Consider the following 69,007-nt stretch of genomic DNA (forward strand, 5'->3'; position numbering starts at 1 on the left):
GGAACAGAAAGGAAAGAATCTAGGAACAGTAAAGAAGCAGATACGCCCAAAGGACAAGAAACCAGAAAACAAGTACAAGGAGAGAGAAATCGACGAGGATGGATTTGAAACAGTGAGGTATTCGAACAAGAAGAGGAAGACAGATGCAGAATACAGGGAGGAACAAGAAGTAACCAAGCCGGAAACACAGGTAATGACTGTTGAAAAACATTTGGAGCTGAGGAAAAGATGGGAAGACAAAATGAAGGAAATCGCACGACAAAAGGACGAGTTACAATCAACGGTTGGAAGGACATTCAACCAGCTGTCGCAGGCCATTGCGACGAAGGACGAAAACGGGTACTACGTAGTCATGGAGGTAGTCAAGCAGCTAGCGATGTCTCTGGGGTATGAGGTAGAGGATGGAATACCCAAGGATATTTCCGAAAATGGCGACGTTCAAGATATTACAGAGTAATATACAAAGCCTCAACAGAAACAAAAACGAACTGGCGCATGAGTTACATTCAAGAACACTCGACGTAGCACTGCTATCCGAAATATGGACAAACGATAATACCATAGCGTTATCGAATATAACAGGTTATCACAAAGTGCTTAAGTCACGACAGGAACGAATCGGCGGAGGAGTTGGAATATTCCTCCGCGATGTGTACAACTATGTACCACTGGATCTAACTTCTAGCGAGATGCTGGAGGTTATAGGAATCACTATACCTAGTAAAAACTTGAGTCTAGTGTCGATATACGTAAACCCGAGGATAACAATGTCAGAGCTAAGCGCAGGACTAGAGAAACTTTTTGCTGAAACAGAAGCCTACAAAAATCTGCTGATTGGAGGAGACTTCAATGCCCACAACGAAGCCTGGGGCTGTGAAACCACCAATAGCAAAGGTAAGCTCATCATGGACATAATAAATTCCAAACAACTGCTGATCCTAAACAGCGGAGCGAAAACGTACCGGCCTACGTCCCTCAACTGTACTCCCAGTGCGATTGACCTGACACTATGCACACCGGACTTGTTCATCGAACTTGCTTGGACTGTGAAAGATTATTCATTTGGAGGTTCAGCACATCTGATAATAGATATCGAACTAAAGAATACCCAATCCAAGAAACAACGGCCCATACAGAATCGAAGGAAGATAAATGAGGAAGTAGCGCTCATAAATGCGGACTCGATTACGGATCTGGAATGCATAGTGGCTGATACGATCAAAAGGAATAGCGGAGTAAGCGAATTCGTCCCTAAGTACTACTGGAACGACGAGCTCTCTTTGTTATATAGAAGGAAGCAGGAATGTTGGAGAGAGTTCAACCGCCTCTCTAACGAAGAAAATTTGGTAAAATTACAAAGAGCGAAGGCGGTTTTTCTACGGAAGAAGAAGGAGCTGAGGAAAGAGAACTTGGCAGCCATAACTAAGGATATCGACCCTAGGAACACAAAGGCAAACTGGAGGTTGGTGAAACGACTGCGTTACAGCCATGAAAACAAGGACAAAAACAATCTAGTACTCACAGAGAAGGCAAAAGCGTTGGAGTTTCTGGAAGGACATTTTGGGCCAACGCAGCTAGCGATCGTGCCGCCCAAAAGACCAAGTGCCTCATCGGAAAACAAGCTACTTGATCTGGAACAATGGAATCGCATAATCAATAAAAAGAAGGGCCACTCAGCACCAGGAACAGATAGAGTGACGTACGAAATCCTGAGAAATTTGAACACAGGGACGAAACAGAAAATCATCGAAGAGATCAACTCATACTACGCCGCTGGCAGTTTGCCGGACAGACTAAAAGAGATCAGAATAGTTCCAATCAGGAAACCTGGTCGAGATGCAACAGAAGTGTCATCATATAGGCCGATAGCATGTCTATCGACAATTGTCAAGTCAGCTAACTCAGCAGTCTTACAGCGAATCCAGCAACACGTGAAGAAGGAACAGCTCATACCGGAATTGTCTTTTGGCTTTAGGCCGGGATGTTCAACTGAGGATTGCCTGGAATTTGTGACCAATCATCTGATGGCAGCAAAGAGAAGCAACATGATCAGCGTTGCTGTATTCTTCGATTTTTCCAACGCGTTCAACGCAGTAGACGTGGACATCCTTATCGAATCATTGACCGAGATGAACTTCGAAGAGGAAATCAGAGTATGGATAGAGAACTTTTTGAAAAACCGGAAGCTGATAATGCGAACAGAACAGGGAGTGGTGTCAACGACCATTTCAAGAGGATTACCCCAGGGGGATGTGCTATCGCCAACTCTCTTCAACCTATATACGGCAGAGCTCCATAAAACAGACCATGAAGACGAAAACGTGGTGACGGTGCAATATGCGGATGATTTCGTGAAGATAGTAAGCGGAAAAAGTTTGGCCGAGGTCAAGGAAAAGGCGCAGCTAGCGATAGACAGCTTCGTATCCTGCAGCGAACGACTGAACTTGGCAATCAATGGAAGCAAGACCAAAGCAATAGTATTTCAGCCAAAAGAAACGAAGATAGACCTCAAGATCAAGGATGACAACATAGAATGCGTCAGATACTACAAACATCTGGGCGTCTACGTAGACAATAATCTGAACTTCGGTACACATGTGAGAGAGCTGAAGCACAAAATCAAGGATCGACAGAACATGCTGAAAATCATCGGTAGCATCAAGAAGGGAGCGACACCAAAAGTAATGGTGTTGTTCCATAAAGCCCTATACGGAGGATTCCTACGATATGGAAGCTCCATCTACGGTAGTACATCAAAAACCTATCGAAACGCGTTGGATGTAACACATCGACAATGCCAGCGAATAGCCACGGGATGCTCGAAGACAACACCTATAAACACATTGGCCGCCTTAGCAAACGAGGAACCATTAGAACTACAACGATACTATTGGACAAAGAAGAGGATATCAGGTCACTTCAGGAAGCAAAATGTGGTGTATCGCCAATTGCTACAACTGAGGAACGACGATCCAAACGAAAACAAAAGATATACGTACATCGAAAGGATCTACAAGGAAAACTTGGAGGAAGTCACTAGAGTCTACGAGGATGTTTCGGCGGAGACGGCCTATGAGGTCATTATTCGACATCAAATAGACGGAATGCCTATCAACAAGACGAATATGGCACCCTCTACTATGAGGCAAATCGTATTGGAATACATAAGCCAAAATTACACCCAATGGAGACTGGTGTACACGGATGCATCGAGAACAGCAGACGCCTGCGGAATCGGCGTCTACGAACAGGAAAACGGAATCAATATCAGCATCGGATTACAGAACCACTCCAGTATCATGACGGCGGAGCTATTGGCCATTCGGGTTGGCCTAGAAGAAATAGCAAAGTTGGACAGACAAAATACGGTAATACTCACCGACTCACAATCAGCATGCCTGCTGTTGGAAAAACATCAAGATTCCAGGTTATGGGACAGTCTCACCGGATACATTTGCAGAGAGCTGCAATCGACGGGAACAGTACTCCAATGGATCCCCGGACACGTCGGTCTAGCCGGCAATGAAGCCGCGGATGCGCTCGCCAAGGGTGGTTTGACCAGTAATGCCATAATGGTCAACAAACTTCTCTGGAATGACATCGTATTACGTTACAAGAAGCAACTTGCAGAAGCAACTAACGAGTGGTACAAAAACATTGCCCTTTGTGAAAACAAAGGCAAAAAGTTCTACGAACTTTTCAGCAGCTTCCCACTAAAACCGTGGTTCTGGAACGCAGAATTCAATGGTGAAGAAGTGAGAACGCTAAACAGGATACTGGCCGGACACGATTTCTCCAACTTCTGGCTAGCAAAAATGCGGCTGGCGGAGTCTGATGAATGCGATCTATGTGATGAAATGGACACAACGGAACACATGCTGCTAAACTGCATAAAGTACACCCACATCAGGAACCACTTCGATTGGGAACAACATAGACGCATACAAGACCTAGTACGAGAGGAAAATGAGGAAAATGGACTGAAAAATGAAGAGATGAAAAACATACTAAAATTCATCCGAATGTCAAGGCTAAAAGTGTAACGACGGTTACGACTAACCGTCACAGTCAGTGGCGTTTATGAGGCACAGCTCCTCGGGCCAAACGGAAAACGAAACTCCAACAACAACAACAATACGTCCTTGAAGAAAAACTAATCTTTTCTTCTAGTGTCGAATTCGCGACGGCGGCGGTGGCGGCGACGACGACGACGACGAGAGTGCAAAGCAAACAGCAAGCAGTAGTGTGTGAGCGGATGCAGTTCTAGTGTAGTGTGTTCCGTTCCGTGATCGTCGCGGGTTCCGTGTGCATCGCCGCAGATGATAATGCATCATCAGCTGACCCTACAAGTCCAGAACCGATATTTCCGCGTACAGTTTGATTAGCAGTCGCATTCCCGCGCTTTGTGCCACCTGAGTATTGTGTTAGTAGAACAGCATCTTTTCTGGTGAGGAATATATCTAGGACAGCCAGGATGACTAAAGATTCGCAAATAAGCAGCTGGTGAGTGTGCGATGGTACCTAGGTACCTACCTATCTTGAATGTGCGGCTAAGTGCGTGAGAAGTATGACGACGATTTCGCGACTAATCATGTAATCTTTCCCTGTGTGTTTGTTTCGTTTCGCGCAAAAATAGCGATCGCTGCCCAAGGCTAGTGGCATTCGGAAATGTGCTGCTGGACATCAGTGTCGAGCTGCACGACAACAAGATCCTCAAGGATTTCGACCTGAAGGAGGATGACCAGCGGGAAATTCCAGCGGATAAGTTGGCCCGGTTGGGGGCCGTTGCCGTGGAGACGTAAGTGCTGATGGGTCAATACATTTTATACGTGCTTGCCTGCCTGCTACCTAAAACATATCCTTCGTGGGGGTCGCGCTCTAACACCACCAGCGCAGCCGATGCTGAAGTAGGTAGTTCGGTTGCACTGCAGCAGCACATGAGCTGGTTATTGCGAATCAGATAAAAAACCAGTTTGAGTCTGAACGCCAACAAGCTAAGTATAGCATTAACTATGTTCAATGACTCAATGAGCTGTGTAAAAGTGCTGCTGAGCGGTTCAGGCGTGTAGGTAGTTAGAATATTTTGAACAGAAGGGAAGGGTGGCATCTGGCCAAACTGTAAGCGAATTCGTTTCTTTAGCGGGGTTGGAATAATTCCATTTTCTTAATCTGCACGCCAAACTGGACCGAAATCCAGACAGAATCATCAGTAGATTGACCATGAACATTAACTAGATGCGAAATTCAAATCGGAGATCACTCCGATCAGTATTTTTACGCACTAGCCGATCCATTTGATCGCTATTTTGCAGAAGTGGCCGATGACGGCGTTACTTTAGTTAGAGATCCCTTTCCTCTTTCCTCCTTCCTTGGGTACAGCATATATCAATTTTCCAAAGGGGTCGCCATCTCAAAAAAGTTGGGAACCACTTGAGATATGGTGCTTCGACGTGAACAGAAGCTGAAGCTTTGTCCAGCTGTTGGGGAAAACCATCCATTATGGTTTCTTCAAAACCATACTCGAACTTGAAAGATAAGTATTTGACTCGGGTTGAATCTGGGTACGATGGAAAATCCCGTAACAAAACATAATTTATACAAGAGATAGGCATTTACTGCCCCCATTCGCACAACAATTCCATGTGAATAGGAAACCCAGCAAAGGTGGGACTGTTTTGCGAATAGCGGTAGTTTAGCCTACTTGTTTTTAAAAATTAGCGTTAGCGTAGGGCCCATATAGCCGAGGCGGTAAACGCACGGGTATTCAGCATGACCATGCTGAGGGTGACGGGTTCGATTTCCGGTCGGTCCAGGATCTTTTCGTAAAGGAAATTCCCTTGACTTCCTTGGGCATAGAGTATCTTCGTGCCTGCCACACGATATACGCATGCAAAATGGTCATTAGCAGAGGAAGCTCTCAGTTAATAACTGTGGAAGTGCTCATAGAAGACTAAGCTGAGAAGCAGGCTTTGTCCCAATGAGGACGTTACGCCAAGAAGAAGAAGAAGCGTAGTCACGGTCGGTATAGGTACCTCGTAGATTTATGAACCTTCTGATAATCTTGCTCAGACTGCTTTTAAGAACAAGGCTAGGGATTTAACATTGGTCCAAACTTAAACAAGAATACCAAAAGCATCAAAGCATGAATGGCACTAGGGGGATTCACTTAACAGCGTAAACTGATTAAACTGATTAAACGTCGCGATCACCAAGGCAATCTTTGATTATTTCATTTGCGAAATCATGAAACATTTCAAATAAGCAGAAAATCATGGCTTACGCAGCAATTTAATCTGTTTAGTGAATACCCTTACTATCTCCGGCCACATCCATCTTAAACGCAATTTGGAATAGCGGAAGAAATATGGATGTAGCATTTACACAAGGTGTCCTATTTTTGGACCTTTTCGCTTGTCCAGAAATTTAAGAGCGCTAACACAGCGCAACATTTTTTTTGTCTCAATAGCAAACTTATGTGTCTCTGGCAGATTTTGGGCCGCTGAATCCGAATCCCGGCTCAAATTGGCTCCAGCACGTCACAATTTTGAGCTTTACCTCAATTTATAGGGCGAAATATGCGTTTTTGGACTGTTTTAATTGCAAGCCATTAGGCATGGAATTTTTTTTTATGAAGTATTCGAAGGGTAAATTGGTCAGTTAAGGCAAAACTGGAAGCATTTCATTTTTTTCAGTTTTTGATTTTTTATAAAATAACGAAGCAATATTTTCAAAAACGGTTTTCGTACACATGTAGAGTATGGATCAGTGTATCTTCTGATTTTTTTTCGTGTTGAAAAAGTTTTCCATTTTTTCAAAAACCATTTTTTTGTTGAATTTCGTTCAAAAAATGTTTTTTCAAAAACGAAAAACATTTTCCAATACGAAAAAAAAATCAGAAGATACCTTGAACCATTCTCTACATGTGTACGAAAACCGATTTTGAAAACATTGCTTCATTGATTAATGAAAAATCAAAAACCAAGAAGTGAGGAAATGCTTCCAGTTTCGCCTTAACATATAAATTAACTGCTCCTATTCGCATAACAGTCCCATGTGTTTGCTGGGATTCCTATTCACATGGGACTGTTGTGCGAATGGCGGCAGTTAACGACTCATGCAAAATATTTCGTTTTACCAAATCAGTAACAAATTTTGAAAACGACGTATAATCAATGGTGTAGCATTGATTATACGTCGTTTTCAAAATTTGTTACCGAAATCAAATTTCATACATTTAAGCATTTTATGTTGGCAAGTAAACTTGCATACAACTTTTGGAGGGTGACTTGTATGGGAAATATCGTACCTACCATACCACCGAGAAAAAATTTCTCAGAAAATTTTCCACCATAGAGAAAAAACGCCTAAAAATGCTGATAAAAGTACCGTCTGTATCATAGATTACTTTCAACAAATTTTTCTAAGCGCAAAAACTAATGTTCTTCCTTTCGTTCTTTGACACCAAAATGGAATCTCTTACCGTTTTGGAGATATCGCCTGAAAACCAACGGAGAGTCGCTATATTTTCATAGGAAGCCATCTACAACAGCGGCCGTTCACTTGTAGCAACACATTTGCGTTGCAACGAGCAAATGACATTCTCCCATTGCAACGTAACTTTGACACCAACGTGCATTGGAGTACACTGCCAGCATGACTGACAGCTCAGCCACAGACAAACAGACGTATCACTTAGAACAAATTGCGATAAAAATCATCGTCACGAAAACATAATCGCCCAATGCTAACCAGGCTGTGTTACGCAAATCACTCAGTAGGTGGCAGTAGTGAGCAAACGTCAAACAGGAGCAAAAACAATGCGAGTGCCGTGACCGAGCGATTTGCGAACTACAAAATATTTGAACTAATCGTTAAAAAGGGTAACGATGAGAAGTGAGTAGAGTGAGACGTCTGTTTGTCTGTGGCTCAACTATGACACTTTATTGCTTTTTAAATGCAACAATTTATCAAATTTTAAAAAATAAATGGATTTGTAACTAAAAAGCGTTGCAAATAACAAGTTCACAAAGAGCAAACGCATATTTGAACATATATTTTCCATATCAATTAAAGTAATCATATGCAAACGGTTAGTGGATATCAGGTAACTATAAGGTCTCTTTACACACAAAACTTTGTTTTCTTTTTATAGTGTTTTTGTTGCTTACAAATTCATTGGTATGTCGATTCTTCTATACACAATAATGACAATGAGATCATTTTCCACTCAATATTTAGTTGCATGATCTGTGCAAAATGTGTTTGTATGATGTGCTTTGAGAAAAACATTTACTTAAAACTTAACAGAACTTTGAAATATATATATACCATAGATTAGACTGATTAGAGGAACAAACATGTACAATGTACTAATTAGTACGGGCAACAAATTAAAGCAAAGAGTTTTCCATGCCTACAACTTCTTAACGCACTGATAAAACATTGTTGCTTTAAACCAAGCTTATCATGTTCTAAGAAGCGACACAATTCCAACAGTGACGATAATAATGTTTAGCAATGATCACATAAACATTGATTCCGAGTAGGTATAGAGCTACTCAGTGTACAAAAGTTGCGATAGCGCGATACGCTCGAGGATCGATCATTATCGTCAAAGTAAGTTTTGACATTTATTAATGAAAAAAATCTATTCAATCAAATCAATTTATAACTTATTTTTCTTATTATTGGTTTGTTTTCAAAGTACTTCATCAGTTTTGAGAACTATCATGACAAACAATTTGATTCGCGTAGACCTTGTTATCTTTATTTAGGTATTAACAATTTGCTGAAAAAACTTGAATCTATTCAACGTTTCGTCAATCATCATGAACTACATGACGGTATTTTGCAAATGTCAAACTAGAACATAAACGATCCAAACTATTCGAGTAGCCCAGTATTCGCTTTTCCTACTACCCATAATATATTCGAATCAACCAATGAATCGATGCACGGTTCAAATTATCAAAATATTGTCTAAAATTGTTTAATGCTCTAAGATGCCGAGTAAATGTTTAATTTTGAGAAATCCTCTAACGTCCTCATTTATATTCACATCCTGTGCATTTACCAAGCTCCATTGATCAGCATTGGATCCTTAACTATATCTTTTGAAAATTTCTAGAATGCTTTCTTTATTTCTGAACGAATCAAAAGAATTATAATAAAAAATACAACACAAATAAACATTTTTGTTACTTACGCAGTTTAAATTATTACACCATTTAACCTGTAACAAAAGGACCGTCATATCGCACACATTTTTCCATCAGTTAATAAATTTCCAGCTTGCTCTCAGTATGAAGCTTGCGTTCAACATTTCGTATAAGAAACACAGCGCAACAAAAAATAACTTTTTGTCTGTCTCAAGAGCAAACTTATGTGTCTCCGAAGGATTTTGGGCCGCTGAATCCGAATCCGGGCTGCTCTAACTAAGATTTGCTCCAACACGTCACAATTTTGAGCTATACCTCAATTTATTGGGCAAAATTTGCGATTTTGGGCTTTTTTGACTGCAAGCCATATAGCAAGGACATATTTTTTTTAAACAATCAAAAGGTTAATTGGTCAATTAACATCTAAATTAACGACTCATGCAAAATATTTCGTTCTACCAAATCGAATTTGATAGTTTTAAGCGATTTATGTTAGGTACGATATTTCCCATACAAGTCATCCTCCAAAAGTTGCATGCAAGTTTTCATACTAACATAAAATGCTTAAATCTATAAAATTAGATTAGGTAAAATGAAATATTTTGCATGAGTCGTTAATTTAGATGTTAATTGACCAATTAACCTTTTGATTGCTTAAAAAAATATTTCCAAGCTTAATGGCTTGCAGTCAAAAAAGCCCAAAATCGCATATTTTGCCCTATAAATTGAGGTATAGCTCAAAATTGTGACGTGTTGGAGCAAATCTGAGCCCGGATTCGGATTCAGCTGCCCAAAAACCTTCGGAGACACATAAGTTTGTTCTTGAGACAAAAAAATGTTGCGCTGTGAAATTATTCGATGTAAAATTCAGTTAAATGAGATAGAAATTCGCTGTGTAGTAACCATTCTTTAATAATAGTTAATAGTTAGTCTTTCGTTTCCTAAATTGAAATGGAAAACATATAGGGTTTGAGTGCAATAAGTAATCTCACGATCACCGGTGGCATTCGCTCGTTGTAAACCCGTAATTTTAAACACATTTTATATACAAACACGATCATTACAAAACATGACTGTTCAATGCATTTAAGAGACACTCAAGTGCCATAGATGTGCTGTCAGTGTACTCCGATGCACGTTAGTGGCAAACTTACGTTTCAATGAGAGAATGTCATTTGCTTGTTGCAATGCAAATGTGTTGCGACAAGTGAACGGCCGCTGTTGTAGATGGCTTCCTATGAAAATATAGCGACTGGCCGTTGGTTTTTAGCTATATCTCCAAAACGGTAAGAGATTTCATTTTGGTGTCAAAGAACAAAAGGAAGAACATTAGTTTTTGCGCTTAGAAAAAAATGTTGAAAATAATCTATGATACAGACGGTACTTTTATCAGCAGTTTTTTTTTTCTTGGTGTACTTTTATTGGATTGCTGAGGTAATTTCGCGTTGATTTCACTAAAAAAAAGTTTGTTCTACGATGCATAGTTTTTGAGATATGATTTTCTAAAATTTGGGGTGTTTTAGAAAATTTTGCAAAATCGTGAAATTTCATCTAGCGTTTTCCGGGAAAATAGTCCTCTATGATTTTTTAGAATGCCACATATGATCATATACCCGCGACCTCTATCTGGTGAAATTTTCATTGAAATCGGAGACCCTTCGGCCCAAACTGTTCGGTAATAAAAAAAATCCTCTTATGTATCTATTCTCGTCAATCTGAGTCCTGGATCAATGTGATATTTTGATGTGTTAAATAAACAATTCCTCAAGGGATCGTCATCTCAAAAATACTAGTAGCCACTCAAGGTCAAATAAGTCTATGGTATGGTGCTTCGTCGTGAACAGAAGCTACAGCTGCTGGGGAAACCCCTCGGGAAACCCATCAATTGCTTCTTTAAAATCATACTCAAGTTGGAATGATAGCTATTTGACCCGCGATGAATCTGCCTACGGCGGAAGATCCCGCTGTAAAAATGAATTACAGATAAGCAGTTAGCATAGGTTAAATGCTGAATTTAAATTAGAATAACTTACAGTGACGCAATCCGAAAGCTCTGGATTGCCTGCAAAACATTGACAGGATGCAAAAGCGCGAGACTCGCTTCTGTGAAAGACTGTGTCATTTATTGTAGCCTCACCTCTACTTGGTCTACACCGGTGGTTCCCAAAGTGGGCGAAATCGCCTCTCAGGGGGCGAAAATTTGAAAAACCAAAAATGGGGGGCGAGAATACTAAAAAGGGGGGCGATTTCTCAAATGATTGAGAAGCATCAAAAGTATTGAAATGTGTTGTATTGAATGTCAACTGAATCATTACAACTCCCTGACATTTCAAGATTTTTTGTTTCTAGGATTATTGAAAAATGTCTGTTTCGAGATAGACTAAATATTACAGATTTTTTTATGTTTACGTGCATTTAATGGCAAAATTCCAAGAAAAAAAAAATACTGCTATACTGATTGTCGAGAGAATTCCCAGTGATTCTGGAAATCCCCTTAATAAGAAACTTCTATGGCAAAAATTCATGATTGATTTTTGTCCAAATTATAACAGGAACAGGTTTTTTTTTACTTGATAACGAAAGTTTTGTTATCAACTAACATGCGGTTTGTTTTTCATGGAAATTTCAATCATAAACATGAAGTTTAAAATGAATCTAAGAACACTTTTCGGATGAAACTCGTCACACATTGTTTGAAAATATTTCAGAGAGGCTTCCTGGAGGAATTCCAAACGTTGCTTATTACTATGAGCTATTTTGAAATTTTTCCACAAATTCAGCGTTGAATTCCCTCGAAACCGAGTAATGACTGATGCATGTCTTCTTATTTGACAATAAAAAAAATTCCAATTCATAGGAACTTGTCAATTTGCATTACTGGCTTTTTTTAAATTTCCAATTACCAAGCAAAGCTGACTACATTTGGAAATACACCACTTTATTCCATAGTTGTATTTTTTGCATAAAAGATATTTTTGTAATTGTTTTTAAATTGCTTATTTGAGTACTTGTGGTGGCCAAACATCTCGGGTGTTGAAGAACACTAGTAAAACATCTGGTTGAGGATAACGAGTGGTCGTAAATGTTCACAGTCCGATCTGTTTTGCTCAATTTTGTTCAAGAATATGACATGACAAACATTATTTCAAAACGTATTGGTTTTACATGCAATGATGCAGTTTTTTTAATGCAAAAAATCAGTGTATTTGCAAAAAAAAACAACTTAACGAAAATGAGAACGATTCTAATTTAGATACATACACCAAATACCAGGTTTGCCACAGTAGTGCTAAATAGTGAGCTTTTAAAGGCTTCCACTAAGTAAATTTTCAGGAAAAAAAATTTACTTAGGGCAGGGAGGCGAAAATGTACTTCTCAAGCTTTAAGGGGGCTATACTTCCTAAAAGTTTGGAAAACACTGGTCTACACAATCGTGTGCTTTTTTCTAGAGAGTTCAGTATAATCTTATTCTTATGGTATTTCACCGTAGAGGTCTTAGCTTACGATAACGTATATAGCTCTTGTGAATAATGCTTGTATAATCAACGATTAAGGCAAAAATCATTACTTCAGAGAACCATAAGTAAACAACATCTTCTTCTTATTTATGGCTCTACGTCCCCACTAGGACTCGGCCTGCATCGCTTCAACTTAGTGTTCTTAAAGCACTTCCACAGTTATTCATTGAAGAGCTTTCTTTGCCTGCCATTGCATGAATTTGTACATTGTGTGGCAAGTACAATGATACACTATGGAGTCGAGAAAATTTTCCCGACCGGAACGGGAATCGAACCCGCCGTCTCCGGATTGGCAATCTGTAGCCTTAACCACTAGACTAACTGGAGACCCCTAACTGAACAACAATTATAGTTATTTGAACGCTAAAAATATCTGTTAGCTACAAAAACCAATATCGCATCGAACCGGATGAAGTGTGTTCTTCGAAAAGATTCTTGAGTGTCTGGGATGATCTAGTTTAAGTCACTAATTGGGCCCAATAAACTGAAAACGAACTGTAAACTGTTCCTTTCGAAAACTCCGCGGGCGCTTTAGTCCTCTGCACGTAGATTCCATGTCTTCTGTCCATAGAGGACTAGAATCAGCGTTTTGTAGATTGTAGTTAACTTCTTGTGCCGGCGAACTTTGTTCGATCGTAGAGTTCTGCGAATCCAAAGTAAGCTCGATTTGCTGCCGCAATGCGTCTCTGATTTTTTCTGCTGGTGTGTCGGTGGTCAACAGTGAGCCCATGTACACGAATTCTTCAATCGCCTCGATTTCATCACCGTCGATAGAAATTCGGGGTGGCGGGCGCGGTAATTTCTCCCTAGTGCCCTTTGCGATCATGTACTTTGTCTTCGACACATCTGATTCGCCTGGCTACAGTTGGATGTACGTTTCCGTCATCGTCTCAGACTTGTGAGCTATAATATCAATATCATCAGCGAAACCAAGCAGCTGGACGGACTTCGTGAAAATCGTTCCACTCGTGTTTATCCCCGCTCTCCTTATTACACCCTCTAAAGCAATGTTAAACAGCAAGCACCAAAGAGCATCACCTTGCTGTAACCCTCTGCGAAATTCAAAGGGACTCGAGAGTGTCCCTGATACTCGAACTACGCACATCACTCGATCCATCGCCGCCTTGATCGTATCAGTTTATCCGCGAATCCGTATTCGTGCATGATCTGTCATAGCTGGTCTCGATCGATTGTATCATACGCCGATTTAAAATCGATGAACAAGTCGCCCCATTAATGCTAGAACTAGGTAACTCGTTTTGGAAAGTACGGGCTAAAATGGCTGGTAAAACTTATCCTGCTACAAAACAAACACTTTGTTGGTCTTAAATGAAGCATCATTATGTGTGTTTGTAGTTTCAATCGACAAACTTTTGTTTATTGTGGTGAACGTTCAGATGTAAACAAATTGCTCGCGATTTCGCAAAATCTGTTACCTAGTTCTAGCATTAAGGGGACGAAGTGATGTGTGGGCACGTTGTATTCGCGGCATTTCTGCAACACATGGCGGATGACGAACATCTGGTCTGTTGTAGTGCGTTTACCAATGAATCCAGCCTGATATTGCCCCACGAACTCTCTTGCAATCGGTGATAGACGGCGGCTTAAAATTTGAAACAGTATCTTGTAGGCAGCGCTCAGTAGTGTGATCGCGCGTTAGTTCCCGCAATCCAACTTGTCGCCCTTTTTGTAGATGGGACACACGATACCTTCCATTCATTCCTCCGGTAAAACTTTCTCCACCCAGTAATGACCCAGTGTAGTGCTTCTCCACCATTTTAGTAGATCGCTTGGTGGTTGATCTGCTCCAGCGGCTTTGTTGTTTTTCAACCGGCTGGCTAACCTCCTTCTCAATCAGCGGTTCAGCTTCTCGTAGAACTTTCGTGTGTCCTTAGCGCGGTACAGCCCTTCCATCGCTTCGCGATCTCGCTGGCGCTTCTTCATCCGGAAAACTGAGTTCTGCCTGTTCCGCGAGATAGATAGCAATGGAAAATTTCCATCCGAGGCGTCATTAAATGTGTCCTCACTGGGACAAAGCCTGCTTCTTAGCTTAGTGTTCTATGAGCACTTCCACAGTTATTAACTGAGAGCTTCCTCTGCCAATGACCATTTTGCATGTGTATATCGTGTGGCAGGCACGACGATACTCTATGCCGAAGGAAGTCAAGGAAATTTCCTTTACGAAAAGATCCTGGACCGACCGGGAATCGAACCCGTGCGTTTACCGCCTCGGCTATATGGGCTTCGGTGCCCTTATTCCTTGTAAATGGAGGAATAAGTGCACCGAAGAAGTCGAGACGATCCGAGGCAAATGTGTACTTTTATCACACTTTTTAGGCGTACCAAAAAAAAAAGTGTGATAGTCCAATTTGAGATGTAGTCTGCAATAATAAATACAGATTATGTGCACCTTCCTAGCTACACGCCTGACTGCTGCAGTCAAAACCCCTCACATGGAGCACAAAAACAAAAAAAACGCAATGAAGAGAGTGCCGTGCCCTCCACTCCACTGTGTCGCTATTTAAAACTTCGATCTCTTCAATATTACCTATATATGTAGGTACCTATCTTCCCATTTGTTATTTTAGATGCGGCAAACCGAAATACAATCCTGGCGGTTCTGCGCTGAACACGTGCCGAATTTTGCGCGCACTTGGCGAGAAGAATGTGATGTTCTGCGGTGCCATCGGGGCGGACGAGAATGGAGAGATCCTTACGCAGATACTGAAGGATAGCTCGCTGGCCACGTGGTAAGTTCTTTTTGTGGGTGTTCTATCTTTCTTTAGCCCGTTTCATTACTAATTATCTGCTAAGGTGTTTTTATATGATCGTTATCTATAGCCTAATTTACACACATGCATTATTCGTTTTTAGCATTCAAACCCTGCCGGAGTATTCCACGGGTACTTGTATCTGTCTTATCAGCGGTGATAAGCGCAGCCTCAATGCAAACATCGGGGCGTCGTTGCACTTTAAGAAGGAATTCGTCACGTCACGTTGGTGTCAAAGCAAGATCGGAAGCTGCAATTCGGCGGCTCATGTTGATAGCGACGAGGAAATTCGCATATTCTACGTTGAGGGTTACTTCGTGCCGGAAAAGTTTGCCATATGCAAACACATCTACGAAAAGTACTGCAAGGGAACGCCGAACCTGTTCGTCACCAACCTCAATGCCAGCTACATTCTGCAGAACTTTACCAAAGAAATGCAACACCTGGTCGAACAGGCTGACTTGGTGTTCGGCAATCTGACGGAGTTCATTTCGCTGGCCGAAATCTACGAGTGTGCCACCGTGGACGATTTGGCCCGGTGTTTGATTAGGAAGTACTTGAAAATCAATCGGGAGAAGATCCTGGTCGCCACGGATGGGTCCCGAAGCGTTCGATTCTATCACGGCAATGGTAGTGCATTCTACGCGGAGTCCTATCAGGTTCCGATTATTCCTAAGAAGGCAGTAATCGATACAACTGGTAAGTATTCTACAATATACAATACAATATATCTCCATAAAGTTGTTTGATAGACCTCCAACAGCGAGTCGATCAAATTTTCAGTGCACATCGTCATTTGCTTCTTCAGAATTGTGCTCTTGATATTTCGAGGAGTGGCTTCGTTATATCTAATGAACTAGTGTACTACTACCTAAACTCCTAATACCCTATTCCGCAGGTGCCGGTGATTCCTTCGTGGCCGGATTCCTCTACAAGTACATGAACGGCGAATGTCCAACACTGCTGGATTGCATTCGGTATGGCAGCAAGGTCGCTGCCAAGGTCATTCGTCAGGTGGGCTGCAATCTGCCGTCGTCTGTGCCCACCTCTCCGGTTAGCGGATTGGTTCCACCGGTAGTAGCTGACGATGCTGAACCGACACTTGCCTAGAACTATCGCGAGCTACTTATCCTTATGTGTTTTTTTTCTCTTCTGTGTACGTAAATCCGTTAAGCGACTTATCAGCCCGGTACAGGTGTACTTGTAATAGCGCATGTTATTTATGTAGTCCCTTAGAACAAACGAATGGTGTTCTGTTTCCTTAATGACAAAAATTTGGTCTGAACGAGGGTAGTGTGATCTCATTTTATTTCTGTTTTAGCTTTAGTGCTTAAGGAAGAGTAACGATTGTGCGCTGACTGTGCAATTAAAAAAGTATACACTTCTAGGTGATAGTTTTGAATCTCTATAAATGTTTTGATAATGTTTCGTTATATGAGTTTTAAGGCCACAAATTATGCAATCGCTGAAAAACAAGCCACATTTGTTTCATAAGATCATTATAATATATATTCAAAACTGTTAATCACGTGGTAATTTCCTAATATCCGAAACACCATGTGCCTGGGTTACTTTCCTCACATTTTCCAGTTACCTAGCTTCTTCGCAAACAATAGTCTCGGTAAAACCATATCTATTGGCCAATATGCTTAACCGTTATGTGTCCGACAAACTTTTTGCTTTTTTCTACACCGTGCTTTTTAAATGGGCGCTGGGTACCCGGGTACCCTGTCAGCCACATAAGGGTTAACCCAGGAGCGGTCGCATCGTGTACCAAGTACACGCACCATGGAAAATACAAGTTTGTGTTACACAGCGTAAGCGTGGTGTCGCTGAGAGTGATCGAAGACGCGACTGGTCGAGGGTTAACATTTTACTCTTAACCAACCGACTACATAGTTGAATAGGGTAACGTTGGGTACTTTTCTGCCGGTGGAACCATAATTGTCCCATGTGCATTTTTAGCAATATTGAGATTTTGCAGCCCATGACCATGTATCGTAGGGTACTATCATATGGGGAAATAAAAATAGGTAGTTTGTTCCGAAAATTGTTGAAAAAATGCATGGCCGATTTGTAACATTCTTAAAAGTGGACGCATAAGCGTCACGTTTCATACGAAATCCTATGGAACTATAAAATCGCTCTAAAATAAAAAATAGAGCTCAAATTAAAAATTGGTTGATGTTAGAACACGATTCAGCACTTATACTTCATAGTTGAGACAATTTACTTTTTTCGAACTTTGGACGCGATTTTCTCGATTGTCTGTTTTTGCACATGGGACATTTATGCGTCCACCGGCAGTTTTTAGGTAGTGACCAACCGAAAAAAAGTGACTAAGTCACTAAAAAGTGACTTGCTACCAGCCCTGCTACTCCGAATTGAGCAGTGGAGCTTTAGCGGACTAAGTCGCCTTCATCGTGAGGTCCCATATTATGCCAGTGATTCCACTGTAGTTTGCTAAGATGGCTGGGAAGGGATTGTTACTCAATATTCACAGCATGGAAAACAATCAGATGAGTAGACGCACCAAAATTCGAATTTTGAACTCAAACGTGGAATAGGGTCTGGTGCCATTTGGGTAGAGGCACCTACACCTGCTGTTATAACACAGTAAACTTTGAACCAATTGACTTGATTTTTGGGATACAATTAGATACGCACGGTATCTTGCCATGTACAAAAAAAAAATAATCATGTGAATTTGTTTGAAATTGACTGAGTTATAGCAGCAGGTGCTCAAAATAGTTTTGCTGTATGCCAGTGAAACCAGGCATGTATCAGTGGAGAACACTCAACGGCTACTGTAACAGGTCTTCATCAATAGATGCTTACGGTAGACAATTCGCCTTCCTTGTAACGCTATAGGGTAAATGTACCAATAGTGGTGCTATTAGTAGCTCCTTGTAGTAAAATAATTGAATAAAATTGATAATACCTCAAAATAAAAAGTCTTAAAACGTTAATCGGTAGTTTATCACTTAAATTTGCTAGGAAAAATGTAAAAACCATTGTTTATTTCAGTTTTAGCTAATAAATTACTTGCACCAACTATAGGTACACGGTTCCTATTATGGAGGTAAAATTTAACATTGGTTCCTATAGTGGCGCATTCCATTGAATTCTTATGGGACCCACCACTATAGGAACACTACCACCACTAAAGGTGCAAAGGAGCAAAAAAATTAAGGAAAATAATTGTTTTAAATTGGTTTTTCGCCAAATCCTGCACACAAAACTGAATTAATGTTATTAATTAGGTATGATGCATCCATAAAAAATGCCATTTGTAAATTTTTTGGTCGAAATAGTGCTAAATTGCCACTACCACTACTATTGGTACTACCTGCACTAAGGGAGCTTTTACCCTATATATGCAATTGGATTATGTGAAACAACGACCTCACCAAGGCATTCGAATTTACATATTCAACAACCAAGGCAATAAAAAATCAAGAGAAGATGATGATTAACCTGGGCTTGTTAGGGGAATATCTGTAAATAAAAGAAAATCGGGTTAAGTACGGTTCCTTTGAATTCCACTAAGAATTTGCATCCTTTGACAGATACGTATTTCGACCTCAACTGTAAGGTCGTCTTCAGTGTCTTGTACTTGACTCGACTCGACAAGAGAAGATAGAAAGGAACTGGCTATCAGTCACTTTAGGACTATTAGTTTCAACTAGGATTAGTTCCAAAAAGTCGATATCGTCGAAGGTATATCCTGACAGAACGGTTTATTGAAAGACGTACAATTTGTGCTCACGGACAACCGTTTATTCCAATAAATAACACGAGTTTTAAAATATTTGCATTGAAGAGGATATTAATGCTACCAATTAACCTATCTTTCAGTCACCAACCAACAACGGGCCACGCCTCACTGCTAAAACGTGACCAAAGCTATGCGTCGAACTTCGTCATCGCCCCCCTCGTCGTCGCTGTAAATTTCATCGTCGTCACTGTCTTCGTCGTAATCGGTTTCATCATCCTCGCCGTCGTCGACATCGTCATCTTCGTCCTCGTCACTATCGTCGGTCGTCTCCCACGATTCTTCCAGACTGTAATCAATTGCCGCGACGCCACCGGCCCTTGCACCTCCACCACCACCACCTCGTCCTCCTCCGCCACCACCGCCGCCCTGTCCGTCGTCCATCCTCTGCATCGCGATCCGTTCGGTGTGGATGTTGATTTCCACCTCCCAGCGGAAGTTCATTATCATGAAACCGGCCGTTATCAGCACCGGGAGCGTAATGCGGCTCTTCCACGCCAGATCAGTGAGAAAGAGGAAAGTTCTACCGAAAGCCGAATTCATTGTGATGGGGGCTGGGGGTATTGTACTTGATGGGAGATCACAGGGGTTTCGGATAGTTTTGAGCAGTCTGAAACGAAACAAGTAGATGGAAAGAAAACTCGAAGTTATCTGCTGTTTTCTTTTGCATTTATTAAGTAATATCAATGAGAAATGTCTTTAAGCCAGTACTATTATACGCCATTTTTCAGTTTTTTACGTCTATTAAAAATGTGTAATTTACCGGACATGCTTAATTTTGAAAGATGTTATAATTTCTGAAAAAAAGTGATAATTCTTTTAAATTTTAGGGAAAAATATTCTTTTGAGTGCTTTCAAATATTACCGAACAAATAAAATAACAAAATGATGTACGTAACACCAAAAGAAATAAAAGACAAGTGACACTTTATATTTGTAGAATGGCAATCTAAAAAACGACGTACAATAGAAACATCAAAATTATTTGCTTCTAGCTAATTATGCGCATCTTATTCGTAACATCAATATTGAGTATAAGGATAGCTTTATAAACCACAACATGTAAAATATGAAATAACAATATGCAAGTGGAATGATTTGATCGTTCAATCGTAGTAATCAACATGGTCTCCCGATTTGAATTGGCCGGCTTCTAAAACGCTCAGAAACTTTTCCGTGGTTTGTTGAGTGGTGAGCATGGTGCTATCATCGCGAAGACCCTTAAAGTAGTTGCGAATGCCTTCGTCGTTGGACCGATCTTGGATGTCAACGGTCATATCCGTGTCAACCGGACCGGGAGAGTAGTTCAGGACGACCAGGTCAGGTTCCTCGGCAGCCAACACTCGGAAATACATCTCGCGAGCAGCCTTTCCAGCACAGTAGAATCCCATGCTGTTGAACGGAAGCAAACACGCCTTCGACGTAATATTCACCACCAACTTTTTGGCACAGTCCTTAAACTTGAGCAGAAAGCAGCTGTTCAGGACACCGACCGTGAACAAGTTCGTAGCAAAGTACTCTTCCCATTCCTGGCGATCATTCATGTCGATTGCCTTACGCTCCACGTTGCCAATCGTACCGACATTGTGAACGACCGCTGCCAGGCCAAAGTTTCCGGTCGGTGTCTTCGCCAAGGATTTATCGATGATTTCTTCCAGTAGTTGTTTGGGTGCGTTGGTCAGATCCACCGAACTTGTGACCACAGTGATCCGGGAATTGACTTCCAGGATTGCCGCCTTGGTCGATTCCAGCCCGGAAGCAGACCGTGCCAGTAGAACTACAATGGATCCGGGTTTGACCTTTCGCGCTGTTTCGATTGCAATGCGTTGGCCAATTCCTCGCGAGGCGCCGGTGATCAGCAGGTACGAAATCTGATTCAGATCGGTTTTAGTGGACGATGAAGACGCCATTCTGTTGCGAACAAAAGCGGGATTGTGATTGTTAATGCCACGTTAGAAACACAGAGTTAACTGAACCGTCGACAGTGCCTCGTCGATTGCTATTAGTAACGTGATTTTATGTGAGAAATGGTAATTAGCTTCAAGTGGTTAATGAGAGTTGCATTGCTGAATATGAGTCAGAAATCAGCAATATACGTACATTGCGGTACGAACACGAAGCTAAGCATTTATACTAGTGGAATAAACTGGATAAATTATGGAAAACATGGTAGAGCTTACTGGTCGTTTGGCACCATTTGTACCAATTTGTAGCTACTCTTGTTAGCTAAGGCTACATCAGTCTGAATCGCTATGTAGACATTACAACGTTTTTTTTTAGACCGGAATCTTTGCTCTTACGTGTGGAGTACAATCAGAACTTCATCATAATTAGTCACGAGATGATCAATGAGGGCGTTGGTTCCCTTATTAGGCATGTGGCTCTCATTTTCATCCTACGAAAAACAAAGGATTGAAATGTTGTATGTTTTGTTTCAAACTGTTGTATTTTTTGTTAAAAGTGAGCACGCATGAAACAAAAAGAACGGAATCAATCGGTGCCGTAATCGCTTGTTTTCGAATAGGATGAATATGGGAACGTGAGATTACCGATGGCACAAACACTCTAGCATGTGACAGATGAAGAGTCTTTATCTAATCATCACGTCTGCTAAAATTATTACAACGCATTGTCGATCATCACATCCGTGCTGTTCATAAGGCTAACATGCCTCTTCATGTGAACTAGCCAATCTAGAAAGCCCACTGTAACTCGTTTTCACTAAGTTGTTTACGATATTGAAACAGTATTCACTCAAAAACAATGGTTTTTTTTCTCAGATATCGATGCTGCTTTCGACGGTATATTTCGATGCCATATTGGAAGCCACACGAAGTCAGGGTATATCTCCAATGATTTCTATCTGGATTTATCAAATGTTCAAAAACTGACATCTCTTCTCGACATTGTGTCAAGCAGCGTTTAGGAAATTTAGTGTTTGTGGATGCCCCTAAGGGGGAGTCTTATCCCCACTTTTGTAGCAGATACGCTGTTGACGCTCCTGGTGTCGCCAATATAACCTTTCGATAAATCCGAGCAAAACATCCATTGGTCTCTTCACGAAAAGACCAAATCGTAATGGCGTACGACCTTTGCGTCCCTTTGATTCTAAAATCGATGTAACTGAATAGGTAAAGTACGTTGGATTTATTCCTGATTCCAAGCTTACCTGAATACTTTATATTGAGTCTAAAACATGGTCTAAAATCAAGAAACCTTGTATGGCCTTCGGGTAATGCCTGTAAACATTTGGTAAAACATAGGGTCTAAAATCCAAATATATCGAATTGATTTATACAACTGTTGTTCGACCAATATTGGCATATGGATGTCTTGTGTGGAGGCAAAAGGGTGAAATGAGAACAATCTAATCAAAATTAGGCCATCTCCATGTGCTTGATGTTCTGAACACCGCAGCGCTTAAAGTCATTATGACCCAGACAAGCACGCTGAGCGTACGCTACGTCAGCGGGGTGAGGCTGTCCTAATGCACGAAGAAGGTTAAACAAAATACAGCTTTTTGCAGTGGCTTCACTTCCCTATGCTGGTCAAAGCATAGCAGTTTCCAGACAGTTATCACAAGGCGAATATTAAGCAGGCTTATACATTCGCATGTGATAGCTGTAACATTCCGTAAAATAAGATGAAAAAGATATGCCTTCTTGACGAGTAATGGCGACCGAGTCAGTTCGTTGTCATAACATAAACTAATTCACATATTGAATAGATGCTCTGTCAACAAGAGAACTCGATCAGTGGGTTTGGTCATTATGCAATCCTAGATTATACAGAGTATGGTTTGGTTAGCCATAACAATAAATAGCTATAAATCCGATTACAGAACTGCGTATCATTTGATATGCAACAGTCTTGCGCAACAGCGTTTCCGAGTAGGGTAAAAGATATAATTTGGACATGTATGTAATTAGGACAGGCACGGTGATGTATGTCTTGTTCCGAAGAACTAATAAAAGTAGATACTTCTCAATATCGATTACTGGATCAATCAGACTTTTTTCTGATGACTTGCGTTGAAAATACGCTTAACAATTAAGAATTTATTTCAAAATTATGTAAACTGTGTCGCTTAAACCCCTCAAATGCACAGGTATGCAAGAGGACTTACATTTTATTTATACAATATGCACCTCAAAATCGATGAATTTATATGTAATTGTAAGAAATTTGAAAGCCTTATTGCAATGAGAAATGTGCAATAAAAAAGTATTGGGCAGCCAATCTCTTAACATTCATCTGAAACGCCTAAAATAGGTGGTGTCCAAAATATATTACAAGCTTTCTACTGTTAATATATTTTGGTCATTTGATAAACTACATGGAAATGCTGTGCGATTGTATACTTGGAGGCGTATTCTGTCGGTCTGGCGATTTTTCTTTGTTTTTAACAAATATATGCTTGTTTAACGAAGAAATTTGATTATTTGCAAGAAAACATTTGTTAGTTAATACTACTTCTATTATTTAACCCTTTATAAGGCCGAAAAAACTAGAAGAGTTGTCAACGCGTACTATTATGGAAATGATTATATACATGATTACTAGGGTGCCAATGAAAATCGAATTTTCGAATTTCAAAAACGGGTAGTGCTCAAAAGTTTCGTCTCCTCAAAAAAAGTCCCCATGCAAAATTTCAGCTCAATCGGACTTCGCTAAGGGGTGGCCCAAAGCGGTCAAAGTTTGGCTGTTTTGAAACACGAAAAATATCCCAAGGTAGGGATACATGAAAATTTCGAAATCGAAAATTTTTTTTTGATGCCAAATGCCTTAAAAGTGCATGAAACGTCGAGATCTGGTGTTATCTCAAAAAAATTTTTTTGGAAAAAAATTGACTTTTTGGACTTAGAAAATTTTTGAGTTGGGGGAGTGAAATGAATTTGAAATGGAGGATTTGAATTTAGTTGCTGAAATATTCATAGCAATAGTACTGGAAAAAATTTATATCATCGTTGGCAACTGCTAGCATATTATATATCATATATCGTTAGGGTGGTTCAATTATTTTGCATTAGGGTGGTCCTTTTTGTAGAAAAAAATAAAAAATAAGATAACAGTATTAAAAATCTCTTATATAACTGTAAGTCATTTTCAATATTGAATATATATAATATTTCATTAGGGTGGCTCATTTTTTTTAATTAGGGTGGTTCTTTGAGATGTAAATTAACAACAAAAAAATATTTCCAGAAAATTTACCTGTCATATTTTTGTATAGTTTAAAACTATGATCCTTTATTGGCATGTAACACTTTGTTAAGATATTCCTAGACCAACATGTGGAAAGGGCGTAACAACCATTGCGAATTTCTACTTCTCCTGTCCCTCCCGGGCGTATCACCCATTATTTATGAAATCTTTTATTTTCATTTTAAAATTTTGAATCTTTTTTGTTTTGGGTGCTTCACTTATTTTGCATAAAAGTGGTCCTTTTTGTAGAAAAAAAAATTAAAAAAAACGATAATAGTATTTGTATTTGTATTATTTTTTTCTGTTGGGGTTGTTTTTTTTTTGGAAATTAAGATCAAAAAATTCTTCCAGAAAATTCAACCAGTTAATATTTTTCGTATAGCTTCAAGCCATGATTTCCTACAAATCATTCGGTGACTTATCTATAATGAGATATTCTCTAATTATTATCTCTCCTCTCGTTCTATTTCATTAATCACGGCATCAATATAGTGATTAAAACCGATTTCTATCTACAGAGTTAAATATTGTGGTACGGACTACCAAAGAGATTTATTTACTAGAGAGGTTCATCTCATTGTAAGATTTTAAAAAGTTTTGTGAGACTAAATTTAAAAATTCAAGTAAATATTTATTCAGCTGTTTCTATGAGGAAGAAGAGTTTACTTTGAAGAGTAAAACTGTTTGTTGAACCCCTAAGATGGGGAAGTTTTTCATTAATGCGGTATTTGCAGATATAATTAGCTTTTGCAATGGCCAAGCATGTCCGTACTGAGCGGATGAAATGTGTGCTCTTTTGATTTACACCATCATTGTTCCTGATAGTGGTACTTTGTAGCTTGTTTTTCAAAAATACTTTTAAGGCAGAGCATTTCACTCGAATCTTTAAGCTGTCAGTGTCATGTTAACTCAAAATTTTCCAATCTTTCCGAAAAAAATACTTTTGAAACTGGAGAAATACGAAGTACATCCGAAAAGGGCCAAAACTTATTAAGTTATCAAAAAAAATCAATATTAAATCAGTAATATCTTCTGAACGGTGCATCTTAGAAAAATGTTACCGAAGTACTTTTAGCTTGCAAATTTGATGTTCTTTCATAAAATTAGGATGACAAACTTTTTTGACTTTTCTTAATAGCTTTTTTGAAAATCGTATTTTTTAACATTTTTTTTCATTGTAACCTATTTTTCTCCAGAACAACCTACTGTGCACTAGATAGCATTTTCAGTCAGCTATAACATAAGGATAATTAAAAAATTATTGACATGTAACTTTTAAGGGAAAATCTATATTTTAGTTCAAAACACAAAAACCAAACTTTTTTTTACCGTGCATATTTTTTCCATATAGCACCAACAATTGTCTAAAACTTCGCCGAAGACACCAAACCGATCGGACAAACCGTTTTCGAGATACAATTTTTTGAAGATATCATGTGCATTTTTCATAGGCCCCTCTCATAAGTAACGCTAGATTCAAAATGGCGAACCAAGTATGCAAAACGGTTTTTTTCTCCCCCAAAGACTTGTATGCAAGTTTTAATTGAAATAAAAAAATATGAAATGATATGGAACCGCTCAGCAATCAAAGTGTAAATTCGTCGAAACACATCTAAACTAACGATTTATGCCAAATATTTCGTTTTACCAAATCAAATTTCATAGTTTCAACAATTTTAAGTTGACTACTCAACTTGCACGCAAGTTTTGGAGGTTGGCTTGTATGGCAAATATTGTACCCAAAATAAAATGCTTAAAATTATCAAATTTATTTATGTAAAACGAAATATTTGGCATAGATCGTTAGTTTAGATGTTAATCGACCAATTTACACTTTAATTGCTTAAAAAAATAATTTTCATGCTAAATGGCTTTCAGTCAAAAAAACCCAAAATCACATATTTTGCCCTATAAATTGAGGTATAGCTCAAAATCCTGACGTGCTGGAGCAAATCTGAGCCCGATTCGGATCCAGCGACCCAGAAACTGTCAGAGACATATAAGTTCGCTTCTGAGACAACAAAATGTTTCGCTGTGTAATAATTCTTTTGTGTGCTGACTGCCTTGTACAAATGAGTGCAGTTCAAGTTTAGAAATGTTGTTTGATTCGATTATGGATTTACCAGACACATTTTTTGGATTATATGATATCAAAATATGGTTGAAAAGATATTGCGATTACTATCCAAAAACTGCAGATGTTTCAAGAACCCTTTATATACTGCTTTGGCAACTTCTTCGTCAACAGCCCTGTAGATTTTGAGCGATCCTATCAAACATGTTTGTGCCTATGAACTTCAGACATTACGTATGTCAAACATACCATTTCAGTTGGTTATCCGAAAAACATCAACATTCGAGTTGATTTTATCAAATTAAGGTCATAGTTTACTGAAATTGCAGCACACGAAGACAGAAACCAGTTTTTCAATATATTTTTACAATGAATACGATAAATTGTGCTAACTTTTGTTGAGCTGGCTTAGGCAACGCAAAAGTGTGTCGGTAAAGCAACATTTTTAGAGAATAAATAATTTTTCCCATCTATCTCGTATTATGGAAAGCAGTGATCATAGAGGTCTTTCTTTTGTCATCGTGTGTTTAATTCCAATGTTAAATTATTGTATGTTTTTGTTCGTCCCATCACGTTAGAGTTTAGGTTCACTCACCACTTCGGTATGCTATATGGTAATCTTGTAGCTAAAGTATATTTTGTTTAGATAGATAGAAAGCAACCTACTGTTGTTCTTTCCCCAGTAACGTAACTGTGTTTTCGGAAATGAAGCAGCCCAAGGCCAAGAATCTTTTTAGAAAAGAAAAACGAAAAACTTTTGTTGCACATCATCATCGCCTATCAAGCTGTCATAATTTGGATACGTTTAAAATCAGTTTATTATTCCATATTTTAAACCATAATAAAGATCTGGACCAACATTTGTGTTGCCTAACAACCATTGCAAACGCTTACTTTTCTCGTCCATCCTGGGCGTATCTCAATATTTTATGCAAACTTTTCCCATTAACAGATAGAGGAGAGTCAGCTCTATCTGTTACTGGTAAAAGAATCCAGGGACATAAAAAGCAGAAATTCGCAATGGTTGTTACGCCCTTTCCACATGTTGGTCTAGGAATATCTTAACAAAGTGTTACATGCCAATAAAGGATCATAGTTTTAAACTATACAAAAATATGACAGGTAAATTTTCTGGAAATATTTTTTTGTTCTTAATTTACATCTCAAAGAACCACCCTAATTAAAAAAAATGAGCCACCCTAATGAAATATTATATATATTCAATATTGAAAATGACTTACAGTTATATAAGAGATTTGTAATACTATTATCTTATTTTTTATTTTTTCTACAAAAAGGACCACCCTAATGCAAAATAAGTGAACCACCCTAACGATATATGATATATAATATGCTAGCAGTTGCCAACGATGATATAAGACATTTTCCAGTACTATTGCTATGAATATTTCAGCAACTAAATTCAAATCCTCCATTTCGAATTCATTTCACTCCCCCAACTCAAAAATTTTCTAAGTCCAAAAAGTCAATTTTTTTCCAAAAAAAAATTTTTGAGATAACACCAGATCTCGACGTTTCATGCACTTTTAAGGCATTTGGCATCAAAAAAAAATTTTCGATTTCGAAATTTTCATGTATCCCTACCTTGGGATATTTTTCGTGTTTCAAAACAGCCAAACTTTGACCACTTTGGGCCACCCCTTAGCGAAGTCCGATTGAGCTGAAATTTTGCATGGGGACTTTTTTTGAGGAGACGAAACTTTTGAGCACTACCCGTTTTTGAAATTCGATGGTCAAATTTTTCCCATACATTCCATTGGCACCCTAATGATTACATGTACAAAACAATTTTTGTTTGAAAGAAACTCTCAAAAATCTTGGTGGCAATATAGTTGCCACTGCCCGTTTAGGCCAAAAACGCTGGTGGCAATATAGTTGCCACTGCCCGTTAACCCCAAAAACGAGCTTTTGAGGTGGCAATATAGTTGCCACTGCCCGTTTAGGCCACCAGCGCTGGTGGCAATATTCTTGCCACTGCCCGTTTAGGGTACTTTTCTTCTTTTGACTTCGACAAAAAGCCGGAAAAGAGATTTCAGAGTGGATTGCGGCTTAACCCATAATATAAACTGTGTAGTTCAGCTCATGTCAACTCAGAATAGCTAACCATGTGCGACTGTGGAATCTAGCTCAGTTCTAGGCCTGCTGGCGGACGGAGATAGTCGAGTGACTCCGTAGCTTGAAGAAATAGAAGCGCCCGTTTAGCGAATTGGGAGTCATGAGTTCGAGTCTCACCAGAGTACGTGGATTTCTTTTCATAATTCAAATCTCAATTTGAATGTTGTGCACATGGACGTCAAAGCACTTTCAACAGTGTAATTTCCCACATGGCTTGGTCAGCCAAAGCAAAATCAAGAAATTGACATATATTCGGTGTCCAAAATGCAATTCTAACAGGCGATTGGAAATGGTGATTTTCTCAGCTTACCCCTAATCGCGTATTGGGATCATTATGACCCAGACAGGAATACTGAGCGTGCACTACGTCGGCGCGGTCAACATCAGCTAATGCACGAAGAAAGTTAAAATGCTTTCGTTGAGGTTTTTAGTACCAGGAACGCAAAGTAGAGTCATAGTATAAGCGTATTAGTAACTTTGCAAAATATTCAATTGATTTCTAAGGAATTTAAGGGTCAATTTTCGGCCCGTTGTCCTCAGTCTGTCCAAAATACATGAAATACTTGCTGGTCAAAAGAATTTTCATTGATCTTTAAATAAAGCAAGATGAGTATTGAAATAACACAACTTCGCCAACAATTTGAATTTTGCCAAAATAGACTTCTTGGACCACTGTGCATTGCGATTACTGTGCAAATTCCTAACAAATGCTGTCTCATTTCATAACTACAAGAATAACGACACCACAGATGAAACGAATGCCAAGCTCATCGAGTGACGGTACCCTACAATTATTATATCATCATTAGGTGCTGCCCATCGTACATCGCACATCACCTCCTCTCCCTATAACTTACCTCTGACCGTTGATTACTAGCGACTGGTTGAGCTTTCCGTTCCGCTTTCTTCCCCCTCTTTGCCCGAGTCCGGTTCCTGTTCCTGCGGGGCGTTCGGTTCCTGCTCGAGGTGGTCGTACTTGACCAGATGTACCAACTCTGCCACGGACAGGGCCTGTTCGGGCCTGATGAAGCGCAACAGTTCGTGATTGTTGACCGGTTCGTCCAAATCGAGTTCAGGATTTCCACGTGCCGGTGTACTGCTATTGTCGCTCAGCAGATGCTGCATACACGCTTCCCTGCGTTCGGCCAACTGCTGTAGAACGGTGGGATTCGATCGGATTCGTCTCAATCTGCGCTCTGAAATGGAGAGAAAGAAAAAAAAAACACACGATGATAAGATTTTTAAGGTTTTGTTTTAGTCACATTGTGCTGATCAGAGGTTCCCAAGCAGTAAAAAAGAGCGTTACATTCGCTTTAGAACATCATTTATTTTCGAAAAAAAACGAGACAAATGCGTGGCCCAGATACAAAGGGGTGTAAGTGACCATTTCGTCGATTTTGAGCTGAGCGTATCAGAAAATTCTCCAGATTTCAAGCTTTTGGAAACTTCTTCAAAAATGTTTTTAGGATGATTAGAAAAAATATAAAAAATCGAAGAAAATTAGGTCAAGTCTGAAGGTCTATACATTTTGCATGGGATGAAAAATTGGCGAAAAATTTCAAACCTCATTTACTCGAAAGCAACTCGAAAGCGAGTTTTTGTCACTTACACCGCTTTGCTTATAACCCTTTCAAATGAAACCGCAGTAGATAGAATGATCCGAATAAGCAAAATTATCGCATTTTAAAAATGCTGAACTAGCTCTACCTGCAACTTTTCGTAAAATGAACCAAAAATTTTACACTGTTAGTTGATTAACTAGTTGTGTCAAATGGTTCAAATTTGGGCATCATTGGTCTAAACATCTTACATGAAGTCAGAAGAAGTCAGGAATATTAACCAGATCCAACGCGACGGAATAGGATTTGAGATCGGAAACTCGGTACGTGGATTTCTCAATTTCACTTGCATACTCGCTGATGTAGGTACTCATATAATATATGATATATCATATTATGATCATCTATAGATGGCGGATTCTTGATGCTGCATGAGGTGTGTTAGATCACTCTAAAGAATTTTCACGTCCGATTTACGTGAAATATCACGTAGCTCATCCTTATTCTCAAAACCTCAGAAGTTACGTGCAGTTAGTAACCTTCACTCGATAACCACGTCGTATGCACCACCCTGTTTGGTGCAATCCACCTTATTTTCACGTAAATCGTTTCAATGCGTTTGTGTTAGTGTACTTTCGACTTGGAAGTTTCCGCGAAAGGAAAGTTACGTGACTTTCAGGTGTGAAAAAAAATGCAGTATGGCGTCGAGAAGTAAGTTGGTGCAAGAAATGCTTGCGGATTTAGAGCTTCCGAGCAAGTTGCTCCAAGTATTGAAAAGTAATTTTATTGTTTAGGTCAATTGATAGTGAATAATTATAAGCACATGTGACTTTTTATATTCTCAACAGTTTAAGAAGCTGGTCCATCTGACGGTAACGGAGAAGCAGTTCAGCGAAGGCTTGAAACAACTGGACGACTAAGATTTTGCGTCAAAATCCTTAGATTTGGAATTATCCAATCTTGGAGGACCCGAAAGGTATATATGCACACCATGATTGTCCCAGATGTTTTCTAATACATTTGTGTTTCCTTTTTCCTCAGAAAGCAGTGATCGCACTTCATCGACCAAGCCGATATCCCGAAGCTACTTTGTTGCACACAAAAACCAGCAGTCCGTCAAAGGAACAGTTACCGCTGAACTTACCAGTTTCCCTGATGAAGGCCTTTCCGTTACGAGGTGAAGGTGCAGTAGTGATTCAGCATCCAACAACGCTTGCATCGGCAGCATAGAATTTGAAGGCGTATCTTCTAGTTTAACCCCTTCGGGACGACTTTTTTCACCAACCTCGCCGCTGTAGAACGCGTCAGCGAGGTGCAAATGACCCAACCGTCCTAAAAGGGTTAAATTACAAACGCAAATGGCGCCAACGGTTCGAATCGCCCACCAGCGGGCACAAGTTAACTGCGTAACAGTAATCGAGCACCCTTCAGAGTCGACATCGGTAACAACGATGTGACGACACATGTTCCGGACAGCGTACGATATCGACTTGACCCGGTTGCGTCGGAAACGGGAACATCTCCAAAATCAGAAAACGGCGCAGCAGAAATCGATTATTTATTTATTACTTAATTATTTACTCTAAAATAAAATGCTGATAAAGATTTTTCTTTAATTGATACATATTTGTACCTGCTTGTAGCGCATTTGAGGAGGCAAGAATTTTCAAATCCTTATAAAATGCAATGGCATATTTACCGATAGGGTAAAATCTATGCTTTCTTCATTGCATTTTGTAAGGATTTAGAATCTCTTGCCTCCTCGAATACGCTGCAGGCTGTTGCGGCTGCTTTAGTTTTTATTCCAAAATCATGTATAAATTACGTGAAATTCATGTAGAACTAATCATGTTTTCACGTAAAAGTTACCTGAAATTCCAGTGGCACTCACCCACATTTCACGTAAACGATACGTAAAATGCATGTCAAATTTACCTGACTCATCACGTCGATTATCGAAACACAATTTTTCCAGCTACCTGAAATTCCGGTGAAGGCTACGTGAAAATTATGGTGGATGAAAACTACCTATCTTTTCACGTAAATCGGACGTGAAAATTCTTCAGAGTGTAGGATCCATAGTGCGAACGTTAAAAACTAAGCCACCAGGTCTGCACACGCGACCTCGAAACAGCTTACATCGTGTTGAAAACACTAGCGTCACCTAAGCAGCATGTTGCTACAGTCAGTGGTAAATACGCATATCTAGGTAAGTTTTATATTCACCACTGACAGCAGCGTGGGAACTTTGCGATAGCAGCGCCATCACGCTATTGCCACTTGTGTTGCCGTTTCAAATGACCGTTAAATTCCTTACACAGTTCTGAAACTGGACTTGCATGTCTGTTCCCTGTGGTAGAGTACGTGCAGCTCCAACACTGCCATATTCACGACGTCAGCGTCATGATAACAGGAGGAGGAATTAAGCCCACCAGCTGACGAACGCAAATTGCCTACGACTTATCAATTTCGCCGCCTCCAAGAATATGACCGATTGTAGCACCAACACGCGATCCTTATCGTTACACCAGGAGATCATCACAACAGACGGAATCCCAAATCGACCACGTTCTAATTGGTCGGGGTACTGCTAAACCGAACCAAAGACCATTTTTTGAAAAATTGAGCTTTCTTTACCATTGGATGAAGAAATTGATGATCCTCCTTCCATGTAAAAATGCAGTAATTTTGACAGCTCTTCGTTGAGTAAATTCAAAATTTCTGTTTGGTAGAACATACAAAAAATAAAATTGCATCTAACCAGAGTGAACTGTAAACCATTCCATAGAATCAGCGAAATGTTTTAGTGTTGGTTCAGATGATGAACATTCTAAATTCTGCTCATCGCCTTCAAATTTCTAACTTCCAACCGACTCATAGTAACAATCTGTGAGAGAATTAAACGCGTTATTAGGAATACGGATGTTGGAGGATACAATGGGGCACGTTCGGTGTAGTACTAGATTTGTAATAATGAGCTGAATTTTAACATGGTGAGAAGGTAAATTCTCCGTTTCTGTAATGAAAAGGTGCAAAAAGCGTGGGTATCGTAATTCCTTGCCTAATTTGATGCTGTTTGAGCAAAACTTTGGATAACTATGTTGTTTATGTTGCAAGGAATGGAGAAAACAACAACACTGTTACCCAAAATTTTGCTCAAACTGCATCAAATTAGGCAAGGAATCATAATACCCGCGCTTTTTGCACCATTTCATTGCAGAAACGGAGAATTGACCTTCTCACCATATTAAAATTCAGCTCATTACTACAAATCTAGTACTTCTTCGATCTGTCCTATTATGTTTCGATGGCGCTGATCGCCATTTTTTCAAATCTCATTCAGCCAGACCGAACCAAATCCACTGCGTTTTAGAATCTATTTATTCTCATCATTTATTTATTTATTTATTTCGTCAATCATTGTAGACTACAAGCTTAATGTATAAATCAATACAAAAATCAACTGGTTTTAAATACCTGCGTTATGTCGACACACCTTATACTTATACTTTAACACAGAAGCCGTCATTCAACAACAAGGCTAATAAATATAATGAAGCTTGAAAAAAATCCAACCACTTGGTTCACTTTGGCTGATCGAAAAATGAAATTTTCACGGAAACCATACTACTACCATACTAGACTGACCTTCAGCTAGGTAAAATGACCTAGAGGTAACGTGCTTGGTTATCACTTAAAGGATCCAAGTCCGAATCTCTTTAATATTTTCGAAAAAAATATCTTAGTTCACTTTGGCAGATCATTTTCATGGTTTTCTTCGACCAGTATAAATTTGAAGTACTCAAATTGCTCCACTTTCACATTTCAGGACCTCAGGATATGCAAGGACATCATTTTACATAATCACTCTTGCTCTGTGCCTGCACATGCACCGCCTATAAAAAAAAAACATAGGTGGGAAGGGCTGAGCTGGGAGGGCTTCCGCCGTTCATATTTCAAACTATTTTGAGACCTCCGTGCTACTATACCGCTTCCTCTCTGATTCATGTAGGATTGTGAGTGATATCGATTTCAACTCCATAGACGATGAAAAATCGAGTTTTTTTTTCGAATGGTTTTCTATGAGACAAAGAAACACATTCAGCCACACTGAACTATAAACCATATTCCAATGTTTTTGTTCAGCCAGAGTGAACTGAGTGCGAAGTACTGAAAAATTAAATGTAATTATATCAATGATTTCAAATAATTTACATGCATTCTTCGTCTCTGATGGTTTATAAAGGCTTGTGGTGGGGCTGGCTCACCGGCACTTCCGGTCCGCTTTAGTGCTTTATGCATCATTGTGGCCAGGTGTTGCTCTAGTTTTTCCAACTGTATTGTAAAGCATGAGCGGTGATCCTTGGCATTCTTGTGTAGGTAGGTGTGAGGTAGGTACTCGAAATGTTGATCGATCACCGATTATTGCTGGCAGATGCAGTGGAAAGTTTGTCTTAATACGTATCAATCGTCTCTGACAAACGAGAAAAACTGACCTCACTGATTACCTGTCTCTGAGCCAAATTTGGTATAGAGTCTTCAGTCTCCGATTAATCGCTTCATGTTTGATGGAGGTTTTTAATCCAATGGGTTACATAGCCGCTATCCGAATGAAGAGAGTAATGTTCCGCGTAACATATCACAAATCAAAAGAGATACGGTACATTACGTGGAGCGGATATACTGAATTGGGTACCAGACCAAGTCCCTGCTGGGTGGCGCTAAATAGGTGAGCCATAGACAATAGAATCGTCAATGTCGTAGGGCATAGTATGTGACTATTGTCGAAACAACACTATTTTTGGTCATTGTCCAACCAAAATCATAAGCGGCGTCCACTTACACTAAGGCCCCGAATAAAAATTTGCATTAGCCTGACATTTTATTTTGATGTGTACATCAACATCAAGTTGTAATGTACTTCTGTCGTTGAACATTAGAATACATTACGATTTAGATGTGTTTATGCAAGGTAACATAATGTATACATCAGGAAATCAAATGTTTTATGATGTCAAGAATATTATCCAGAACATCAAAACCTGACGTTTTCAGATGTTTTTTGATGTACAAAAACGTAAGATTCAAACGTTTTTCTGATGTATGTTGATGTATAAAACAATAGATTCAGACGTTCCCTGATGTATATTGATGTATGAAAACGTTACATTCCAACGTTTTTTCTGATGTTTTGCAATGTACAAAACGTCAAATCTAGACGTTTTTATATGTTTTTTTTTGACGCACAGAAACATGCGATTCGCATGTATTTTTGATGTTCTCAGATGTTTTGAATGTTTTCTGATGTTGAACGTTAGAATACATTGCGATTTAGATGTGTTTATGCAAGGTAACATAATGTATACATCAGGAAACCAATCGTTTTTTGATGTCAAGAATATTACCCTGAACATCAGAACCTGATGTTTTCATATGTTTTTAGATGTGAAAAAACATTAGATTTAAATGTTTTCTGATGTATGCTGATGTATGTAAACGTTAGATTCGAACGTTATTCTAATGTTTTTCGATGTAAAAAACGTAACATCTAGTCGTTTTCAAATGTTTGTTCATGTACAGAAACATTATATTCTGACGTTTTTCTAATGTCGTCACATGTTGCCTTTAATTTTGAGGTGTTGTCTTTACCGTTTGCTAAAGGGGCACATTAGGCCCAAAGAGGGTCACCACCATGTGGTCCGGTAACCCTCTTCAAAAAATGCATATCAGAATTTTTGATATGCGCAATACACGAGCCGACACCTCCCTTTAGATAATTGAAGAACCAAGTTCGTTATCGATTGATATCTTCGTGATTTAACGTTAGAATGTGGGGCCTGTAGCATAATGAAAATTTTACTAATAATATTACAGTCCGGATTCGCTGGTTGGGTCACGACTGCGCCCCGACTAGCGAATCGTGTTCGTTCGTTGGGGCAACTGACAACTGATCAAAATAATCTAGACACACGCAAGTGACGAGAAATACGTCACGGAACACTCACATACTTGCGCAAACGTTCTGTACACGGAGAAACTGAAAAACTCAAAATTAGGTACTTTTAAACTCAATTTTGAGTTCTTTTTCATCTCCCTTTTCATGCGCTCTTTCTGTTGTTGTCAGAGAGTGAAGAGAGAAACAGCCCAACTTTTGCAGTTCCGTGCGTCAAGCCAAAATTGAGTTTCTAGCACAGTACTCAAATTTGAGTGAATACAACCTAGTCAAAATTTCAGTTGAGTGGAAAAAACTTAAAATTAGGTATTTTTTTCACATGGAAGCAAGCGGGAACAACCCAACAAAAACATCGATTCCATCAACTCAAAATTGGCTTGACGCACGCAACCCCGAAGTTGGGTGGAAAGAACTCACTTTTGGGTAGTTTCGTTTCTCCGTGTATACAGGAGCTGTGATGCGACGGCGGTCAGACGTCAAACTCGTTTTGACATCTACTTTGACATTGACAGTGCTTTTTAGTTGGGTTTTGCCCCAACCAGTGAACATTTAACCATCGAGACAGCCCATCTAACGAGCTCTCAACGAACGAATCGTCACTGTAGTCTTGTAGCTTGTAACTTATAATTTTCTGTTGCATAAAAATATTACAAGTACAAGTTACAAGTCCAATACTACAAGTCGGTTGGACTAATATTATTAGTAGAATTTACAAGTGTATGTTGCATAAACAAACTACAAGTATAAAATATTAGCTATGACTTGTACTTTTGATTACAAGTCTCAAAGGTCTTGTAAAATAATTTACAAGTTAGATTTAAAGTATTGCAGAACTCATATTTACTTTTGAATATATCGATTTACCATTTTGATGAACTCAAAAGATATTATTTATCTAACATGTCAACCTTAATTCCAGTTTTCGACAATTAAATTTGGCAGTATGTATTCGAAACTCATTGAAGAGAAAATTGCGTTGATGTACACTTTGTATCCAAAATATAATTTCTGCTGAGTCTCTCAAGTTCCAAAGTTTCTACAATACCCATCTTTGATTGGAGGTTCTTGGTAAAGTTATGGTTATTATGGTCACTGCATAAGCACAGGTAAAGTTGCAGATGCGAAATGAATTTGAATCAATTGCTTGTATTGCGCATCATTAAGCTAATCAAGAGCTACAATATACATACACTAACTCGAATCGAGTTGCGACATATAAAAGTAGGTAAAAGCTCAATTTTTGCATCCCAGATCACTTGGGATTTAACACGAAGCATAATACATGTTGCTAAATCTTTATATATTGTTTTTCAACCATTACTATTAAATCTTTGGGACATTTTTCTAAAAATCTAGGTACTTGCAGTGCCATATTTTGTAAAAAAATATTTCGTCAGAGCGGCCGAAAATTATCCAAACAGCATATGCTTTTCTTCATCTATCGTATAAAGAATGCAAAACTTCGGAATAAATGAAGTTATTTCCGGATGTTACGCGGAAAATGCAGAATATAAACAAACATCAACTGCCATTTCAAATTAATAGTGAACTGTCGGATGAATTTTGACAGGTAAATGAACCAAAACAACTTGTATTTTCATGGTCACTAATATTACAAGTGCTAATAATATTAGTGGAAAATTGAGCCTTTATGCAACACAAATTATTAGCACTTGTAATATTAGTACTTGTAACTTGTAACTTGTAGCTAATATTATTAGCCCGATTATGCTACAGGGCTCTGATGTCACCCCGTTTATTTCGATGTTTTTACGTACTTCAATTTGCTTAAGCATGACGTTGGCGTATAATGTAAGATTAGAAGATAACGTTTTTGAATGCATTTTGATGTTTATGCACATAACGACATGACATGACATGACGTTTGCTGTTAATGTAACATTAGAAGTAAACGTTTTTGGGTGTTTCCTAATTTTTATGAATACGTCGTTCAACATCAGTACGAAATTAGGGTTAGAATTAAACATTAGAACCCAACGTTTTCAGATGTGTCTGCATTTGTAAACGTCTAGAGGTAACGTTTTTTACATCGTAAAACATTAGAATATCGTTTGCATCTAATGTTTACATACATCAACATACATCAGAAAACGTTTAAGTCTTATGTTTTTGCACATTAAAAAACTTCTGTAAACATTTAAATCTAATGTTTTTGCACATCAAGAAATGTCTGAAAACATCAGGTTGTGATGTTCTGGGTATTGTTCATGACATCAAAAACATTTGATTTTCTGATGTATGCTACCTTGCATAAACACATCTAAATCGCAATGTAATCCTGATGTAGGAGACATCAGGGAACGTCTAAATCTAATGTCCTTGATTTTTAAAGAGTAAAGCGTTCAACATCTGTACGACATTAGCTCATAATGTAACATTAGAATGTAACGTTTTTAGATGTATCTTGATGTTTATGAGAACATCGGTTTACATTACATGACGTTACTTTTAAATGTAACATTAGAGCCTAATGTCTTTGAATGTTTCTTGATGTTTATACTTGCATCATTATACATCAGCATGACGTTACAATTTGATGTAACATCAGAACTTAATGTTTTCGGATGTATCTTGATGCTCATGAGTACGTCTTTTTACATCAGCATGACGTTACATTTTGATGTAACATCAGATCCTAACGTTTTTTTATGTATCTTGATGCTCATATACACATCGTTTTACATCAGTATGACATTAGATGCTAATGTAACATTAGAGTCAGATGCATTGTCATGTTTTCATATGTCAAGCTGAAGTCAGAGTACATTAAGGTGAATATATAACGAAGCCACAACTCGAATTTTTGAGAGCACAAATCTGAAGAACCGAATATCGGTTTGAGCTGACAAGATGATCGATTGGTTACCCGCTGGTGGTGACCAATCGATCAACTTTTCAGCACAAACCGACATTCGGTTCTTCAGATTTGTGCTCTTGAAAATTCGAGTTGTGGCTTCGTTATATATTCACCTTAAAGCTACAACATAAAACGACAGTACTAAGTGTATTGATGTTGTTTGCTAATGCTTAGCTACATCTCAATTTGTATTCGGGGCGCCATCCACAAATTACGTAACGCTCTAGGGGGAGGGGGGAGTATGGCCGAGCGTTACGGTCCATACAAAAAATTTCGGGTTTTCATATAAGGGTCATTCCATATGAAGTGACCGAGAAAATGTGAAAACTTGCAACCGACCATCACGGATTTGAACCAAATTTGGTTGAAACATTTGTTTAGATGGAAAAAGAAAAAATCCAAATTTTGGTGCCGATCGGATCACCCCTCGGCCCGTGGCAGCACCCCTCGTTTTGGCCGATATGAAAATTATCCTCTCTTTCTTTCATTTTTATCATTGAAACGATTGCACCTACACATTTTCGACCTTCGGCTTTTTTAAAGGAAATCGTTCAGGGAATCCAGAAAAAATATTAATTTTTTGGTACAGTGTTGCCAGATATCATATTTTTTAATTTTAAAACTAAAAATCGATTTTTCTCAAAATACGTATATTTTGATTTTAAAAATTTTGATTCCATCGTGTTTATCAGACGTTTTTCTATCGAAAAAGCTTAACTCCCCAAAGTAATTTGCATCGTTCCTGAGATATAGCGTTTTTAAGAAAAAAATATTCATTTTTTCATATAAAGTATCATATAAAATCAGGTGCAGTTTATGAATTTCGGAAAAAAAATTGTTCGGTGCCATACAAAGACGTTTTGTGTTGATTTGAACAATATCAAGTATAAAAAGGATTAAAAAAATGTTACAGTGTTGCCAGTTCATCAATTATGAGTCTATCGTAATGGACAAGCATAACCTGTTGAACTAAAAAAAATGTATCTGAGATTGAGATCATCAATTCTAAACAAATTTCATATATTTTAACATTATCTGAACAGAAGTGCTGCCAAATATGTAATATTTATTGTAGAAATCTTAATTTTACTAGAACACTAGTATGAAATCTAATTAACAAGCCAAAAGTATTTTTTTATTTAGGTTTAGTACATTTGGCAACATTGACGTAAAATATATTCAGGAAAACATTTGATGAGTGTATTTATAAGCAACAGTGCTGAAAATGTAATTTCGATATAACTACATTAAATGACTCACAGCTAATTTCAGAAGCTGAACCTGAAAATATGGAATATGATAAAATATAAAGTATGATATCCTTTGGAATTAGATAATATTAGATACTACGCATCGTCGCGCAACTGGTAGCTCAGACTTCAGTATTTTTATTTTATATTCGAAGGTCCAACTCCTTATAAAAATCCCTGTAAAAATATCTTTTGATTGATTTTTACGGCAGTGTTGCCAAGTATGCTAGTAATTAGCGGAAACGCAAACAATAGGTGCGGGTATTGCGTTTACTCTTACTGGATTGCCGAATAATAGATCATGTCTTTTATTGTCCCAGGCAGAGAAGTGAAGAACAGTGTTGGGTATTGTGTTGTCTATTGATGTGATTGCATATGGTATGACTTTTTGTTTGTTCTTCGTGGCGAAATGGATTAGTGGCGTTTGCTCCCTAGAGCCTACTTTTCTTAGGCTTTTTTTGCATGGAAAAGAGATCGGTTGTACGCGAATGTTAATTCCGATAAATCAAATCGATTGTTCGATCAATTATAGATGACTCCCAGATCGACAATGTATAGTACCGTAAAATGGGGTAACTTTGATAGTTTTTCAGCGAATTTTCTCAATATTTTTACATGTAACAGTATTCCCCCGAGTTTTATATTTTTAAAACAAGTACTGGGGTATGAGTTATCAATTTCAATTACAAAATTCGATAATCTGAAATTTTTTGGATAACTTTTAGTTTTTCATTTAACCGAAAATCAGATTTTCATTTTGGGGTAACTTTGATAATGCCCTAAAAACACATCAAATCTCAAAAAATAACCACAGATTGAAATCTTAGGAGTACGAACATGATGAGAGAAGGCTTGTGGAATATATAAGATAGAATTTTTATATCCATACATTGATTTTTTACTAAATTCTACACATAAAAATGAGTTTGTGGAGTATTGAGTGCAAAACACAATAAATTTAGCTATCAAAAATCATTATCTTTGTAACAATAAACACTTAACGGTACATCAACATATGATTACATGCTATTCATGGTTAGTTTCCTTTTTTTTGGGTAGTTTTTTAATGTTTTATTAACAAATTTTGAACAACACATATTTATCTACATGAAATTACAAGGGCATTGCATACTATTAGGCGTTTATCAATGTATGGAGAATAATATCCCAAACTACAAAATTGCTTCCATTTCGTAAAAACACACTTCGTTAAGAGATTCAAGGTCAGATTTGGAATCTACTATGATGAATCTATCGAGAATAAGAGTCCATTCATTGAAAAAATAGTTTCAACCAAGTCGTATAGCAGATTGTTTGAAGGGGTTGATAAATGACAAAAATATCAACAATTTTTATTTTTTGTCCAAAAAGTTGTATATAAACTAGATATTAATGAAAATGCGTCTAAGATGAACTTTCATATCTACAGAATTGATTTAAGTTTACCTTTTTCTTAACTGGTTGAAGGAATCATAGTTGTAAGATAAATTACACAATGCCTGCCGCACTATCAAAGTTACCCGCATTATCAAAGATACCCCATTTTACGGTATCATATTAAGGATCGGTATATTCGCCTCACTCCATTCATATTCACTCCTTTTTGCTGAATCGAATCGAGAAAGATGCAGCAAACGGATTGTCATGATCAAGCACGTAACCCCATCACCAGTGGAAAGCCATGCGCAAGTTGCTTGACATGGATATTCGTTGCCGTTCGTCGCAGTTTTGATCGCAAGCGAATGAATGAATGGCGAATGGTGAAGAATGCTGGTGAGTGATCGAAGTGGCTGCTGTCGTCGCTGATAAGCAAACACACAAACTAAAGCGACAATCGTTCGCTGCGATTAATCATGGAGTAGCAATTATGAATTGTGTTGCCATCTATTCTAATACTCATGCAGTGTTGCCAAATGTGCTCGTTATGTATAAAAATAGAAATCATTTGTTTTTATTTGGTGTTATCTATTTCCGAAAGCTTTTGTGTAAATTAGATGTTTACAATAAAAATGGCATGTGTGGCAACACTTCCATCTACAACATCGTTGAAATGAATAAAATGACAATTGAAATGAATTTCACAATAGATACATTTTATATTTTAACAATTTATCCTCATCTTTTCCAATAAACCAATTTTTTTATTGCTAACTATCAAACTAACAATAACTGTCAATTATCGGGTCATTTTGTCAGATAGGACCATAAACAAGAAAACACAGATAAACAGACGTAACATTGGAAAAAATTGCAGTGCGCACATCATTTTTCTAAGCGTTAGACGTTTCACCTAGTGTGAACTAGGCGATGGATTTTCGCGAAAATTTTTCTAGGTGTTACGTCTGTTTGTCTGTGAAGAAAATGTCAACAGCAGGGTCGTTAGAGAAGATGTGTATTGTTTTTATCCTGTTCACACATTTTGCAACACACATGGTGCGCATTTTCAGAATAACCTGTACATTGTCAAACACTTGAAGGTTAGGTTTCAAGGTATAATAAAAAAGGTAAACTGGCAATACTGTTACAATTTTTTAATCCTTTTTATACTCGATATTGTTCAAATCAGCACAAAACGTGATTATATGGCATCGAACAATGTTTTTCTTACGAAATTTATAAACTGCACCTGATTTTATATGATACTTTATATGAAAAAAATGAATATTTTTTCTTAAAAACGCTATATCTCAGGAACGACGCAAATTACTTTGGGGAGTTAAGCTTTTTCGATAGAAAAACGTCTGATAAACACGATGGAATCAAAATTTTTAAAATCAAAATATACGTATTTTGAGAAAAATCGATTTTTAGTTTTAAAATTAAAAAATATGATATCTGGCAACACTGTACCAAAAAAATAATATTTTTTCTGGATTCCCTGAACGATTTCCTTTAAAAAAGCCGAAGGTCGAAAATGTGTAGGTGCAATCGTTTCAATGATAAAAATAAAAGAAAGAGAGGATAATTTTCATATCGGCCAAAACGAGGGGTGCTGCCACGGGCCGAGGGGTGATCCGATCGGCACCAAAATTTGGATTTTTTCTTTTTCCATCTAAACAAATGTTTCAGCCAAATTTGGTTCAAATCCGTGATGGTCGGTTGCAAGCGGTCGGTCACTTGGCGTGGAATGACCCATAAAAAAACGTTACGGAGGGGGGAGGGGGGTCGAAAAATGTCGATTTTAGCGTTACGTAATAAATGGATGCTGCCTAAGCGCATAACTATGTTAGGGTCAAGATTAGGATGAAATCATTGGTAAAATATAATAACGCTTTTTAGTTTGTGTAGTTAGTTGAACAAGTGTTAAATTTTTATTGGGACATTTACTGTGGGTTTATTCTGGATTACAATGCATTAGCTGCCCTTTAACTGAATTATTTTATAACAGTAAACAACATTATTCCTTCTTGATAAAAGATGTATGGACATAGAATTGCCAAACTATACATCTGATCAGATATTTTTCCGGTATTAAATTTGGGGTAGAGAGTTAAACACTTACGAAAAATAGTTTTTCAATGTCAGACAAACATCACATGAACACAGCTACCAATGTACCAAACCTTCTCTACTGTCTTCTCATTTTGCCGCTTCCTATCCTCAATTGAACTTATCTGACACTAGTTAGGACTGTCTGTAGGAGATCCAGGTTTCTAATTCTGTGTAGGATTTGTTAAAACGGGATGCCTGATATGTACTGCGGACAATTGGGCTGGAAGTACTGAGCAATCACAATTACTGTCGTACTTATCATATTAAATGCATGATTTTCTACTTACATCCCGAACGTCGCCAACCGGCAAAGAGGACATGACGAAAAAAACGCGAGATGGCCCTAACAAAAACTAGAAAGGCGATGAAAATGGTCACCGATGCAACGATATGGAAACAAAATAGATGAGAAATTATCGACCAAATGATAATCTATGAACATATCGCTAATGTTCTTTATCATTCTTTCTTTTTCTCGTTTCAGCAACAAAATCGAAACCTCTCTACTATCTCTTCATTTTCTGCCTCTTCCCATCCTATTCCCACATCTTCCTATATCCTCTACCCCATCTATTTAATGTATCTGACACTTGTTGGGACTGGTAACGCCAGCGCCTGCCTGTGGAAGATCCCGATGTGCTAATTCGGTGTAGGACATGTTAACGGGGGAGGCTTAGTAGGTCCACATCTGCCTACAAGCAGATGGGCTGACAGTTGTCGGCCTGGGTGTGGACTGAGCAATTACAATTACAATTACAATTATATCAATGATTTCAAATAATTTACATGCATTCTTCGTCTCTGATGGTTTATAAAGGCTTGTAAGTTACATGTGTATGGAAAAGTTTCAAATAATTTCAACTGTTGTTTATTTGTGAGTGGTTAAACTTTAAGCTTAATTATGTCGGAATAAATTTTTTGGCGCTTAGTTCGGTTTAGCAGAGCCCCGGCCAATTGATGGACGGAACTTCTCCGACATTATCGACGTCAGGACCAGTGTTGGTAAACTCACACTCAAAGCACACTCATCAACCGCTCCTGCGTGAGCAAACTCGCGCGCGATTCTGAATCGTTTTCTCACGCGCGAGAATTTCATGCAAAATCTCGCTCTCACGAGTCAAGCGCCGAAATCTCGTTCGCTTGTAAAACGAATCCAAATCAATTTGAACGGCATTCAATGTTTTTGAGGGCTAGATTTGCTTTTGTTCTATCATGCAATCCTAAAAACTTCGATTTAAATATTAAGAACGCAAAGAAATAAGGCAATGAGTGAAATCATGAGTCAACTCATGCATTATTTTTTCGGTGGTGATTTTGGCGAGTCAAGAATCGCGCGTGAAACAACTCAACCATGAGATTTGAGAATTTGAGTTTTTACCAACACTGGTCAGGACCTATCGTGGCGCCAACATCGAATCCGACCACTACCTTGTGATGGTTAAACTACGCCTTAAACTTTCCGTCATCAACAATGTACGATACCGACAGCCGCCTTGGTACGACTGAGGACGACTGACACAACCAAATGTTGCCTCATTATACGCGTAGAACCTCGGGGTAGCGTTGTCGGCCGAGGGTGAGCTCCATGAGGCTTCTCCATGAAGGCTTTTGAAGTTGTTTTGTGCCGTTTGCCAGCTTTTGGGATAAAAACAACACGAAACAGGCAAGATCTGCTCACCTTTATATGAATTTTCATTCATTAAATAGAAGCTGTAGAGGTCCCAGTTAGTTTTCTTTGGGTTTCTATAGCTTTCGATCAAATTTGATCCGGCTTTATAATCAAACCTGATACGCTTGTGATCTGACCAGTGTACGCAGAATATGGCACCACAAGCGAAAAATAGGCAACAAAGAAGGCACGGCAACAACGCTTTGTTTTTTCGTTAGCAGATAATGACAAAATCGCTCCCGAGTTTGTTCACAACAAAAACGGTAGGAATATTTGTCTCGTTCTATTCACATCGTGATTTTCGCATTGTTTAACAACTGAAACTCGACTCTGAGGATGGCAAGAGTTTTAATTCGTCCAAATGCTCATGAATTCGATGATGTGGGTGGAAAATTTCAGCAGAAAAGCTGAAATATCGGCACACGCACGGCAAGCGATGTTTGTTCTATTGCTCTCATCGCTTGACATGCGTTTGTTGCGGAGCGCCTTTGTTATCAACATGCACCGCTTAGGACAAAGCGTTTGTTTTTCGACGTGATCCGTTTTTCGTACCCTGGATCTGACAATGATTCCTCATCAGAAACATGCCAGTTTACGATCTTCTGATAGCAGATAGCTACAAAGCGTAAGATATAAAACTTCCTGTCGAATAGCATTAACAAAAATTGGAAAATCCCCTTTATTGCATATGTCTATGTTATTGAACGAAATGTAATTCAGGAGATCCTCATCCTCACCTCTTTTATTAATATCTGTACTGCTCCATATGGTATGATGGGCATTTGCATCGCACCCTATTACTAATTGGGCGTTTATTCTTCAGACATCATTGATGTTCGAACTTCTAGGGGTCGGTTTAGATCACTACCTCGTAGTTAGTAAGATTTGTGCTCGTGGAGCGGTCCTGGTGTGATGGTTAGAACACTTGACTATCACGCCGAGGACCTGGGATCGAATCCCACTCCCGACAAACTCGCAAAATGTGAGTTCTTCCTTCGGAAGGGAAGTAAAGCGTGGGTCCCGAGATGAACTAGCCGAGGGCTAAAAATCTCGTTAATACAGATAAAAAAAAAAAAAAAAAAAAAAAGATTTGTGCTCGGTTATTAACCGTGACGGCTACAGCCGCCATATGAGGTAGACAAGTCGAGGGCGGAAAATGTCGGGATAAGCCACCCTTGTTGTTTCTATCAACAAGTTTCCATCGTGGTCGTTGCTCATGGCGGGAGAATGCGCTGTTTTTCTCCTCACATCATTGACAATTTCGTAAAACTTTCGCATACATCATTTTGTTCTACATTCTCTTGTGCCTCCATATTAGCCGACTCGTCAGCAATAGTTTGAAAACCACTGCTTCAGTATTGCGGCTGCTGACCGATTGCGTTTCCTTCCTTATATGTTTCTTTTTAAGGGAACATTAGCTGAATAACTTGAATGGTGGCAAAGCAACATTAATATTAATAGATACCTAATTAATCATTGAAAACAAAATAAATAATTATACGAACATTAATGCACTCCACCCCCCCTTCACAACAAAAAAACACCAGTTACCTAACGCCGCCAAATAGCTATCGGAATCCGGAAGCCGTCCGTCCCTCGGTTGCTGGTTGTCACCACCGTTGCTGTGCACCACCGTGGGTTCAAAATTGTCCTCAAACTGCAGGGAAGCCGCGTTCGGATTGCCGTTGTTGGAATCGCTACTGCCAGTAGTGCTACTCCATGGATCGGCCAAATTCATGACGCACTGCAACCACCTCCCCTCAAATGGCTGCTGCTTCTACACTCAAGGTTGCTGCTGGGCGAAGGCGAAACGCAATCTCCAGCTGAACACAGGAAAATTTATTTCTATATGATCGCCCCAAAATAGTGGCTGATTTCAACTCACCTTTATCTTCGAAATTCACTTTTTAAAAAGATGTGAGACACTGCAAAATGCGACAAAATTCGCATCAAAACTAGTTTTACTGCAACTTTTTCCAAAAATCGGATTGTTTTGATGATTTGACAGTCGTTGAGTCGAAAATTGAATGGGTCGACAAAAAGTTTGATCGGTTGACCTAACAGATGCGTGTCACAATGAAGGGGGACGACACTATCGAAAATTTCTTTTAAATACTGTGGGTCTGTTCCAATTGGCGAATTGGGTTGTTTAGTGAATAAAATATTGCTATTTTCTATAGCCTAATCGAAAGAGCTCATTTTTCTGAGTATAACGTGATTTAATTGGATTCCAACACTTTTGTTTCGATGGTTAAATCAACAAAACAGTTTTAATTTTCGTGGATAGAATGACAGTTCAATCGTTAAAGTGACAGTTCGACCCGAACAAAAAATTTTCCCCATACAAACTTTAAATGGATTTTAAAAATAGTTCCCGGACTCCAAAAATTATGAAATTTTGGATTTCGACTAATTTTTGGGCGGAGGATCCGATTATGAAATAATCCGGATACCCCTAAAGAACCCAATTGGCTTCTTTAGCGGTGTTGAGATAATTCCATATTCTGAATCTGCATGCGAAACTGAGCCGAAATCCAAATTTTCATGAATTTTGGTGCCCGGGAACCTATTTAAAAATCAATTTGAAGTTTGTATGGGAGCGATTTGTCGAATCACCCCTCGTCGCATATTGTACTGGGTGGAGCTGTCAAACAGTTACCCAGCTGTCAAAAGGTGATTTCAAAAAATCTCTTTGAAATTGATTTTATGTACCAAAATAAAGTTCTAAAAATATGAAAAAAATTATAGTGGCTCAGAAAAAGATGCTCTTTCGTATAAAATCAAAAAATCGATACATTTTTCTTAATTTAAATACCCAATTAAAATTAATTTTGACCTAAATTTGACAGTTCGACACTTAAACTTGACAGTTCTCCTAAGGAAATAATTATCGAACTGTCAAGTTTAAGTGAAAATTAATTTTAATTCTCCAATTGGAACAGACCCTGTATGTAATAATTATTAAATTTTCATTTAATCAGGGTCCCGGCTATAAACCGAATAATTTTTTTTCGAAAAAGAGTTTTCTTAACTATTGGCTGAAGAAAATGATGATCTTGCTGCCATATAAAAATCCAGTAATTCTGATAGCTCTTGGAGTAAATTCAAAATTTATGTTTGGCAGAACAAACAAAAAAATGCATCTAACAATAAGCCATACGAGACGTTTTGGATCAGCTGATCGCTCATTTCATGAATGAAAGTTTGACAGGAGGTTGCGCCCAAGCCCGTGAGTGTTAATATCAATATCAACACTGTTGTCGTTTCATAAAATAGACTATAGTGAACTGTCCATATAAGGGTTGTGTGCTAGTAGTGGACCCTGCGCACCTGCGCCTATAGTGGACCTCCTTCACAAAAACTCAAATCTAAATGCCCAAATCAACTCTAGATTGAGTTTAAATAAGGGCGAAAGTAACATGAGAGAGTTCTCTTCATCGACTCTCTCTTCTGCAAATTAAAGTGACAAGATGCAAATTCAATCGAACTTTTTTACACTTAGACGCTAGATTGCATCGCAATCTAGCGATTTATGACCAAAAAGTTCAACCATACTTGCATCTTGTCTCTTTAATTTGAAGAAGAGAGAGTCGATGAAGAGAACTCTCTCATGTTACTTTCGCCCTTATTTAAACTCAATCTAGGGTCTGTGTCAATTGGCGTATTAAAATTTAATGGTGTTAATTAGTAACAGTGGGACTTAATGTTTTAACGTCTTTATTCAGTGTGTAACAGTAACAGAATGACAGTGTAATTAAATCTTCTTATTCGCTAAATCTTTGACTACTATGATCAGTTTCCGTCTTGAACTCCAACACTCCTCCTAGACGGTAGCGGTCAGTCCGGCCATTTCTGCTAACTTCCTCATTCTCATCCTTGCCAATGGTTTCGTCAATAGATCTGCAACCATGTTCTCAGTCGGACAGTAGATGCAGTTTATCTCACCTTTCTGGATTTGGTCTCGCGTGAAATGTAACCTTGTAGCCACATGTTTTGTTCTATTGCTGAATTTCTCGTTGATCAACATCTTTAAGCAACTTTGATTATCTTCATGTATGGTAACTTCCTGCTTCTCATTCAGATCCTTCAAAAGTGATTTCAGCCAGATTGCTTCTTGTACAGCTTCTGAAAGTGCGATGAACTCAGCCTCAGCAGTCGATAATGATACACAAGATTGCTTCCGGCATGCCCAGCTGACTGTACCACCATTAATCTTGAATATGAAGCCGCTATTTGACTTGCGATCCTGCCTGTTTTCCGCCCAATCCGCATCTGAATATCCTACAATAGCATTCGGTCCACCATTTCTGCTCAATCGTAGTTTAAAGTCCTTAGTCCCTTTGAGGTAGCGCACAACTCGTTTCAGCTCAGTCCAATCAGCCTGCGATGGATTGCTTGTTTTCCTACTCAGTAACGAAACCGCAGTGGATATATCAGGCCTTGTATTGACTGCAACGTAGAGTAGTTTTCCAATTAGTTTTTGGTATTCGATATTGTCCGGTAGTTTGTTTCCATCATCTTCTTTTTTCACGTATCCTGGATCCAATGGAATGCTGGAGTGCTTCGCGTCTTGCAAACCAGTAGTCTTCAAAATCTCGCCAATGTATTTCCGTTGACTCAAAAGAAAATCTCCAGCTTTGTCTTTCTCCACCTCCATTCCCAAGTAAAAGTGAATATCTCCTAGGCTGCTAAGCTCGAAACATCTGCCTAATGATTCCGCAAGTTGTTCAATCATCCGAGGATCTTCACTTGCCACGATCAGGTCGTCTACGTAAACCAAAACGTAACACCAACGTCCATTGAACTGTTTCCTGTATAAGCATGGATCCGATCGACAGCATTCAAATCCGTTCCGAACCAGCTCATCGTTTAGTTTCCGATTCCATGACCTGGCCGCTTGCTTCAAGCCATACAGACTCTTCTTTAGCTTGCACACCTTCCGTTCGTTGCCCTTCGACACATACCCAGGCGGTTGACGCATATATATCTCCTCCTGAAGGTCACCGTTGAGGAAGGCAGTTTTAACATCATATTGCTTAACGATCATCCGCTGTTTTGCTGCTACTGCCATCAAGGTTCGGAATGTTGTCTGCCGCACAACCGGCGCAAAAACTTCATCGTAGTCGCTTCCATATTGTTTACTATATCCTTGAGCGACCAGTCGCGCTTTAAAACGAGCAATTTGACCATCAGCTCCGTGCTTGAGTTTAAACACCCACTTACAGCCAACTGCCTTTCGACCGGGGGGTAGATCCACAAGCGTCCATGTTTCATTTGCTTGAATCGAATTGAACTCGTCCTCCATGGCTTTTCTCCATTCTTCTGCATTTGAAGATGATATAGCTTCTCCAAACGTTTTCGGTTCCATTGCCAGACATCTGCGATCGTCATCAGTAGCAACACCACTGAATCCGGAATCCAGGCCGCGTTCTGGAACATCATCATCGAATCCCTCAAAATCGCTCGAACACCTTTCCGATGCCTGTGGAGAATTTGATACGGGAAGACCTTTGCAATTGACAGAAAAATCCTTATACTTGCCCGGTAAGGCGTGCTCCCGTCCGCTGCGCCTCAACACCTGTGACCAAGGTGGATTTGAAGTTTGTCGCGAAGGGAGCACGGTCACATTTGTGTCAGTCGGAATGTTGAACAAGCTATCTTCAAACTCATCTTCATCTGTGTCGGAATCATCTTTCTCCTGAAACGGGTTGAATTCCTATTGGTTCGGGCTGCTCATCAAACTCCAGTTGCACAGTTGACCGTTTCTTGACTGGAACCAAACACGAGTCCGTCATCTCGTCCAAGAATTGTACTTCCCTGCTCTTCAGGAAAATCTTCGAAGTTGGATCATACAGTCGATAACCTTTTGTCTCCTCCTCAAATCCGGTAAGTATACATTCCTTTGCCTTTGGGTCCCATTTTCTCCGCTTTTGTTTCGGTACTTGCACCATCGCCTTCGTCCCGAAAATACGTACGTGTGACAGGTTCGGTTTACGTCCACTCCAAACTTCGTCCGGTGTCAAATCGTGACCTCGAGTCGGAGAGCGGTTTATCAAATATACCGCCGTAGCCACCGCTTCTGCCCAAAATGATTTCGACAGCTTCGCTTCAAACAGCATACACCGAGCTCTTTCAACGATTGTCCTGTTCGCTCTTTCCGCCAGTCCATTCTGTTCCGGCGTGTAATCATTCGTCGTTTGATGCTTGATACCCGTTCTCTTCAAATACTCTTGGAAACAGCTGTTCATATATGCTTTTCCGTTGTCCGTGCGTAAGGTTTTCAACTTCAGGCCAGTTTGACGTTCTGCCTGCGCATGAAATTCCTTGAAGCAGTTCAACACTTCCTCGCCAGATTTGGATTTCAAGAAATACACGAATATTCTTCGAGATTTGTCATCAATAAACGACACGTAGTAACGACTTCCGCCAAAAGATGCTTCCTCCATTGGTCCAGATATATCAGAGTGCACAACTTCGAGTATGTTGTGACCGAGAGAACTCGCGAGGGAATTTCCGGCGTCGGGGAAATAGTAAAAGAACCCGGACTACTTTCCGATAACTTCCGATTTTATTCGCGTGTACTTTTGTTCTACTAATAATGGATAATGACAAGGTGGTTTCAGTATGGGGGGAGCAAAGCAATTAAGTATCAAGGTAGTTACAATAATCAAAGTATTTATGATGAAGGTTTGTTGTAGGCAAGGTAAATATATAACAGCTCTTCCCCCCTTATGCTTTACTTCGTTACAAATTCAATCTCTTAGGCGGTTTCACCGCACGGGTCGATCTCCTCGGGGTTTGCTGAAACGATCCTTCGCTTTGCATACTCGTAGCAGGACCTGTAGTCGGAACGTTCAATGCCGGATGGGGTTCCGGGACCGGCACCGAGACTGGTTCTACTCTTGATGAAGTAGCAACTGGATTCGCAGACGTAGATGTTCCCTGGGAACTCGGCACATGGTTGTTTGTAGTGCCCGAAGCTTCATCGGGTCCTGGAGGCACGTTCGGCAGCATCGGCATCTCTGGTAGACTCCTTTGGGCTTGCAAGTTCGATCCGACTTCGCGTAGTTGGTCGATGTGACGCTTCCATACACGATCATCGTCCAGCTGTATCATGTAGTGCAACTTTCCCAACTTCTCTATTACCCGACCGTACTTCCATTTCTCATGGTCCAGGAAATCTCGCGCAGCGACTCTTCCTCCCTCAGGAATCGAGCGAACTTTATGGTCAACCTTCTCCGAATACGTAGGGCCAGGCAGCATCAAATCAAGACGGGAACGAATTTGGCGATTAAAGAGCATCATGGAAGGTGACTTCCCGGTAGCAGGGTGGATTGTCTTCCGGTAAGTCAGCAGAATATTGCAGAGTTCCACGTGCATTCTTGATTTTTCGCACTTCAGGGCCTTCATCTTGTTCTTGAAGGTCTGGATGAACCTCTCGACCTGCCCGTTCGTCGCCGGATGGTACGGCGCACCCATTTTGTGGAAAATGCCGTTCAGCTGCAGAAAACGCTGGAATTCACCGGAGGTAAACTGTACACCACGGTCGCTGACCAGGACGCATGGTATACCGTAGGTCGCAAAAAACTCTCTACAGGCGTTGATAGTTGTAGCCGTCGTAATGTCCCGTAGAATCTTCACCTCCGGCCATTTCGTGTAAGCGTCGACGAAGACGATGAAATACTTCCCCATAAAAGGCCCAGCGAAATCAACGTGTACTCGTTCGAACGGCTGTGTAGCAGGTTCCCAGCAATGTAACGGAGCTTTTGCAGGATTCGGACGTGTAACTTGACAGGACGCACAGTTCTTGACTAACTCTTCGATGTCCCTGTCAATGCGTTCCCACCAGACGTATCCTCTGGCGAGTGCCTTTAGGCGGGTACTGCCAAAATGAGTGGAATGCAGTTCGTTGAGTACCTTCGTCCGAAGTTCAGGTGGAATGTAAACCCGAATACCCCGCAAAATACACCCTTGCTGCAAGGAGAATTCGTTTTGATCGATACCGAATCGATCCTTCGCCTCCACTGTCTTTCCGTTTCGTAGTCCCTGAAGCAGCAGCTTGACCGAACCGTCTGCCACAGTTCCCTTGGCCAAGTCCTCGACCGTTACCGGCATCGTCTCGATGATGCTGGTTTCCAGCATGTCGACTTCTTCTACGACGTTATCCGGCTGCTTCGTAGCTATCGGCAACCGTGAAAACGCGTCCGCATTGCAATGCTGCTTAGTGGGGCGGAATTTGATTGTATAATTGAAAGATTGGAGGAAAGTCGCATAGTGTTGCATTCTCAAGGCTGACATAGTCGGTAGTCCCTTCGTCTCGGAGAAAATCTGCTTTACAGGCTCGTTGTCCGTGTAGAGAACGAACTTGCGCCCGTACAAGTACTGGTGGAACCGTCGAATGCCGAAAACAATAGCATACGCTTCACGATCAACTTGTTTGTACTTACGTTGTGTCTCGTTCAAGGTCTGCGACGCGTATTGTATCGGCCGTTCCGAACCGTCCGGCAGGACGTGACTAAGGACGGCTCCGACACCGTAGGGAGATGCATCAGTCGCCAACACCAGTGGCAACTCGGGGTTGTAATGCACCAGAAAGCTGTCGGATTGCATCTCCTGCTTCACCTTCCTAAACGCTTCTTCGCACGACTTCGACCATTGGAACGGCACGTCGTTCCGCAACAGTCGGTTCAGCGGGTAGATCATCGTGCTCAGATTAGGAAGGAAGCGTCCGTAGTAATTCACTAATCCGACGAAAGAACGTACCTGATCCTTGTTTTCGGGAGTGGGCATATTCTGCACCGCCTCGATCTTCTTTTGCACTTTATGTATACCGTGACGGTCGACGACATAACCACAATACTCTATTTCGTCCGCGAAAAACACACACTTATCCAAGTTTATTCGCATTCCGTACTGACTCAAACGTTTGAGCACTTCTTCGAGTCGTTGCAAATGTACTTCGTTAGTCGGACCCGTCACGCGTATATCGTCCAAAAACACTGTCACTCCCGGTATTCCGTTTATCACTTCTTCCATTAATCGTTGCCATATCGCAGGTGCGGAGCTCACGCCGTACATCAGCCGCGTTGGCCGATACAGCCCCAGGTGTGTGCTCAGCGTCAGGATCTCCCGTTGATCTGGATCCACCTCAAGCTGCAGGTACGCCTGAGACAGATCTATCTTCGAGAATTTCTCTCCACCGGCCACGTTCGCAAAGAGCTCCTCGATTGTAGGGAGCGGATGCTCATCCACCACTAGATTCGGATTAACCGTAATCTTGTAATCCCCACACAGTCGCACTTTGTTATTCAGTTTCATTACGGGAACCACGGGCGTTGCCCAATCACTGTGGTTCACTTTTTCGAGCACTCCTTCATCCACTAGCTTCTCGATTTCTTGCTCGACCGCACTTCGCAACGAAAATGGCACCGGCCTCGCTTTAATGTACACTGGGTGGGCGTTCGGCTTCAGCCGTAACTTCGCAGTAAGCCCTTTAATCTTCCCCTTCGAATCAGCACATACACTGCTGTACCGCGCAATCAACTTTTTCACCGATTCGTCGGTGGTGCACTTCACTGAATTGTCCGCAACCGAATGTACTTCATCGTAGAACTTGCTCACGTCAAGCCGCAAAACTTTCATCCAGCTTCTTCCAAGCAATGGATGCTTTCGGTTGTCCGCCACGTACAGCAGCAAACGATGTACCTTACCCACATACTGCACCGAGACCGTACACATACCGCGCAACTTTATCGTGTTTCCGCTGTAGCTCACTAGCGACATATCCGGCGGATCCAATCTCACAGCCGGCAGCAACTTTTCGTAATCCGTCACGCTCATTATCGCGACGGGAGCACCACTGTCCACCTCGAATCGCACTTTCGAATCATTCACCGAGATTTCAACCCAAAATTTGTCCACTCGGCTCTCCGCGTCGTACAAGCCACAAATTTCGTCAATGTAGACATCTTCTTTCTTCTTCTGTTTACATTCAGCAGCACTTTCTTCCACCAGGTGGAAATCACTTTTGCTCTTCGTGCTTTGAGCACTCTTCTTCTTCATACACACTTTCTCGATGTGGCCCGTCATGCGGCAGAAGTTGCAAACAGTCTTCACGTGGACGCATTTGTTCGCAAAATGATTCGTATTGCCGCAGCGGTAGCAGGCACCCTTTCTCGAATCTTGCTTCGAATCGCCGTGGTGCGACGGACCGGCGGCGGCGGCTTTCCCCGGTTTCTTGCCTTTCGACTTACCGCTCTTGTTTACCGGATGCTCGACCAGATTCACGTCAGCTTTCGCCCGGGACTGGATCTCCTGACCTCCCTTGGCGGACATCTCCATGGACACCGCAAGATCGCGAGCCATGTCCAACGTGAGGTTGTGCACTTCCAAAAGCCTTGCCTGAATTCCACGATCCTTCAGGCCGAAGACGAACTGGTTCCTCAGAGCGGTGTTTAAGTAGTCGCCGAAATTGCACGTTATCGCCAGTTTCCGCAGTGCAATGAGGTAGTCATCAATTGACTCGTCAACTCGTTCGTCGCCTTGCCTCCTGCACTTGAAGCGGAAATTTTCCAAAATTTCGAGCGGGCGGGGGTTGAAGTGAGTCTCCAGCAGCTGTACGATTTCATCGTACGTTCTCGCCTGCGGCTTAACAGGCGCCAACTTATCCGAAACAATGTCGTAATTTTCTCCACCCATGTAATGGAGCAGCATGGGACGTCGCAAATCAGCTGGAACTCGAAACAGCAGGAAAGCGCCCTCCAAACGCTCGACCCACCGGGACCACTTCATCCGATGACGATCGTATGGCTCGATGGTGAAGTTCGATTGCATTGCCAGCGGAGCGCCAGCAGCAACCGCAGCAGCACCGGCGACAGCAGCAGCAGCACCGACCGGAGGAATTTGGCCTCCCACTCGATTCGTCCGGTTCGCGTTATCGTTTTCTGACATCCTCGTCGTCAGATTAACTGTTGTGACCGAGAGAACTCGCGAGGGAATTTCCGGCGTCGGGGAAATAGTAAAAGAACCCGGACTACTTTCCGATAACTTCCGATTTTATTCGCGTGTACTTTTGTTCTACTAATAATGGATAATGACAAGGTGGTTTCAGTATGGGGGGAGCAAAGCAATTAAGTATCAAGGTAGTTACAATAATCAAAGTATTTATGATGAAGGTTTGTTGTAGGCAAGGTAAATATATAACAGAGTAGTTCCTGTGCCCTCGAGCCATTCTTGCTGAAAGGGATGCGAGCTTGTTTTCCCATTGGACAAATACGGCAATCACGATCATTTCTTGCATTTACTTGAACGCCATTCACCAGACCATTTGACAACTTCTTGACGCTGCTAATGTTCAGGTGTCCCAAACGTTTGTGCCAAACTTCAATGGACGCTTCACACGAGCTCAACATAGCCGATCCGGTGGGCTTCAACTGATCCAGCTTGAATAAATCGTTTTCGATGACGCCTGTTGCCACCAAGCCTCCATCCGCATTCATCACCTTACAGCCACTCGAGTCAAACAAGACGCTGTATCCTCGCTTCACAATTTGGACTACCGAAAGAAGGTTCGTTGATAGCCCTGGTATATACTGGACATCACGTACCGGAATCTGCTTCTCCTCTTTACAGCACGCTGGATAGAGGTTGGCCGTTCCGCAAGCTTCAATTTGCATTGATCCCTTGTTGGCAGCTACAACCGTCCCTCGCGCATCCTTCACATCTTCCAGCAAATCCAAACTTTTCGTCATGTGCCGCGTTGCTCCGGAATCCAAATACCAGTCGTCTTGATCCATCGAATTGAACGTAGATAAAACAGTACAAAATGCATCTGCCTTCCGATTCGCTTGATTCTCCGGACAGAACTTGGCAATGTGCCCGAACTTGCTGCACTTACGACATTTCGGTCCTTTCGCTTGAACATGTTTCTTCGGCTTTGCTTGATTGTTACCCTGGTTACCGGAAAATTTTTCGTTGTTCCTGCCCTTGGCAACCAGCGCAATCTTTTCACCTGGTCCTGGTACCGTCTCTTCTTGCAACAGGATTGTCTTGATCGAGTCTCCAGTTATCGGTGTACCTGAATTTTTCAATGCCATCACCATCGGTTGATATCTCTCTGGCAATCCGGCCAACAGCAGAACTCCAACAAAACGGTCAGGAATAGGAAATCCAATTTCGTTAAGTTGATGACAGGTCGACAACATCCGGTTTGCGTAATTCTCCATGGTTCCGCAGCCTTCCAGATCGGTCCTGATGAGTTTGTACAGCAATCCGACTTCCCGTGTAAGGCCAGTTTCCTCAAACGCGTCGCAAAGCTTCTTCCAAACTTCCCGTGCTGTAGCCGCTTCCCGGACATGGTAGTAATTTTCAGGTTCCAGAAATAGGATAATTCTTCCTCTTGCTTTTCTGTCCTTGACCGGATCGATTGCCTCCAGCGTTCCGTCAGCCTTTTTCTTCGGTTCGACAGCCTCCCACAGGTCTTCCACCTCTAGATAGGTTTGGACGGCAAATTTCCATGTCGTCCAATTCTCTCTTCCGATGAGACGCTCAATTCCAGGATTCGACGTATTTGCCATTAGTCCTTCGCGATACTCTGGGCCCACAACCTAATGGTGTTAATTAGTAACAGTGGGACTTAATGTTTTAACGTCTTTATTCAGTGTGTAACAGTAACAGAATGACAGTGTAATTAAATCTTCTTATTCGCTAAATCTTTGACTACTATGATCAGTTTCCGTCTTGAACTCCAACAAAATTAATTTTCACTTAAACTTGACAGTTCGATAATTATTTCCTTTGGAAACCTGTCAAGTTTAAGTGTTGAACTGTCAAATTTAAGTAAAAATTAATTTTAATTCGCCAATTGACACAGACCCCTAGAACTGTAAATTTGAGCTTTTAAGACTTTCACTGATGGGACATTATTATTTTTTATAGTGTGTCAACTTTTTTCGAGTTGACCTAAATATTCGACCCTTCGTTTTTTTTTCTGATTTTTTCCATGTTCATCTGCGTGTTTATCATTCGCTCGTCATTTTGACAACCAGCGCGCCTTTGCCGTTGCTTTTTGCTGTGCGATTGAAAAGTGCGAGCATCGTTTCCGAATTTTTGCGAAAAAGTTAAATTTTTTACCGATAAATACTGTGGAAAGTGCAGAAAATATTCGTGGAATAGGTGCCAGAAAGTGTGATAATCAAACGAAACCTATAAAGTTGGACGGTGTGCTGAAAACAGCAGCGTGCGAAATCAACAATGAGTTTGTCGGAATCTTCCGCTCTGGTGGACTCGCTTGAGTTTGCCGGCACGATGCTGGAGCGCCACGATATCGCGGATTGCTCCACTCCCGGACTGCTGGAGGTAAGTGTTGGAATAATCAAAAGAATTCGTGCAGGTGACCTTTATTTTGTTGTGAAATTTGCGGCCAAACGGAGATCACGATCCTAACCTCCTCCCAAAGTGCATAGTAAACAAAGTATTTTTTTTTGTTTTAGGTGACTGGTATCAAACAATCGGGAATGGCAACCGCCAGTGGGCTGAACGATTATGACTATCAGAACTTATCCAGCCTGTCGTTGGGGTTGAAAAATCTTAACCAGCTTGCAACCGTGAACAAGATTCCCATTCCGCCGGAAATAATGGAGCATTTCAAACGTAAGTGCACTCTTGATTTAGGGAATGTTACGTTGGATAAGATCGGTGGTCGAGTAGGGATAACTCTCAGGGGTTGTAAAGAACAGCAACCTGAAACATTACCCGATGAAATTTATCTAGAGACTTTTGATAATAATAATTATTGTAATAGATTATGTAAAGTTAGTAACCTGGTCAAATTTTATGAGGAATGTTTAAATCATTTTTGGTGAATATGATGCAATGGGTGATCTTTAATAACATATACAGGCCTGGTAGCGAGTCACTTTTTAGTGATTTGGTCACTATTTTTGAGTCGGTCACTAAAAAGTCACTATTTGCATGAAAAAGTCACTAAAGTCACTTTTTTCAGTAAATTGGTCACTAAAGTAACTATTTTCGTTAATCTGACTACATTGAAAAACATTTATTGTCAAAATTAATGGACATATTTTCCTCAGAAACCTTATCCTTAAAAAAAATTTCGGCTGCGCCGCTTATTACACTATAGACTGTTTCAGAAATTATAAATACACTTTGTTTATTAAATTAAATGAACTGTTTTAATGATTTTTACCAACTTCTTTCAGAGTATAGCATATTGTACTCCATATTTTTATATTTCCTTTCAATTGTCTTGATATTTTAAAGAACAGTCGAGTTCTCTAACAAATAACTTAAATTTTCAAATTTGCATTTGCACAAAGGTGTTTTTTTAATGATTTCAACATTATTTATCACTAAATACCAAAAATTATCTAAATTTTTATCACATTCGTTTTCTCAACAAGTTGTCTAAGGAATGCCTTGATAAAAGTTTGGGAAAAATCGATAAAGGCATTTCCAAAACATTTTTTCGGAGATCAGGTTTCTCATTTTTTAAGGTTTTCTACGGAACGTAAGAACTACCACACAGTTTCTTAGCTTTCCTGAACGCATTTAATCTAAACAAACTCATTTTTTCAGCTCATTCGATCCTTCAGATGGCAAAGCTTGTCATACCATAAAAACGAATGCAGTAAGCAGTAATTATGACATTCGTTTGCTTAACGTTTGTTGCTACTGGTGTTGTTGAGAAATTTAAAACAAAAATTTTTGTTTTGAGAAGGCCCATAATGGTGGTTCTTCCCTGTCCAAGAGTGATGGGTTTGACGATGGCTTATCAAGCGTCGTCATATAGTGAAAATGTGTTTAAATAATTTCAATTTTAGTCTTTTATAATTATAGATTAGCTAAATTAAATGTAGTAACGAAAATTAGTGAAATAGTAAATGGAATAGTATTTGAAAGTAACTAGGTTTTGAATTAAAGCATTTCTTTACAAAATTTAACTAAAATAGAATCTGAATAATCATACCATTGCTTTATTGACTTTAATTTAAACGCTTGATTTGTCATGCCTCCAGCATACGCTTAATCGCTGTCGCATGATCTAACAACAGTTGATTACGCGCAGTGCTGGGGGGACCGACAGGGCTTATTACCAGTCTATACTAACCCTCTAACTACTAACAAGACTGGGAAGCCAACGATCACTCATTGCACTTTTGATAGTAGTATTAGTAGTAGTAGTTAGTAGTAGTAGTAAGAGTAGTAGTAATAGTAATAGTAGCAGCATTTTATTAACAAGTTGATTCGTACTATTCTTTTTCACTTCTTCGAAATTATTTTTATAGCAACTATAAACTCAGGAGTGGATGGTGGGGGCTGGCTCATCGAATCTTCCGGTCCGCTTTAGTGCTTTATGCAGCATTGTGGCCAGGTGTTGTTCTAGTTTTTCCAGCTGTATTGTAAAGCATGAGCGGTGATCTTTGGCATCCTTGTGACATTAGGGGACTCGGAATGTTGATGGACCACCGATTACTGCTGGCAGATGCAGTGGAAAGTTTGTCTTAATACGTATCAATCGTCTCTGACAAACACGAGAAAAACTGACTTCACTGATTACCTGTCTCTGAGCCAAATTTGGTATAGAGTCTTCAGTCTCCGATTAGTCGCTTCATGTTTGATGGAGGCTTTCAATCCAATGGGGTTACACAGTCGCTATCCGAATGAAGAGAACAATATTCCGCGTGATATATCACAAATCAAAAGAGGTGCGGTAGATTACGTGGAATGGAGATGCTGAATTGGGTACCAGACCAAGTCCCTGCTGGGTGGCGCGAAATAGATGAGCCATAGACAATAGAATCGTCAATGTCGTAGGGCATAGTATGTGACTATTGTCGAAACAACACTATTTTTGGTCATTGTCCAACCAAATCATAAGCGGCGTCCACTTACAATAAGCGCATAACTATGTTAGGGTCAAGATTAGGATGAAATCATTGGTAAAATATAATAACACTTTTTAGTTTGTGTAGTTAGTTGAAGTAGAGTTGACTTTTTATTGAGACATTTTCTGTAGGTTTATTCTGGATTACAAATCATTAGCTGCCGTTTAACTGAATTAGTTTATAACAGTAAACAACATTATTCCTTCTTGATAAAAGATGTATTAACAAAAGCATTTCAATGTGGACGTAGAATTGCCAACCTATACATCTGATCAGATATTTTTCCGGTAATAAATTTGGGGTGGCGAGTTAAACACTTACGGAAAATAGTTTTTCAATGTCAGACAAACATCACATGAACACAATGAACCAAACCTTATCTACTGTCTTCTCACTTTGCCGCTTCCTATCCTCAATTGAACTAATCTGACACTAGTTAGGACCTTGGTTAGGACTGTCTGTGGAAGATCCGGGTTTCTAATTCTGTGTAGGACTTGTTAAAACGGGATGCCTGATATGTACTGCGGACAAATGGGCTGGAAGTTCTGAGCAATCACAATTACCGTCGTACTAATCATATTAAATGCATGCTTTTCTACTTACATCCCGAACGTCGCCAACCGGCAAAGAGGACATGACGAAAAAAACGCGAGATGGCCCTAACAAAACTAGAAAGGCGATGAAAATTCTCAACGATGCAACGATATGGAAACAAAATAGATGAGAAATTATCGACCAAATCAAAATCTATGAACATATCGCTAATGTTCTTTATCATTCATTCTTTCTTTTTCTCGTTTCAGCAACAAAATCGAAACCTCTCTACTATCTCTTCATTTTCTGCCTCTTCCCATCCTATTTCCACATCTTCCTATATCCTCTACCCCTTCTATTTAATGTATCTGACACTTGTTGGGACTGGTAACGCCAGCGCCTGCCTGTGGAAGATCCCGGTGTGCTAATTCGGTGTAGGACATGTTAACGGGGGAGGCTTAGTAGGTCCACATCTGCCTACAAGCAGATGGGCTGACAGTTGTCGGCCTGGATGTGGACTGAGCAATTACAATTACAATTACAACTATAAACTCAGGAGTGGATAGCATAACGACATTTGCAGCAGGGTCCAACCTTATTATGTAATGCAAGAGTGCATGTGGGATGTCTCTGCATTACTTATATCTTCTAATTAAGACAGGGCAGGGTGATAAGAAAATCGCATTAGTGAATGAACAATTTAGAATCTAAATTTTAGATGTTGAATGCTGTTCACTCAAGAAGTTCACTGGTGCAGGTAGAAAATAAAACTTTTGAATCTCTCTATTTCTTAGCATAGTAACAAGAAACTATATTTAAAACTGAATATAAATTATGCTCTCTATGATGCTCAACAATGCTATAAACAGAATACTAAAATTTCCGGGCCGCCATTTTATGGAGTTTGGCGGCCCACTGTCTTCTTGTCATTTCAGGTTCATTTTCTACAACGCGTGGCTACAAAAAGTGAACAATACCATCGTCTAGGGGGCATTTTGGAGCTCAATTCGGTGAGTCTGTTCCATTATATTTACGCTGTCATTATTTTAAATTTACCATGGATAGTTGCGGCCTTTTTTTACATGCATATTGTTATGCATCTGTTTGTGCACATTTGTTGTTACCCATCTTTCGTGTATTTACTCAACTAGCACTGTAAAGTTCGTCACTTCGAGTGTCGGCCTAAATTCTTAGTATTCATTTCATTAAAACTACTATTGTTGTACAGTCCACATATTTGATGTTGCCACGATGGGAGAGCACGTTGAGCACCGGTTTGTCCACATCTGCTAGAGCTTTTGGCTGGGGGTGGGTCTGGTTTGCAGGTTTAGCGGGGGCCTACCACAATTTGGGAGTGTGAGGGGGGGGGATCTCTGCATTGAACTCACTACTCATCAATTCCGTGGGGAATCTAGAAGACAATTGACGATAAGATTCGAAAAAAGCTTGCAGTTGGGAACTAGACTAAAATAGTGGCTGATAGAAAACAACGCGCTAGACAGCATTATTATTCATTTTTTTAAATATTTATCCATAGGCTTCTCGCCGGTTGACAGTATAATATTTAGCTGTGTACGAAGATACGGATTAGTTGGTGTACAGATGACAGGGTTCTCACGGGAAGTGCTTCAAGCGAGGCTTACATAACAACTGACAATAAAGAAACCTATTTTCCTTGACTTTCTACGCAATGGACAGCTGACCGAACACACGTGTTTTCGTTAATCTCCTAGGCATTATTAGTGCATGACGGAACAACTAGCAGGACACAGTTCCAGACGTCTCTTTTTAATAACGATATTCAGCATATTTCCAATAAAACTACACTTCAATAAAGCAAAGACTAAAGCTGCTATGATAGAACAGATCAGAATGACTTAATTGACTTATTGACTACATATTGGAGATCTACTTCGAATAACTGACAAATTGACAAGAACCTAACTAAATACATGGACCATACTACAAAAAAAAACAATTGACAAAAAGAAAAAAGGGGAAACTTTTATTAAAACTATTTTTGTTCAACGCAGGCCAAAACAGTGTCGACTTGGGCCACGATATGCCTACGTACTTCTGTGTGTTGAAACAAAAATAGAGGCTCATAGAAGCAAACGTAGGGAAAGGGTGCGGTGTAAGAACTTAAGCACAGTGTGCTACCGCCGTAATCACTATGAAAAAAAAAAAAAAAAAAAAAGAGAAGGCCCATAATGGTGGTTCTTGATCAAGCATTCCAGTAAAAATTACTCTAAGCAATCGAGAAATATCTTTTATTATCGATACAGCAATTTTTATTGTGTTTGGAAATTACATATTTTATCTGTGAGATTTTTTTCTATTCTACTATGCTACATTTTTTGACTACTTTGTGCAACTTCAAATTTTGATCATCTTGTTTACAGAGCCCTATTTTTTAGCTTTTACCAGAACCATCAACAAAATTGGTATTATTTGCTTCGTTGGCATGTTTACTATTAGAGCTATAAGAAACTTTTTTGGATAATGTGCTCAAATTGAAATGGCAGGTTATCGTTAGTGTACATATATATAATTTCTGAAACAGTCTATATTATTGTTCTTCTATTAACTTTCATCACGTTGGAAGCAGCTCGCTGACGTAGTATACGGTTTTAATCGAAAATTACCTAAAGGAGGGTTAATGCGAACTATAGCTACAGTTTTCTCGTATTCCGAAGAAGCAAAAATGAATGTGTGGCTAGGCTATGATCATAGATGAATTTCTAAAATATTATACTTTTTCAACAATAACATTGCAATATTTTTTAAGTATTTTCATTTAAAATTTCAGTTTAATTATATCACCCTATATCTTCGCATTATTTCAAACTGTTAAGAATTGGATGTTTGGATGGAGTTCAGCTGATCGGAATACGATAACACATACCCAGCTTTAGCATCCTATTCAACATCATATGCGATCGTGTGTTGATTGTCCAGTGTATTGCATTCCCCTGTATCATTTAATCTTGGATAAATCGGAAATTTACTGCTCAAGAACTTTTATAGTAGGTAAAGAAAAGATTATTTTTTTCAGTAGATTGCAGAACAATTTATGTTACAAATGCGAGTTGAATTTCTGATGAAACTATTGGAGGTAGTAGTGGCCGGCGCCGGTACTGACAATTTGAAGTTTTGAAAGCTACACCCAGGCCCCATCCATTTGGTTCCCTGTGCAATGTTGACGGTTTTGGTCAGTAACGGAGTAGCAACTACGAATTGTACGGTCATCTCATGCTCATGCTCATGCAAACTATTGGAGGTAGTAGTGACATCATTTGATCATCATTTTTTTACTGAAATCCGGAAAAGTTTATAATGAAGTTTATTTACTTCTGATGAAAATATTCATAATTCTTCAAATTTTTTTTCATGAATCTTTCATTTATCTCTGGAGCTTTTCTTGGAATCTAATTTTATCAAAATGTCATCCAATATGCGATGGTGAGATTCAACAATAAATCTGCCAAAGTTTCTTTCCGAAATTTGCTCAACTTCTGTAATTATTTTCATAAAAATACTAATCTGATCTATATTTAATATAGATCAGTTTTTCAACTGCGTCTTCGAGAAATCGATTAAACAGTTTTTTTTTCAGAAATTCAGTTTCCGGGAAAGTTTTCCCAGAAAGAATTAGATTTTGGGAATCTTGTACAAACAAATAATTATGAAAACATATATTTAGAAACAGAAATACTAAACAGATTGCAATGAAACATTTTCGTAATATTATCTATGTATGAAGAAATATTGTATAGAAGTTTCATTTGATTTGGTCAAACCTTCAGAAAGTTGTGGTCGTATATTTGTCTCGGGAATCCATATTTTTTGTATTCGTTCTTCGAAGAAAATGAAATTTTCGTACTGGTAGGCAATGGCACAATATTTATTGTAAGAACGTGTGCGTTAGAAGTCGTCCACAGTAAAATAAAATTAACAGCAGATTCACCCAGGTGTGCGCTTTAAATTGTGGCAATTTTATGATATTTCAATGTAAAATAAAATTCCTTGAAAATAACAGGGGTTTCGAAGTTTCGGTCGCTCGGCTAGTATTCATCCAAGGATGTTTTCGATCACCTGGCAATCATTTGACTCATTTATCCATAGCTCAGTTCAGAAACCTAATTTTGAAATGAGGTGTTCGGCAAACTTGTAGATAAGTGTTTTTCCTACAATTATCACCAAGGACTAACTCTCATATACACGGCGTGAAAGCGCTAGTAACACCTACTTATACTTACACTTTTTTGATAATTGAAAGAAAAACACTTATCTACAAGTTTGCCGAACACCTCATTTCAATATTAGGTTTCTGAACTGAGCTATGGACAAATGAGTCAAATGATTGCCAGATGATCGAAAACATCCTTGCATATTATATTAATCAGTAGCATACATCATCAAAACAAGAAACAGTATTGAACTTAAAGAGTTCCCAATGTCTGCAAACGTGCAAACAAATTAAAACCATATTTTCTTGCATGATGAGGCACGATAAGTTGATATTTTTATTGTCACCAGCAATCAGTTATCAAAACTTTCGAAAATAGCAAAAAATATAGTTACGGCTTCCTTAATTGAACACTTTCCAAAACAAAAGAAAGATTAAACAATTTATTTATTTATTTATTTATTTATTTGAATACTTTCAACTGATCGTATTAATCTCATTGAAATCTTATAACTATTTTTACAAATGAAATCCTTAAATACAGGAACTGAATACACTAACAACTAAACACAAGATTCTACATATTAGCAACATAACAAAACCTTTCACAAAAATACATTTTTTTACGAAACACTCATGCATTCTGAATAAATAACGCAAAGTAATGGAATATACATACAACCTTATCCGTTCCATGAATGCCATGAGAAACTCTGATTTATAAACTGGCGGTATTTCACTCCTTTAGGCCATGTGGAAGGTTTCATTGCAAGCGACTTCAATCTACTATCCACAGTTACTTTAAATGAAACATAGTCTAAATCATTCAATTCTCTTCCTTTCGGTACTAAAATCTTAACATTTATGTTGTCCGATTCATCGGTTTTTAGACATTTGCGTACAAGTTTATCAATATCACCTTCCGTGTTTCGAATCGCAATATTCGTTATGAACATGGAAAAAGTCTCTCCACACTCGGCTTCATTTGCACTCGCAGCTTGGTCGACAGTTGTATTCCGCATTTCAGACACATCCATATGATCAGGTTTGGTTCCATTGAAAAGACATCCTCGAGTCGGCAACACAGGAGTAGAGTGTACCAGGGTATCGCGCCACTTGGGCGGTGGTTCTATATTCGTCTGTTTGCCACTATAACTCAGTCAATTTTGAACCAATTGACTTGAAATTTTGTACACGGGTGGATACTATACCTATCTCACCACATTCCAAAAGTTGTGCCAATCGGTTCAAATTTGACTGAGTTATAGTGGAAAACAGACGAATATAGAATCACCGCCCAAGTGGTGCGATTCCCCACTTGATCTGGTTCTTGTTGTACATGTTTGGGGAGGACCGCTGAGAGCGTTTCAATAATTTCTGCAACTTTGAGCTTTAGCTCAGCAATATCGGCTTCACAAGAAGTTGAATTCCCGGGCGAATGGTCCTGTTGTTCTGCTTCGTCATTAGCGTCACGTGTATCGCAGTAGTGCTGCAAGCAACTATCACACATCCACAACACATTTTTGGCAAACAGTGCAGACATAGTTGCGTCAGAAAGCCCTACACAAGCAGTGTGATATCGCTTTGCGCATCTGCCTTCGCATATCGTATAGCGTTCATTGTCACGGTCGATAATGTGCGAACACTTATTGCACTGTATTGTTTTAGCTCGATTGGGGGACATATTGAGCGAGCTTCGATGACTACGTTGCGTTGGAGAAGTTTACAACTCGTTTAATCACACTTCACGTTTGTTTGTCGTTCCGCGACTATGTGCAACAAATTAAGTGGATGCGAAAGTCACTTCACAAACAGAGACAACAATTTTAACCGTTATTATTCACAAACAAAATCTGGTAAAACTACCCGCACGCAAAAACAAACCGTTCAAAAGCGGCGAAGCACACACAACTGTATTCATGAGCACAAACTATGGACACACAATGAAGTATTCATGAGCACAAACTATGGAAGTTTAAAGTTAGGCATTGATTTTTTTGGGAATTCGTTAGTTGATCGAAAGTTCAACATAGAAACTCAATTTTCTATTAATTTTGAGGTCACTATTCAGTCACTTTTTGGCCAATTTTGGTCACTAAAGTCACTATTATTTTGCCACCTGATCGCTACCAACCCTGCATATAAGGTATGCATTGAAAAAGAGATTTAATCGACATATTTTACCCAAAACGTTGACCAAACGTATCCTGTGGCCGTTACCCTGTAGGATATACTACCACATAACTCGCAAATTACTGGGAAGTCTATAAGCTGCCGTGTGCTGTGCAGCATAGTTGTTCCGCACAAGGCAGTGTGGGAGGCACAAATATCTGTTATTCCCTTAAGTAAACATCCAACTTACCATCCTTCCACTTCCTCAGCTAACAGCGGTGGTAGTAATAAGCGTGATTATTACTTAACGCAGTGTAGATTCAATCCTAGTTGAAGCCGTCAGTATTTCTGAGACAAAACTATCTGAACACATCTTGCATCAAATTGGAAGTAAAGCCGCAGGTCCCGGCCCATGTGCTGATGGGTTCGATATGTAGGGAGTCAGGTGTGTGTGGATGCCTCCCGGACCGTGATACCGAACAGTGTTGGCTGGCCTGAAATAATAATAAGACTTCCCCAGCTGTTTCAAGGACGTGGAACGAAAACTCAGTAAAAATGAACCAGTGCTGAAAAGTCAGTACTGTTTTTTACTGATTCTTGGCTGAACTCAGTAAATCTTCAATTTTGCTGAACCCTCGGCACAAACTGTAACCCCTGGGCTTGGATTATATCTTCCAGGAAGCTTTGATTTCAGGCATGTGGTCGATGGCCTTTGCAGTAATGATTGGAATAGCTGAATGTATAATCAATGGTAAACAATTCTGTAAGAATCAGATCTTCAAGTCATCTGATATAGTTATACTGATCATGACGCTGCATAGTATATCGA

General features: G+C 39.6%; 3 protein-coding genes and 1 long non-coding RNA gene across 6 annotated transcripts; 2 read left to right on the top strand and 2 right to left on the bottom strand.

Moving 5' to 3' along the window:
- The first annotated feature begins 4,182 nt into the window (after positions 1 to 4,182).
- On the top strand, positions 4,183 to 16,972 carry LOC109420437 (adenosine kinase). The gene is made up of 5 exons (XM_029854898.2): positions 4,183 to 4,503; positions 4,637 to 4,798; positions 15,265 to 15,426; positions 15,551 to 16,146; positions 16,346 to 16,972. The coding sequence occupies exons 1-5, from the start codon at positions 4,475 to 4,477 to the stop codon at positions 16,555 to 16,557; spliced, it is 1,161 nt and encodes a 386-aa protein (XP_029710758.2). The 5' UTR covers positions 4,183 to 4,474; the 3' UTR covers positions 16,558 to 16,972.
- Positions 16,973 to 19,205: 2,233 nt separating this feature from the next.
- On the bottom strand, positions 19,206 to 19,765 carry LOC115256421 (uncharacterized). Its single transcript, XM_029854937.2, has one exon. It carries the CDS (start codon positions 19,763 to 19,765, stop codon positions 19,337 to 19,339), a length of 429 nt encoding a protein of 142 aa, XP_029710797.2. The 3' UTR covers positions 19,206 to 19,336.
- LOC109401716 (sepiapterin reductase) lies at positions 19,206 to 47,479 on the bottom strand. Of its 3 annotated transcripts, none has more exons than XM_062851097.1 (4): positions 47,324 to 47,479; positions 46,990 to 47,261; positions 29,495 to 29,833; positions 19,206 to 19,832 (listed from the first exon to the last, which is right to left on the bottom strand). In XM_062851097.1, exons 2-3 carry the CDS (start codon positions 47,174 to 47,176, stop codon positions 29,511 to 29,513), a joined length of 510 nt encoding a protein of 169 aa, XP_062707081.1. In that variant the 5' UTR covers positions 47,177 to 47,261; positions 47,324 to 47,479; the 3' UTR covers positions 19,206 to 19,832; positions 29,495 to 29,510. The 3 variants fall into 3 exon arrangements, with proteins under 3 accessions (XP_062707081.1, XP_062707079.1, XP_062707080.1); XM_062851096.1 differs by lacking the exon at positions 19,206 to 19,832 and adding an exon at positions 20,678 to 21,133; XM_062851095.1 differs by lacking the exons at positions 19,206 to 19,832; positions 46,990 to 47,261; positions 47,324 to 47,479 and adding an exon at positions 19,848 to 21,133 and having other exon boundaries at positions 29,495 to 29,630.
- Positions 31,256 to 32,207, top strand: LOC115268472 (uncharacterized). Its single transcript, XR_009996950.1, has 2 exons — positions 31,256 to 31,447; positions 31,536 to 32,207. It is a non-coding gene; the product is annotated as an uncharacterized LOC115268472 (long non-coding RNA).
- Positions 47,480 to 69,007: the final 21,528 nt, after the last annotated feature.

Source organism: Aedes albopictus, chromosome 2 (assembly GCF_035046485.1).
Source record: "Aedes albopictus strain Foshan chromosome 2, AalbF5, whole genome shotgun sequence".
Classification (NCBI taxonomy): Eukaryota; Metazoa; Arthropoda; class Insecta; order Diptera; family Culicidae; genus Aedes; species Aedes albopictus.

What these genes read in the sequence shown, in the direction of transcription:
- LOC109420437 (XM_029854898.2), top strand. Translation starts at nt 4,475, where the DNA reads ATGACTAAAGATTCGCAAATAAGCAGCTG. An exon ending in GGGGCCGTTGCCGTGGAGAC is followed by an intron (nt 4,799 to 15,264) that starts GTAAGTGCTGAT and finishes TTGTTATTTTAG; the next exon opens with ATGCGGCAAACCGAAATACA. An exon ending in GGCAGTAATCGATACAACTG is followed by an intron (nt 16,147 to 16,345) that starts GTAAGTATTCTA and finishes CCTATTCCGCAG; the next exon opens with GTGCCGGTGATTCCTTCGTG.
- LOC115256421 (XM_029854937.2), bottom strand. Translation starts at nt 19,765, where the DNA reads ATGAATTCGGCTTTCGGTAGAACTTTCCTCTTTCTCACTGATCTGGCG.
- LOC109401716 (XM_062851095.1), bottom strand. Translation starts at nt 21,132, where the DNA reads ATGGCGTCTTCATCGTCCACTAAAACCGATCTGAATCAGATTTCGTAC.